Below are 72,089 nucleotides of genomic sequence, written 5' to 3'. Positions count from 1 at the left end.
TTCTTTACTGCATCTCTAGGTTTCTCACATTGACGAATTAACACAGAAATTGCGTCGTTATGAAATACTATGTGTTATAGGAATTCTCCTTCTAAATCGAGGAACGTTTCGATGGAAACGACAGGATTTTCTTTTGGGATACGAGTATCTCCGTTCCGATGCACTATTCCTTCTTTACTGCATCTCTCGCTCCCTCACATTGACGAATTTACACAGAAGTTGCGTCGCTATGAAATACTATGGGTTCTATGACTTCTCCTTCAAAATGGAAGAACGGTTATATGGAAACGACCGGATTATCTTTTGCGATACGGATATCTCGATCCGATGCACTATTCCTTCTTTACTGGATCTCTCGCTCCCTCACATTGACGACTTAACACAGAAATTGCGTCGCTATGAAATACCATGGCTTATGGGAATTATCCTTGTAAATCGGGGAACGTTTCTATGGAAACGACAGGATTTTCTTTTGGGATACGAGTATCTCCTTTCCGATGCACTATTCCTTCTTTACTGCATCTCTCGCTTTCTCACATTGACGAATTAACACATAAATTGCGTCCTTATGAAGCACTATGGTTTATAGTAATTCTCCTTCTAAATCGAGGAACGTTTCTATGGAAACGACAGGATTTTCTTTTGGGATACGAGTATCTCATTTCCGTTGCACTATTCCTTCTTTACAGCATCTCTCGCTCTCTCACATTGACGAATTTATACAGAAATTGCGTCGCTATGAAATACTATGGGTTCTATGACTTCTCCTTCAAAATGGAGGACCGTTTGTATGGAAACGACCGGATTATCTTTTGCGTTACGGGTATCTCCATCCGATGCACTATTCCTTCTTTACTGCATCTCTCGCCCCCTCGCATTGACGAATTAACACAGAAATTGCGTCGCTATGAAATACTATGGGTTATAGAAATTCTCCTTCTATATCGAGGAACGTTTCTATGGAAACGACAGGATTAACTTTTGGGATACGAGTATCTCCTTTCCGATGAACTATTCCTTCTTTACTGCATCTCTCACTCCCTCATATTGACGAATTAACACAGAAATTGCGTCGCTATGAAATACTATGGGTTATAGGAATTCTCCTTCTAAATCGAGGTACGTTTCTATGGAAACGACAGGATTTTCGTTTCGGATACGAGTATCTCCTTTTCGATGCACTATTCCTTCTTTACTGCATCTGTCGCTCCCTCACATTGACGAATTTACACAGAAATTGCGTCGCTATGAAATACTATGGGTCATAGGAATTCTCCTTCTGAATCGAGGAACGTTTCTATGGAAACGACAGGATTTTCTTTCGGGATACGATTACCTCCTTTCCGAAGCACTATTCCTTCTTTACTGCATATCACGGTCCCTCACATTGACAAATTGACACAGAAATTGCGTCGCTATGAAATACTATGGGTTCTATGACTTCTCCTTTAAAATGGAGGAATGTTTATATGGAAACGACCGGATTATCTTTTGGCATACGGGTATCTCCATCCGATGCACTATTCCTTCTTTACTGCATCTCTCGCTCCCTCTTATTGACGAATTAACACAGAAAATGCGTCGCACTGAAATACTATGGTTTATAGGAATTCTCCTTCTAAATCGAGGAACGTTTCTATGGAAGTGACAGGATTTCCTTTTGGGGTACGAGTATCTCCTTTCCGATGCACTATTCCTTCTTTACTGCATATCACGGTCCCTCACATTGACAAATTGACACAGAAATTGCGTCGCTATGAAATACTATGGGTTCTATGACTTCTCCTTTAAAATGGAGGAATGTTTATATGGAAACGACCGGATTATCTTTTGGCATACGGGTATCTCCATCCGATGCACTATTCCTTCTTTACTGCATCTCTCGCTCCCTCACATTGACGAATTAACACAGAAATTTCGTCGCTATGAAATACTACGGGTCATAGGAATTCTCCTCTAAATCAAGGAACGTTTCTATGAAAACGACAGGATTTTCTTTTGGGATACGTTTATCTCCCTTCCGATGCACTATTCCTTCTTTACTGCATCTCACGCTCCCTCACATTGACGAATTAACACAGAAATTGCGTCGCTATGAAATACTATGTGTTATAGGAGTTCTCCTTCTAAATCGAGGAACGTTTCTATGGAAACGACAGTATTTTCCTTTCGGATACGAGTATCTCCTTTCCGATGCACTCTTCCTTCTTTACTGCAACTCTCGCTGCCTCTTATTGACGAATTAACACAGAAAATGCGTCGGTATGAAATACTATGGTTTATAGGAATTCTCCTTCTAAATCGAGAAACGTTTCTATGGAAACGACAGGATTTTCTGTTGGGATACGAGTATCTCCTTTTCGATGCACTATTCCTTCTTTACTGCATCTCTCGCTCCCTCACATTGACGAATTTACACAGAAATGGCGTCGCTATGAAGTATTATGTGTCATAGGAATTCTCCTTCTGAATCGAGGAACATTTCTATGGTATCGACAGGATTTTCTTTTGGGATACGATTATCTCCATTCCGATGCACTATTCCTTCTTTACTGCATCTCACGCTCCCTCACATTGACGAATTGACACAGAAATTGCGTCGCTATGAAAGACTATGGGTTCTATGACTTCTCTTTTAAAATGGAGGAACGTTAATACGGAAACGACCGGATTATCTTTTGGGATACGGGTATCTCCATCCGATGCACTATTCCTTCTTTAATGCATCTCTCGTTCCCTCTTATTGACGAATTAACACAGAAAATGCGTCGCTCTGAAATACTATGGATTATAGGAATTCTCCTTCTAAATCGAGGAACGTTTCTATGGAAACGACAGGATTTCCTTTTGGGATACGAGTTTCTCCTTTTCGATGCACTATTCCTTCTTTACTGCATCTCTCGCTCCCTCACATTGACGAATTAACACAGAAACTTCGTCGCTATGAAATACTATGTGTTATAGGAATTCTCCTTCTGAATCGAGGAACGTTTCTTTGGAAAGGACAGGATTTTCTTTTGGGATACGAGTATCTCCTTTTCGATGCACTATTCCTTGTTTACTGCATCTCCGCTTTCTCACATTGACGATTTTTCACAGAAATTGCGACGCTATGAAATAGCATGGGTCATAGGAATTCTCGTTTAAATCAAGGTACGTTTCTATGGTAACGACAGGATTTTCTTTTGGGATACGATTATCTCCTTTCCGATGCACTATTCCTTCTTTACTGCATCTCTCGCTCCCTCACATTGACGAATTAACACAGAAATTTCGTCGCTATGAAATACTATGGTTTATAAGAAATCTCCTTCTAAATCGAGGAACGTTTCTATTGAAACGACAGAATTTCCTTTTGGGATACGAGTATCTCCTTTTCGATGCACTATTCCTTCTTTACTGCATCTCTCGCTCCCTCACATTGACGAATTAACACAGAAATTTCGTCGCTATGAAATACTATGGGTTATAGGAATTCACCTTCTAAATCGAGGAATGTTTCTATGCAAACTTCAGGATTTTCTTTTGGGATACGAGTATCTCGTCTCCGATGAACTATTCCTTCTTTTCTGCATCTCCCACTCCCTCTTATTGACGAATTAACACAGAAATTGCGTCGCTATGAAATACTATGTGTTATAGGAATACTCCTTCTAAATCGAGGAACGTTTCTATGGAAACGACAAGATTTTCTTTTGGGATACGAGTATCTCTTTTTCGATGCACTATTCCTTGTTTACTGCATCTCTCGCTCCCTCACATTGACGAATTTACACAGAAATTGCGTCGCTATGAAATACTATGGGTCATAGGAATTCTCCTTCTAAACCGAGGAACGTTTCTATGGAAACGACAGGATTTTCTTTTGGGATACGAGTATCTCCTTTTCGTGCACTATTCCTTCTTTACTGCATCTCTCGCTTTCTCACATTGACGAATTAACACAGAAATTGCGTCCTTATGAAATACTATGGTTTACAGGAATTCTCCTTCTAAATCGAGGAACGTTTCTATGGAAACGATAGGATTTCCTTTTGGGATACGAGTATCTCCTTTCCGATGCACTATTCCTTCTTTACTGCATATCATGCTCCCTCACATTGACGAATTAACACAGAAATTTGCTATGAAATACTATGAGTTATAGGAATTCTCCTTCTAAATCGAGGAACGTTTCTATGGAAACGGCAGGATTTTCTTTTGGGATACGAGTATCTCCTTTCCGATTCACTATTCCTTCTTTACTGGATATCTCGCTCCCTCACATTGACGACTTAACACTGAAATTGCGTCGCTATGAAATACCATGGCTTATGGGAATTATCCTTGTAAATCGGGGAACGTTTCTATGGAAACGACAGGATTTTCTTTTGGGATACGAGTATCTCCTTTCCGATGCACTATTCCTTCTTTACTGCATCTCTCGCTTTCTCACATTGACGTATTAACACATAAATTGCGTCCTTATGAAGCACTATGGTTTATAGGAATTCTCCTTCTAAATCGAGGAACGTTTCTAAGGAAACGACAGGATTTTCTTTTGGGATACGAGTATCTCCTGTCCGATGCACTATTCCTTCTTTACTGGATCTCTCGCTCCCTCACATTGACGACTTAACACAGAAATTTCGTCGCTATGAAATACTATGGGTTATAGGAATTCTCCCGCTAAATCGAGGAACGTTTCTATGGAAACGATAGGATTTCCTTTTGGGATACGTGTATCTCCTTTCCGATGCACTATTCCTTCTTTACTGCATATCTTGCTCCCTTCACATTGACGAATTAACACAGAAATTCCGTCGCTATGAAATACTATGAGTTATAATAATTCTCCTTCTAAATCGAGGAACGTTTCTATGGAAACGGCAGGATTTTCTTTTGGGATACGAGTATCTCCTTTCCGATGCACTATTCCTTTTTTACTGGATCTCTCGCTCCCTCACATTGACGACTTAACACAGAAATTGCGTCGCTATGAAATACCATGGCTTATGGGAATTTTCTTTCTAGATCGGGGAACGTTTCTATGGAAACGACAGGATTTTCTTTTGGGATACGAGTATCTCCTTTCCGACGCACCATTCATTCTTTACTGCAACTCTCGCTCCCTCGCATTGACGAATTAATACAGAAATTGCGTCGCTATGGAATACTATGGGTTATAGGAATTCTCCTTCTAAATCGAGGAACGTTTCTATGGAAACGACAGGATTTTCTTTTGGGATACGAGTATCTCCTTTTCGAGGCACTATTCCTTCTTTACTGCATCTCTCGCTCCCACCCATTGACGAATTAACACAGAAAATGCGTCGCTATGTAATACTATGGGTTATAGGAATTCTCCTTCTAAATCGAGGAACGTTTCTATGGAAACGACAGGATTTTCTTTTGGGATACGAGTATCTCCTTTTCGATGCACTATTCCTTCTTTACTGCTTCTCTCGCTCCCTCGCATTGACGAATTAACACAGAAATTGCGTCGCTATGAAGTACTATGGGTTATAGAAATTCTCCTCCTATATCGAGGAACGTTTCTATGGAAACGACAGGATTAGCTTTTGGGATACGAGTATCTCCTTTCCGATGAACTATTCCTTCTTTACTGCATCTCTCACTCCCTCATATTGACGAATTAACACAGAAATTGCGTCGCTATGAAATTCTATGGGTTATAGGAATTCTCCTTCTAAATCGAGGTACGTTTCTATGGAAACGACAGGATTTTCTTTTCGGATACGAGTATCTCCTTTTCGATGCACTATTCCTTCTTTACTGCATCTCTCGCTCCCTCACATTGACGAATTTACACAGAAATTGCGTCGCTATGAAATACTATGGGTCATAGGAATTCTCCTTCTGAATGGAGGAACGTTTCAATGGAAACGACAGGATTTTCTTTCGGGATACGATTATCTCCTTTCCGAAGCACTATTCCTTCTTTACTGCATATCACGGTCCCTCACATTGACGAATTGACACAGAAATTGCGTCGCTATGAAATACTGTGGGTTATAGGAATTCTCCTTCTAAATCGAGGAACGTTTCTATGGAAACGACAGGTTTTTCTTTTGGGATACGAGTATCTCCTTTCCAATGCACTATTCCTTCTTTACTGCATCTCTCGCTCCCTCTTATTGACGAATTAACACAGAAAATGCGTCGCACTGATATACTATGGTTTATAGGAATTCTCCTTCTAAATCGAGGAACGTTTCTATGGAAGTGACAGGATTTCCTTTTGGGGTACGAGTATCTCCTTTCCGATGCACTATTCCTTCTTTACTGCATCTCTCGCTCCCTCACATTGACGAATTGACACAGAAATTGCGTCGCTATGAAATACTGTTGGTTATAGGAATTCTCCTTCTAAATCGAGGAACGTTTCTATGGAAACGACAGGATTTTCTTTTGGGATACGAGTATCTCCTTTCCAATGCACTATTCCTTCTTTACTGCATCTCTCGCTCCCTCACATTGACGACTTAACACAGAAATTGTGTCGCTATGAAATACCATGGCTTCTGGGAATTTTCCTTCTAAATCAGGGAACGTTGCTATGGAAACGGTAGGATTTCCTTTTGGGATACGAGTATCTCCTTTCCGATGCACTATTCCTTCTTTACTGCATATCTTGCTCCCTTCACATTGACGAATTAACACAGAAATTTCGTCGCTATGAAATACTATGAGTTATAGGAATTCTCCTTCTAAATTGAGGAACGTTTCTATGGAAATGGCAGGATTTTCTTTTGGGATACGAGTATCTCCTTTTCGATGCACTATTCCTTCTTTACTGCATCTCTCGCTCCCTCGCATTGACGAATTAACACAGAAATTGCGTCGCTATGAAATACTATGGGTTATAGAAATTGTCCTTCTATATCGAGGAACGTTTCTATGGAAACGACAGGATTAACTTTTGGGATACGAGTATCTCCTTTCCGATGAACTATTCCTTCTTTACTGCATCTCTCACTCCCTCATATTGACGAATTAACACAGAAATTGCGTCGCTATGAAATACTATGGGTTATAGGAATTCTCCTTCTATATCGAGGTACGTTTCTATGGAAACGACAGGATTTTCTTTTCGGATACGAGTATCTCCTTTTCGATGCACTATTCCTCCTTTACTGCATCTCTCGCTCCCTCACATTGACGAATTTACACAGAAATTGCGTCGCTATGAAATACTATGGGTCATAGGGATTCTCCTTCTGAATCGAGGAACGTTTCTATGGAAACGACAGGATTTTCTTTCGGGATACGATTAGGTCCTTTCCGAAGCACTAGTCCTTCTTTACTGCATATCACGGTCCCTCACATTGACGAATTGACACAGAAATTGCGTCGCTATGAAATACTATGGGTTCTATGACTTCTCCTTTAAAATGGAGGAACATTTATATGGAAACGACCGGATTATCTTTTGGCATACGGGTATCTCCATCCGATGCACTATTCCTTCTTTACTGCATCTCTCGCTCCCTCTTATTGACGAATTAACACAGAAAATGCGTCGCACTGAAATACTATGGTTTATAGGAATTCTCCTTCTAAATCGAGGAACGTTTCTATGGAAGTGACAGGATTTCCTTTTGGGGTACGAGTATCTCCTTTCCGATGCACTATTCCTTCCTTACTGCATCTCTCGCTCCCTCACATTGACGAATTGACACAGAAATTGCGTCGCTATGAAATGCTATGGGTTATAGGAATTCTCCTTCTAAATCGAGGAACGTTTCTATGGAAACGACAGGATTTTCTTTTGGGATACGAGTATCTCCTTTCCAATGCACTATTCCTTCTTTACTGCATCTCTCGCCCCCTCACATTGACGACTTAACACAGAAATTGCGTCGCTATGAAATACCATGGCTTCTGGGAATTTTCCTTCTAAATTGGGGAACGTTTCTATGGAAACGATAGGAATTCCTTTTGGGATACGAGTATCTCCTTTCCGATGCACTATTCCTTCTTTACTGCATATCTTGCTCCCTTCACATTGACGAATTAACACAGAAATTTCGTCGCTATGAAATACTATGAGTTATAGGAATTCTCCTTCTAAATTGAGGAACGTTTCTATGGAAATGGCAGGATTTTCTTTTGGGATACGAGTATCTCCTTTCCGATGCACTATTCCTTCTTTACTGGATCTCTCGCTCCCTCACATTGACGACTTAACACAGAAATTGCGTCGCTATGAAATACGATGGCTTATGGGAATTTTCTTTCTAAATCGGGGAACGTTTCTATGGAAACGACAGGATTTTCTTTTGGGATACGAGTATCTGCTTTCCGACGCGCTATTCATTCTATACTGCATCTCTTGCTCCGTCGCATTGACGAATTAATACAGAAATTGCGTCGCTATGGAATACTATGGGTTATAGGAATTCTCCTTCTAAATCGAGGAACGTTTCTATGGAAACGACAGGATTTTCTTTTGGGATACGAGTATCTCCTTTTCGAGGCACTATTCCTTCTTTACTGCATCTCTCGCTCCCACCCATTGACGAATTAACACAGAAAATGCGTCGCTATGTAATACTATGGGTTATAGGAATTCTCCTTCTAAATCTAGAAACGTTTCTATGGAAACGACAGGATTTTCTTTTGGGATACGAGTATCTCCTTTCCGATGCACTATTCCTTCTTTACTGCATCTCTCGCTCCCTCACATTGACGAATTGACACAGAAATTGCGTCGCTATGAAATACTATGGGTTATAGGAATTCTCCTTCTAAATCGAGGAACGTTTCTATGGAAACGACAGGATTTTCTTTTGGGATACGAGTATCTCCTTTTCGATGCACTATTCCTTCATTACTGCATCTCTCGCTCCCTCGCATTGACGAATTAACACAGAAATTGCGTCGCTATGAAATACTATGTGTTATAGAAATTCTCCTTCTATATCGAGGAACGTTTCTATGGAAACGACAGGATTAACTTTTGGGATACGAGTATCTCCTTTCCGATGAACTATTCCTTCTTTACTGCATCTCTCACTCCCTCATATTGACGAATTAACACAGAAATTGCGTCGCTATGGAATACTACAGGTTATAGGAATTCTCCTTCTAAATCGAGGTACGTTTCTATGGAAACGACAGGATTTTCTTTTCGGATACGAGTATCTGCTTTTCGATGCACTATTCCTTCTTTACTGCATCTCTCGCTCCATCACATTGACGAATTTACACAGAAATTGCGTCGCTATGAAATACTATGGGTCATAGGCATTCTCCTTCTGAATCGAGGAACGTTTCTATGGAAACGACAGGATTTTCTTTCGGGATACGATTATCTCCTTTCCGAAGCACTATTCCTTCTTTACTGCATATCACGGTCCCTCACATTGACGAATTGACACAGAAATTGCGTCGCTATGAAATACTATGCGTTCTATGACTTCTCCTTTAAAATGGAGGAACGTTTATATGGAAACGACCGGATTATCTTTTGGCATACGGGTATCTCCATCCGATGCACTATTCCTTCTTTACTGCATCTCTCGCTCCCTCTTATTGACGAATTAACACAGAAAATGCGTCGCACTGAAATACTATGGTTTATAGGAATTCTCCTTCTAAATCGAGGAACGTTTCTATGGAAACGGCAGGATTTTTTTTTGGGATACGAGTATCTCCTTTCCGATGCACTATTCCTTCTTTACAGGATCTCTCGCTCCCTCACATTGACGACTTAACACAGAAATTGCGTCGCTATGAAATACCATGGCTTATGGGAATTTTCTTTCTAAATCGGGGAACGTTTCTATGGAAACGACAGGATTTTCTTTTGGGATACGAGTATCTCCTTTCCCAAGCACTATTCATTCTTTACTGCATCCCTCGCTCCCTCGCATTGACGAATTAATACAGAAATTCCGTCGCTATGGAATACTATGGGTTATAGGAATTATCCTTCTAAATCGAGGAACGTTTCTATGGAAACGACAGGATTTTCTTTTGGGATACGAGTATCTTCTTTTCGAGGCACTATTCCTTCTTTACTGCATCTCTCGCTCCCACCCATTGACGAATTAACACAGAAAAAGCGTCGCTATGTAATACTATGGGTTACAGGAATTCTCCTTCTAAATCGAGAAACGTTTCTATGGAAACGACAGGATTTTCTTTTGGGATACGAGTATCTCCTTTCCGATGCACTATTCCTTCTTTACTGCATCTCTCGCTCCCTCACATTGACGAATTGACACAGAAATTGCGTCGCTATGAAATACTATGGGTTATAGGAATTCTCCTTCTAAATCGAGGAACGTTTCTATGGAAACGACAGGATTTTCTTTTGGGATACGAGTATCTCCATTTCGATGCATTATTCCTTCTTTACTGCATCTCTCGCTCCCTCACATTGACGAATTTACACAGAAATTGCGTCGCTATGAAATACTATGGGTCATAGGAATTCTCCTTCTGAATCGAGGAACGTTTCTATGGAAACGACAGGTATTTCTTTCGGGATACGATTATCTCCTTTCCGAAGCACTATTCCTTCTTTACTGCATATCAAGGTCCCTCACATTGACACAGAAATTGCGTCGCTATGAAATACTATGGGTTCTATGACTTCTCCTTTAAAATGGAGGAACGTTTCTATGTAAACGAAAGGATTTTCTTTTGGCATACGGGTATCTGCATCCGATGCACTATTCCTTCTTTACTGCATCTCTCGTTCCCTCGCATTGACGAATTAATACAGAAATTGCGTCGCTATGGAATACTATGGGTTACAGGAATTCTCCTTCTAAATCGAGGAACGTTTCTATGGAAACGACAGGATTTTCTTTTGGGATACGAGTATCTACTTTTCGAGGCACTATTCCTTTTTTACTGCATCTCTCGCTCCCACCCATTGACGAATTAACACAGGAAATGCGTCGCTATGAAATACTATGGGTTATAGGAATTCTCCTTCTAAATCGAGAAACGTTTCTATGGAAACTACAGGATTTTCTTTTGGGATACGAGTATTTCCTTTCCGATGCACTATTCCTTCTTTACTGCATCTCTCGCTCCCTCACATTGACGAATTAACACAGAAATTGCGTCGCTATGAAATACTATGGGTTATAGGAATTCTCCTTGTAAATCGAGGAACGTCTCTATGGAAACGACAGGATTTTCTTTTGGGATACGAGTATCTCCTTTTCGATGCACTATTCCTTCTTTACTGCATCTCTCGCTCCCTCGCATTGACGAATTAACAGAGAAATTGCGTCGCTATGAAATACTATGCGTTATAGAAATTCTCCTTCTATATCGAGGAACGTTTCTATGGAAACGACAGGATTAACTTTTGGGATACGAGTATCTCCTTTCCGATGAACTATTCCTTCTTTACTGCATCTCTCACTCCCTCATATTGACGAATTAACACAGAAATTGCGTCGCTATGAAATACTATGGGTTATAGGAATTCTCCTTCTAAATCGAGGAACGTTTCTATGGAAACGACAGGATTTCTTTTCGGATACGAGTATCTTCTTTTCGATGCACTATTCCTTCTTTACTGCATCTCTCGCTCCCTCACATTGACGACTTAACACAGAAATTGCGTCGCTATAAAATACCATGGCTTATGGGAATTTTCCTTCTAAATCGGGGAGCGTTTCTATGGAAACGATAGGATTTCCTTTTGGGATACGAGTATCTCCTTTCCGATGCACTATTCCTTCTTTACTGCATATCTTGCTCCCTTCACATTGACGAATTAACACAGAAATTTCGTCGCTATGAAATACTATGAGTTATAGGAATTCTCCTTCTAAATCGAGGAACGTTTCTATGGAAACGGCAGGATTTTCTTTTGGGATACGAGTATCTCCTTTCCGATGCACTATTCCTTCTTTACAGGATCTCTCGCTCCCTCACATTAACGACTTAACACAGAAATTGCGTCGCTATGAAATACCATGGCTTATGGGAATTTTCTTTCTAAATCGGGGAACGTTTCTATGGAAACGACAGGATTTTCTTTTGGGATACGAGTATCTCCTTTCCGAAGCACTATTCATTCTTTACTGCATCTCTCGCTCCCTCGCATTGTCGAATTAATACAGAAATTCCGTCGCTATAGAATACTATGGGTTATAGGAATTCTCCTTCTAAATCGAGGAACGTTTCTATGGAAACGACAGGATTTTCTTTTGGGATACGAGTATCTCCTTTCCGATGCACTATTCCTTCTTTACTGCATCTCTCGCTCCCTCACATTGACGAATTGACACAGAAATTGCGTCGCTATGAAATACAATGGGTTATAGGAATTCTCCTTCTAAATCGAGGAACGTTTCTATGGAAACGACAGGATTTTCTTTTGGGATACGAGTATATCCTTTTCGATGCACTATTCCTTCTTTACTGCATCTCTCGCTCCCTCGCATTGACGAATTAACACAGAAATTGCGTCGCTATGAAATACTATGGGTTATAGAAATTTTCCTTCTATATCGAGGAACGTTTCTATGGAAACGACAGGATTAACTTTTGGGATACGAGTATCTCCTTTCCGATGAACTATTCCTTCTTTACTGCATCTCTCACTCCCTCATATTGACGAATTGACACAGAAATTGCGTCGCTATGAAATACTATGGGTTATAGGAATTCTCCTTCTAAATCGAGGTACGTTTCTATGGAAACGACAGGATTTTCTTTTCGGATACGAGTATCTCCTTTTCGATGCACTATTCCTTCTTTACTGCATCTCTCGCTCCCTCACATTGACGAATTTACACAGAAATTGCGTCGCTATGAAATACTATGGGTCATAGGAATTCTCCTTCTGAATCGAGGAACGTTTCTATGGAAACGACAGGATTTTCTTTTGGCATACGGGTATCTCCATCCGATGCACTATTCCTTCTTTACTGCATCTCTCGCTCCCTCTTATTGACGAATTAACACAGAAAATGCGTCGCACTGAAATACTATGGTTTATAGGAATTCTCCTTCTAAATCGAGGAACGTTTCTATGGAAGTGACAGGATTTCCTTTTGGGGTACGAGTATCTCCCTTCCGATGCACTATTCCTTCTTTACTGCATCTCTCGCTCCCTCGCATTGACGAATTAAAAAAAAAAATGGTTCAAATGGCTCTGAGCACTATGGGACTTAACATCAGTGGTCATCAGTCCCCTAGAACTTAGAACTACTTAAACCTAACTAACCTAAGGACATCACACACATCCATGCCCGAGGCAGGATTCGAACCTGCGACCGTAGCGGTCATGCGGTTCCAGACTGAAGCGCCTTTAACCGCACGGCCACACCGGCCGGCATTGACGAATTAACAGAGAAATTACGTCGCTATGAAATACTATTCGTTATAGGAATTCTCCTTCTAAATCGAGGTACGTTTCTATGGAAACGACAGGAATTTCTTTTCGGATACGAGTATCCACTTTTCGATGCACTATTCCATCTTTACTGCATCTCTCTCTCCCTCACATTGACGAATTTACACAGAAATTGCGTCGCCGTGAAATACTATGGGTCATAGGAATTCTCCTTCTGAATCGTGGAACGTTTCTATGGAAACGACAGGATTTTCTTTCGGGATACGATTATCTCCTTTCCGAAGCACCATTCCTTCTTTACTGCATCTCACGGTCCCTCACTCTGACGAATTGACACAGAAATTGCGTCGCTATGAAATACTATGGGTTCTATGACTTCTCCTTTAAAATGGAGGAACGTTTATATGGAAACGACCGGATTATCTTTTGGCATACGGGTATCTCCATCCGATGCACTATTCCTTCTTTACTGCATCTCTCGCTCCCTCTTATTGACGAATTAACACAGAAAATGCGTCGCTCTGAAATACTATGGTTTATAGGAATTCTCCTTCTAAATCGAAGAATGTTTCTATGTAAGTGACAGGATTTCCTTTTGGGATACGAGTATCTCCTTTCCGATGCACTATTCCTTCTTTACTGCATCACTCGCTCCCTCACATTGACGAATTGACACAGAAATTGCGTCGCTATGAAATACTATGGGTTATAGGAATTCTCCTTCTGAATCGAGGAACGTTTCTATGGAAACGACGGGATTTTCTTTTGGGATACGAGTATCTCCTTTTCGATGCACTATTCCTTCTTTACTGCATCTCTCGCTCCCTCGCATTGACGAATTAACACAGAAATTGCGTCGCTATGAAATACTATGGGTCATAGGAATTCTCCTTCTAAATCGAGGAACGTTTCTATGGAAACGACAGGATTTTCTTTTGGGATACGATTATCTCGTTTCCGATGCACTATTCCTTCTTTACTGCATCTCACGGACCCTCACATTGACGAATTGACACAGAAATTGCGTCGCTATGAAATACTATGGGTTCTATGACTTCTCCTTTAAAATGGTGGAACGTTTATATGGAAACGACCGGATTATCTTTTGGCATACGGGTATCTACATCCGATGCACTATTCCTTCTTTACTGCATCTCTCGCTCCATCACATTGGCGAATTAACACAGAAATTTCGTCGCTATGAAATACTATGAGTTATAGGAATTCTCCTTCTAAATCGAGGAACGTTTCAATGGAAACGACAGGACTTTCTTTTGGAATACGAGAATCTCCTTTCCGATGCACTATTCCTTTTTTACTGCATCTCTCGCTCCCTCGCATTGACGAATTAACACAGAAATTGCGTCGCTATGAAATACTATGGGTTATAGGAATACTCCTTGTAAATCGAGGAACGTTTCTATGGAAACGACAGGATTTTCTTTTGGGATACGATTATCTCCTTTCCGAAGCACTATTCTTTCTTTACTGCATCTCACGGTCCCTCACATTGACGAATTTATACAGAAATTGCGTCGCTATGAAATACTATGGGTTCTATGACCTCTCCTTCAAAATGGAGGAACGTTTATATGGAAACGACCGGATTATCTTTTGCGATACGGGTATCTCCATCCGATGCACTATTCCTTCATTACTGCACATCTCGCTCCCTCTTATTGACGAATTAACACAGAAAATGCGTCGCTATGAAATACTTTGGTTTATAGGAATTCTCCTTCTAAATCGAGGAACGTTTCTATGGAAACGATAGGATTTCCTTTTGGGATACGAGTATCTCCTTTCCGATGCACTATTCCTTCTTTACTGCATATCTTGCTCCCTCACATTGACGAATTAACACAGAAATTTCGTCGCTATGAAATACTATGAGTTATAGGAATTCTCCTTCTAAATTGAGGAACGTTTCTATGGAAACGGCAGGATTTTCTTTTGGGATACGAGTATCTCGTTTCCGATGCACTATTCCTTCTTTACTGGATCTCTCGCTCACTCACATTGACGACTTAACACAGAAATTGCGTCGCAATGAAATACCATGGCTTATGGGAATTTTCCTTCTAAATCGGGGAACGTTTCCATGGAAACAACAGGATTTTCTTTTGGGATACGAGTATCTCCTTTCCGATGCACTATTCCTTCTTTACTGCATCTCTCGCTTTCTCACATTGACGAATTTACACAGAAATTGCGTCGCTATGAAATACTATGGGTCATAGGAATTCTCCTTCTGAATCGAGGAACGTTTCTATGGAAACGACAGGATTTTCTTTCGGGATACGATTATCTCCTTTCCGAAGCACTATTCCTTCTTTACTGCATATCACGGTCCCTCACATTGACGAATTGACACAGAAATTGCGTCGCTATGAAATTCTATGGGTTCTATGACTTCTCCTTGAAAATGGAGGAACTTTTATATGGAAACGACCGGATTATCTTTTGGCATACGGGTATCTCCATCCGATGCACTATTCCTTCTTTACTGCATCTCTCGCTCCCTCTTATTGACGAATTGACACAGAAATTGCGTCGCTATGAAATACTATGGGTTATAGGATTTCTCCTTCTAAATCGAGGAACGTTTCTATGGAAACGACAGGATTTTCATTTTGGGATACGAGTATCTCCTTTCCGATGCACTATTCCATCTTTACTGCATCTCTCGCTCCCTCACATTGACGACTTAGCACAGAAATTGCGTCGCTATGAAATACCATGGCTTATGGGAATTTTCCTTCTAAATCGGGGAACGTTTCTATTGAAACGACAGGATTTTCTTTTGGGATACGAGTATCTCCTTTCCCAAGCACTATTCATTCTTTACTGCATCCCTCGCTCCCTCGCATTGACGAATTAATACAGAAATTCCGTCGCTATGGAATACTATGGGTTATAGGAATTATCCTTCTAAATCGAGGAACGTTTCTATGGAAACGACAGGATTTTCTTTTGGGATACGAGTATCTTCTTTTCGAGGCACTATTCCTTCTTTACTGCATCTCTCGCTCCCACCCATTGACGAATTAACACAGAAAAAGCGTCGCTATGTAATACTATGGGTTACAGGAATTCTCCTTCTAAATCGAGAAACGTTTCTATGGAAACGACAGGATTTTCTTTTGGGATACGAGTATCTCCTTTCCGATGCACTATTCCTTCTTTACTGCATCTCTCGCTCCCTCACATTGACGAATTGACACAGAAATTGCGTCGCTATGAAATACTATGGGTTATAGGAATTCTCCTTCTAAATCGAGGAACGTTTCTATGGAAACGACAGGATTTTCTTTTGGGATACGAGTATCTCCATTTCGATGCATTATTCCTTCTTTACTGCATCTCTCGCTCCCTCACATTGACGAATTTACACAGAAATTGCGTCGCTATGAAATACTATGGGTCATAGGAATTCTCCTTCTGAATCGAGGAACGTTTCTATGGAAACGACAGGTATTTCTTTCGGGATACGATTATCTCCTTTCCGAAGCACTATTCCTTCTTTACTGCATATCAAGGTCCCTCACATTGACACAGAAATTGCGTCGCTATGAAATACTATGGGTTCTATGACTTCTCCTTTAAAATGGAGGAACGTTTCTATGTAAACGAAAGGATTTTCTTTTGGCATACGGGTATCTGCATCCGATGCACTATTCCTTCTTTACTGCATCTCTCGTTCCCTCGCATTGACGAATTAATACAGAAATTGCGTCGCTATGGAATACTATGGGTTACAGGAATTCTCCTTCTAAATCGAGGAACGTTTCTATGGAAACGACAGGATTTTCTTTTGGGATACGAGTATCTACTTTTCGAGGCACTATTCCTTTTTTACTGCATCTCTCGCTCCCACCCATTGACGAATTAACACAGGAAATGCGTCGCTATGAAATACTATGGGTTATAGGAATTCTCCTTCTAAATCGAGAAACGTTTCTATGGAAACTACAGGATTTTCTTTTGGGATACGAGTATTTCCTTTCCGATGCACTATTCCTTCTTTACTGCATCTCTCGCTCCCTCACATTGACGAATTAACACAGAAATTGCGTCGCTATGAAATACTATGGGTTATAGGAATTCTCCTTGTAAATCGAGGAACGTCTCTATGGAAACGACAGGATTTTCTTTTGGGATACGAGTATCTCCTTTTCGATGCACTATTCCTTCTTTACTGCATCTCTCGCTCCCTCGCATTGACGAATTAACAGAGAAATTGCGTCGCTATGAAATACTATGCGTTATAGAAATTCTCCTTCTATATCGAGGAACGTTTCTATGGAAACGACAGGATTAACTTTTGGGATACGAGTATCTCCTTTCCGATGAACTATTCCTTCTTTACTGCATCTCTCACTCCCTCATATTGACGAATTAACACAGAAATTGCGTCGCTATGAAATACTATGGGTTATAGGAATTCTCCTTCTAAATCGAGGAACGTTTCTATGGAAACGACAGGATTTTCTTTTCGGATACGAGTATCTCCTTTTCGATGCACTATTCCTTCTTTACTGCATCTCTCGCTCCCTCACATTGACGACTTAACACAGAAATTGCGTCGCTATGAAATACCATGGCTTATGGGAATTTTCCTTCTAAATCGGGGAGCGTTTCTATGGAAACGATAGGATTTCCTTTTGGGATACGAGTATCTCCTTTCCGATGCACTATTCCTTCTTTACTGCATATCTTGCTCCCTTCACATTGACGAATTAACACAGAAATTTCGTCGCTATGAAATACTATGAGTTATAGGAATTCTCCTTCTAAATCGAGGAACGTTTCTATGGAAACGGCAGGATTTTCTTTTGGGATACGAGTATCTCCTTTCCGATGCACTATTCCTTCTTTACAGGATCTCTCGCTCCCTCACATTAACGACTTAACACAGAAATTGCGTCGCTATGAAATACCATGGCTTATGGGAATTTTCTTTCTAAATCGGGGAACGTTTCTATGGAAACGACAGGATTTTCTTTTGGGATACGAGTATCTCCTTTCCGAAGCACTATTCATTCTTTACTGCATCTCTCGCTCCCTCGCATTGTCGAATTAATACAGAAATTCCGTCGCTATAGAATACTATGGGTTATAGGAATTCTCCTTCTAAATCGAGGAACGTTTCAATGGAAACGACAGGATTTTCTTTTGGGATACGAGTATCTCCTTTCCGATGCACTATTCCTTCTTTACTGCATCTCTCGCTCCCTCACATTGACGAATTGACACAGAAATTGCGTCGCTATGAAATACAATGGGTTATAGGAATTCTCCTTCTAAATCGAGGAACGTTTCTATGGAAACGACAGGATTTTCTTTTGGGATACGAGTATCTCCTTTTCGATGCACTATTCCTTCTTTACTGCATCTCTCGCTCCCTCGCATTGACGAATTAACACAGAAATTGCGTCGCTATGAAATACTATGGGTTATAGAAATTTTCCTTCTATATCGAGGAACGTTTCTATGGAAACGACAGGATTAACTTTTGGGATACGAGTATCTCCTTTCCGATGTACTATTCCTTCTTTACTGCATCTCTCACTCCCTCATATTGACGAATTGACACAGAAATTGCGTCGCTATGAAATACTACGGGTTATAGGAATTCTCCTTCTAAATCGAGGTACGTTTCTATGGAAACGACAGGATTTTCTTTTCGGATACGAGTATCTCCTTTTCGATGCACTATTCCTTCTTGACTGCATCTCTCGCTCCCTCACATTGACGAATTTACACAGAAATTGCGTCGCTATGAAATACTATGGGTCATAGGAATTCTCCTTCTGAATCGAGGAACGTTTCTATGGAAACGACAGGATTTTCTTTTGGCATACGGGTATCTCCATCCGATGCACTATTCCTTCTTTACTGCATCTCTCGCTCCCTCTTATTGACGAATTAACACAGAAAATGCGTCGCACTGAAATACTATGGTTTATAGGAATTCTCCTTCTAAATCGAGGAACGTTTCTATGGAAGTGACAGGATTTCCTTTTGGGGTACGAGTATCTCCCTTCCGATGCACTATTCCTTCTTTACTGCATCTCTCGCTCCCTCGCATTGACGTATTAACAGAGAAATTGCGTCGCTATGAAATACTATTCGTTATAGGAATTCTCCTTCTAAATCGAGGTACGTCTCTATGGAAACGACAGGAATTTCTTTTCGGATACGAGTATCCACTTTTCGATGCACTATTCCTTCTTTACTGCATCTCTCTCTCCCTCACATTGACGAATTTACACAGAAATTGCGTCGCCGTGAAATACTATGGGTCATAGGAATTCTCCTTCTGAATCGTGGAACGTTTCTATGGAAACGACAGAATTTTCTTTCGGGATACGATTATCTCCTTTCCGAAGCACCATTCCTTCTTTACTGCATCTCACGGTCCCTCACTCTGACGAATTGACACAGAAATTGCGTCGCTATGAAATACTATGGGTTCTATGACTTCTCCTTTAAAATGGAGGAACGTTTATATGGAAACGACCGGATTATCTTTTGGCATACGGGTATCTCCATCCGATGCACCATTCCTTCTTTACTGCATCTCTCGCTCCCTCTTATTGACGAATTAACACAGAAAATGCGTCGCTCTGAAATACTATGGTTTATAGGAATTCTCCTTCTAAATCGAAGAACGTTTCTATGTAAGTGACAGGATTTCCTTTTGGGATACGAGTATCTCCTTTCCGATGCACTATTCCTTCTTTACTGCATCACTCGCTCCCTCACATTGACGAATTGACACAGAAATTGCGTCGCTATGAAATACTATGGGTTATAGGAATTCTCCTTCTGAATCGAGGAACGTTTCTATGGAAACGACGGGATTTTCTTTTGGGATACGAGTATCTCCTTTTCGATGCACTATTCCTTCTTTACTGCATCTCTCGCTCCCTCGCATTGACGAATTAACACAGAAATTGCGTCGCTATGAATTACTATGGGTCATAGGAATTCTCCTTCTGAATCGAGGAACGTTTCTATGGAAACGACAGGATTTTCTTTTGGGATACGATTATCTCGTTTCCGATGCACTATTCCTTCTTTACTGCATCTCACGGACCCTCACATTGACGAATTGACACGGAAATTGCGTCGCTATGAAATACTATGGGTTCTATGACTTCTCCTTTAAAATGGTGGAACGTTTATATGGAAACGACCGGATTATCTTTTGGCATACGGGTATCTACATCCGATGCACTATTCCTTCTTTACTGCATCTCTCGCTCCCTCTTATTGACGAATTAACACAGAAAAAGCTTCGCTCTGAAATACTATGGTTTATAGGAATTCTCCTGCTAAATTGAGGAACGTTTCTATGGAAGTGACAGAATTTTCTTTTGGGATACGAGTATCTACTTTTCGATGCACTATTCCTTCTTTACTGCATCTCTCGCTCCATCACATTGGCGAATTAACACAGAAATTTCGTCGCTATGAAATACTATGAGTTATAGGAATTCTCCTTCTAAATCGAGGAACGTTTCAATGGAAACGACAGGACTTTCTTTTGGAATACGAGAATCTCCTTTCCGATGCACTATTCCTTCTTTACTGCATCTCTCGCTCCCTCGCATTGACGAATTAACACAGAAATTGCGTCGCTATGAAATACTATGGGTTATAGGAATACTCCTTGTAAATCGAGGAACGTTTCTATGGAAACGACAGGATTTTCTTTTGGGATACGATTATCTCCTTTCCGAAGCACTATTCTTTCTTTACTGCATCTCACGGTCCCTCACATTGACGAATTTATACAGAAATTGCGTCGCTATGAAATACTATGGGTTCTATGACCTCTCCTTCAAAATGGAGGAACGTTTATATGGAAACGACCGGATTATCTTTTGCGATACGGGTATCTCCATCCGATGCACTATTCCTTCATTACTGCACATCTCGCTCCCTCTTATTGACGAATTAACACAGAAAATGCGTCGCTATGAAATACTTTGGTTTATAGGAATTCTCCTTCTAAATCGAGGAACGTTTCTATGGAAACGATAGGATTTCCTTTTGGGATACGAGTATCTCGTTTCCGATGCACTATTCCTTCTTTACTGGATCTCTCGCTCACTCACATTGACGACTTAACACAGAAATTGCGTCGCAATGAAATACCATGGCTTATGGGAATTTTCCTTCTAAATCGGGGAACGTTTCCATGGAAACAACAGGATTTTCTTTTGGGATACGAGTATCTCCTTTCCGATGCACTATTCCTTCTTTACTGCATCTCTCGCTTTCTCACATTGAGGAATTTACACAGAAATTGCGTCGCTATGAAATACTATGGGTCATAGGAATTCTCCTTCTGAATCGAGGAACGTTTCTATGGAAACGACAGGATTTTCTTTCGGGATACGATTATCTCCTTTCCGAAGCACTATTCCTTCTTTACTGCATATCACGGTCCCTCACATTGACGAATTGACACAGAAATTGCGTCGCTATGAAATTCTATGGGTTCTATGACTTCTCCTTGAAAATGGAGGAACTTTTATATGGAAACGACCGGATTATCTTTTGGCATACGGGTATCTCCATCCGATGCACTATTCCTTCTTTACTGCATCTCTCGCTCCCTCTTATTGACGAATTGACACAGAAATTGCGTCGCTATGAAATACTATGGGTTATAGGATTTCTCCTTCTAAATCGAGGAACGTTTCTATGGAAACGACAGGATTTTCATTTTGGGATACGAGTATCTCCTTTCCGATGCACTATTCCATCTTTACTGCATCTCTCGCTCCCTCACATTGACGACTTAGCACAGAAATTGCGTCGCTATGAAATACCATGGCTTATGGGAATTTTCCTTCTAAATCGGGGAACGTTTCTATGGAAACGACAGGATTTTCTTTTGGGATACGAGTATCTCCTTTCCGATGCACTATTCCTTCTTTACTGCATCTCTCGCTCCCTCGCATTGACGAATTAATACAGAAATTGCGTCGCTATGGAATACTATGGGTTATAGGAATTCTCCTTCTAAATCGAGGAACGTTTCTATGGAAACGACAGGATTTTCTTCTGGGATACGAGTATCTCCTTTTCGAGGCACTATTCCTTCTTTACTGCATCTCTCGCTCCCACCCATTGACGAATTAACACAGAAAATGCGTCGCTATGAAATACTATGGGTTATAGGAATTCTCCTTCTAAATCGAGAAACGTTTCTATGGAAACTACAGGATTTTCTTTTGGGATACGAGCATCTCCTTTCCGATGCACTATTCCTTCTTTACTGCATGTCTCGCTCCCTCACATTGACGAATTAACACAGAAATTGCGTCGCTATGAAATACTATGGGTTATAGGAATTCTCCTTCTAAATCGAGGAACGTTTCTATGGAAACGACAGGATTTTCTTTTGGGATACGAGTAGCTCCTTTTCGATGCACTATTCCTTCTTTAATGCATCTCTCGCTCCCTCGCATTGACGAATTAACAGAGAAATTGCGTCGCTATGAAATACTATGGGTTATAGAAATTCTCCTTCTAAATCGAGGAACGTTTCTATGGAAACGACAGGATTAACTTTTGGGATACGAGTATCTCCTTTCCGATGAGCTATTCCTTCTTTACTGCATCTCTCACTCCCTCATATTGACGAATTAACACAGAAATTGCGTCGCTATGAAATACTATAGGTTATAGGAATTCTCCTTCTAAATCGAGGTACGTTTCTATGGAAACGACAGGAATTTCTTTTCGGATACGAGTATCCCCTTTTCGATGCACTATTCCTTCTTTACTGCATCTCTCGCTCCCTCACATTGACGAATTTACACAGAAATTGCGTCGCTGTGAAATACTATGGGTCATAGGAATTCTCCTCCTGAATCGTGGAACGTTTCTATGGAAACGACAGGATTTTATTTCGGGATACGATTATCTTCTTTCCGAAGCACTATTCCTTGTTTACTGCATCTCACGGTCCCTCACACTGACGAATTGACACAGAAATTGCGTCGCTATGAAATACTATGGGTTCTATGACTTCTCCTTTAAAATGGAGGAACGTTTATATGGAAACGACCGGATTATCTTTTGGCATACGGGTATCTCCATCCGATGCACTATTCCTTCTTTACTGCATCTCTCGCTCCCTCTTATTGACGAATTAACACAGAAAATGCGTCGCTCTGAAATACTATGGTTTATAGGAATTCTCCTTCTAAATCGAAGAACGATTCTATGGAAGTGACAGGATTTCCTTTTGGGATACGAGTATCTCCTTTCCGATGCACTATTCCTTCTTTACTGCATCACTCGCTCCCTCACATTGACGAATTGACACAGAAATTGCGTCGCTATGAAATACTATGGGTTATAGGAATTCTCCATCTGAATCGAGGAACGTTTCTATGGAAACGACGGGATTTTCTTTTGGGATACGAGTATCTCCTTTTCGATGCACTATTCCTTCTTTACTGCATATCTCGCTCCCTCGCATTGACGAATTAACACAGAAATTGCGTCGCTATGAAATACTATGGGTTATAGAAATTCTCCTTCTAAATCGAGGAACGTTTCTATGGAAACGACAGGATTTTCTTTTGGGATACGAGTATCTCCTTTCCGATGAACTATTCCTTCTTTACTGCATCTTTCACTCCCTCTTATTGACGAATTAACACAGAAATTGCGTCGCTATGAAATGCTATGGGTTATAGGAATTCTCCTTCTAAATCGAGGTACGTTTCTATGAAAACGACAGGATTTTCTTTTGGGATACGAGTATCTCCTTTTCGATGTACTATTCCTTCTTTACTGCATCTCTCGCTCCCTCACATTGTCGAATTTACACAGAAATTGCGTCGCTATGAAATACTATGGGTCATAGGAATTCTCCTTCTGAATCGAGGAACGTTTCTATGGAAACGACAGGATTTTCTTTTGGGATACGATTATCTCGTTTCCGAAGCACTATTCCTTCTTTACTGCATCTCACGGACCCTCACATTGACGAATTGACACAGAAATTGCGTCGCTATGAAAGACTATGGGTTCTATGACTTCTCCTTTAAAATGGAGGAACGTTTATATGGAAACGACCGGATTATCTTTTGGCATACGGGTATCTCCATCCGATGCACTATTCCTTCTTTACGGCATCTCTCGCTCCCTCTTATTGACGAATTAACACAGAAAAAGCTTCGCTCTGAAATACTATGGTTTATAGGAATTCTCCTGCTAAATCGAGGAACGTTTCTGTGGAAGTGACAGGATTTCCTTTTGGGATACGAGTATCTCCTTTTCGATGCACTATTCCTTCTTTACTGCATCTCTCGCTCCATCACATTGGCGAATTAACACAGAAATTTCGTCGCTATGAAATACTATGAGTTATAGGAATTCTCCTTCTAAATTGAGGAACGTTTCTAAGGAAACGACAGGACTTTCTTTTGGAATACGAGTATCTCCTTTCCGATGCACTATTCCTTCTTTACTGCATCTCTCGTTCCCTCGCATTGACGAATTAACACAGAAATTGCGTCGCTATGAAATACTATGTGTTATAGGAATACTCCTTGTAAATCGAGGAAAGTTTCTATGGAAATGACAGGATTTTCTTTTGGTATACGATTATCTCCTTTCCGAAGCACTATTCCTTCTTTACTGCATCTCACGGTCCCTCACATTGACGAATTTATACAGAAATTGCGTCGCTATGAAATACTATGGGTTCTATTACCTCTCCTTCAAAATGGAGGAACGTTTATATGGAAACGACCGGATTATCTTTTGCGATATGGGTATCTCCATCCGATGCACTATTCCTTCATTACTGCACATCTCGCTCCCTCTTATTGACGAATTAACACAGAAAATGCGTCGCTATGAAATACTATGGTTTATAGGAATTCTCCCTCTAAATCGAGGAACGTTTCTATGGAAACGATAGGATTTCCTTTTGGGATACGAGTATCTCCTTTCCGATGCACTATTCCTTCTTTACTCGATCTCTCGCTCCCTCACTTTGACGACTTAACACAGAAATTGCGTCGCAATGAAATACCATGGCTTATGGGAATTTTCCTTCTAAATCGGGGAACGTTTCCATGGAAACAACAGGATTTTCTTTTGGGATACGAGTATCTCCTTTATTATGCACTATTCCTTCTTTACTGCATCTCTCGCTTTCTCACATTGACGAATTAACACAGAAATTGCGTCCTTATGAAACACATTGGTTTATAGGAATTCTCCTTCTAAATCGAGGAACGTTTGTATGGAAACGACATGATTTTCTTTTGGGATACGAGTATCTCCTTTTCGAGGCACTATTCCTTCTTTACTGCATCTCTCGCTCCCACCCATTGACGAATTAACACCGAAAATGCGTCGCTATGAAATACTATGGGTTATAGGAATTCTCCTTCTAAATCGAGAAACGTTTCTATGGAAACGATAGGATTTACTTTTGGGATACGAGTATCTCCTTTCCGATGCACTATTCCTTCTTTACTGCATCTCTCGCTCCCTCACATTGACGAATTGACACAGAAATTGCGTCGCTATGAAATACTATGGGTTATAGGAATTCTCCTTCTAAATCGAGGAACGTTTCTATGGAAACGACAGGATTTTCTTTTGGGATACGATTATCTCCTTTCCGAATCACTATTCCTTCTTTACTGCATCTCACGGTCCCTCACATTGACGAATTGACACAGAAATTGTGTCACTATGAAATACTATGGGTTCTATGACTTCTCCTTTAAAATGAGGAACGATTATATGGAAACGACCGGATTATATTTTGGCATACGGGTATCTCCATCCGATGCACTATTCCTTCTTTACTGCATCTCTCGCTCCATCACATTGGCGAATTAACACAGAAATTAAGTCGCTATGAAATACTATGAGTTATAGGAATTTTCCTTCTAAATTGAGGAACGTTTCTATGGAAACGACAGGACTTTCTTTTGGAATACGAGTATCTCCTTTCCGATGCACTATTCCTTCTTTACTGCATCTCTCGTTCCCTCGCATTGACGAATTAACACAGAAATTGCGTCGCTATGAAATACTATGGGTTATAGGAATACTCCTTGTAAATCGAGGAACGTTTCTATGGAAACGACAGGATTTTCTTTTGGGATACGATTATCTCCTTTCCGAAGCACTATTCCTTCTTTACTGCATCTCACGGACCCTCACATTGACGAATTGATACAGAAATTGCGTCGCTATGAAATACTATGGGTTCTATGACCTCTCCTTCAAAATGGAGGAACGTTTATATGGAAACGACCGGATTATCTTTTGCGATACGGGTATCTCCATCCGATGCACTATTCCTTCATTACTGCACATCTCGCTCCCTCTTATTGACGAATCAACACAGAAAATGCGTCGCTATGAAATACTATGGTTTATAAGAATTCTCCTTCTAAATCGAGGAACGTTTCTATGGAAACGATAGGATTTCCTTTTGGGATACGAGTATCTCCTTTCCGATGCACTATTCCTTCTTTACTGCATATCTTGCTCCCTCACATTGACGAATTAACTCAGAAATTTCGTGGCTATGAAATACTATGAGTTATAGGAATTCTCCTTCTAAATTGAGGAACGTTTCTATGGAAACGGCAGGATTTTCTTTTCTGATACGAGTATCTCCTTTCCGATGCACTATTCCTTCTTTACTGGATATCTCGCTCCCTCACATTGACGACTTAACACAGAAATTGCGTCGCAATGAAATACCATGGCTTATGGGAATTTTCCTTCTAAATCGGGGAACGTTTCCATGGAAACAACAGGATTTTCTTTTGGGATACAAGTATCTCCTTTCCGATGCACTATTCCTTCCTTACTGCATCTCTCGCTTTCTCACATTGACGAATTAACACAGAAATTGCGTCCTTATGAAACACATTGGTTTTTAGGAATTCTCCTTCTAAATCGAGGAACGTTTGTATGGAAACGACAGGATTTTCTTTTGGGATACGAGTATCTCCTTTTCGAGGCACTATTCCTTCTTTACTGCATCTCTCGCTCCCACCAATTGACGAATTAAACCGAAAATGCGTCGCTATGAAATACTATGGGTTATAGGAATTCTACTTCTAAATCGAGAAACGTTTCTATGGAAACGACAGGATTTACTTTTGGGATACGAGTATCTCCTTTCCGATGCACTATTCCTTCTTTACTGCATCTCTCGCTCCCTCACATTGACGAATTGACACAGAAATTGCGTCGCTATGAAATACTATGGGTTATAGGAATTCTCGTTCTAAATCTAGGAACGTTTCTATGGAAACGACCGGATTATATTTTGGCATACGGGTATCTCCATCCGATGCACTATTCCTTCTTTACTGCATCTCTCGCTCCCTCTTATTGACGAATTAACACAGAAAAAGCTTCGCTCTGATATACTATGGTTTATAGGAATTCTCCTTCTAAATCGAGGTACGTTTCTATGGAAGTGACAGGATTTTCTTTTGGGATACGAGTATCTCCTTTTCGATGCACCATTCCTTCTTTACTGCATCTCTCGCTCCATCACACTGACGAATTAACACAGAAATTTCGTCGCTATGAAATACTATGAGTTATAGGAATTCTCTTTATAAATCGAGGAACGTTTCTATGGAAACGTCAGGACTCTCTTATGGAATACGAGTATCTCCTTTCCGATGCACTATTCCTTCTTTACTGCATCTCTCGCTCCCTCTTATTGACGAATTAACACAGAAAATGCGTCGCTATGAAATACTATGGGTTCAATGATGACTCCTTCTAAATCGAGGAACGTTTCTATGGAAACGACAGGATTTCCTTTTGGGATACGAGTATCTCCTTTTCGATGCACTATTCCTTCTTTACTGCATCTCTCGCTCCCTCACATTGACGAATTAACACAGAAATCTCGTCCCTATGAAATACTATGAGTTATAGGAATTGCCCTTCTAAATCAAGGAACGTTTCTATGGAAACGACAGGATTCTCTTTTGGGATACAAGTATCTCCTTTTCGATGCACTATTCCTTGTTTACTGCATCTCACGCTCCCTCACATTGACGAATTAACACAGAAATTGCGTCGCTATGAAATACTATGGTTTATAGGAATTCTCCTTCTAAATCGAAGAACGATTCTATGGAATCGACAGGATTTCCTTTTGGGATACGAGTATCTCCTTTCCGATGCACTATTCCTTCTTTACTGCATCACTCGCTCCCTCACATTGACGAATTGACACAGAAATTGCGTCGCTATGAAATACTATGGGTTATAGGAATTCTCCATCTGAATCGAGGAACGTTTCTATGGAAACGACGGGATTTTCTTTTGGGATACGAGTATCTCCTTTCCGATGAACTATTCCTTCTTTACTGCATCTTTCACTCCCTCTTATTGACGAATTAACACAGAAATTGCGTCGCTATGAAATGCTATGGGTTATAGGAATTCTCCTTCTAAATCGAGGTACGTTTCTATGAAAACGACAGGATTTTCTTTTGGGATACGAGTATCTCCTTTTCGATGTACTATTCCTTCTTTACTGCATCTCTCGCTCCCTCACATTGACGAATTTACACAGAAATTGCGTCGCTATGAAATACTATGGGTCATAGGAATTCTCCTTCTGAATCGAGGAACGTTTCTATGGAAACGACAGGATTTTCTTTTGGGATACGATTATCTCGTTTCCGAAGCACTACTCCTTCTTTACTGCATCTCACGGACCCTCACATTGACGAATTGACACAGAAATTGCGTCGCTATGAAAGACTATGGGTTCTATGACTTCTCCTTTAAAATGGAGGAACGTTTATATGGAAATGACCGGATTATCTTTTGGCATACGGGTATCTCCATCCGATGCATTATTCCTTCTTTACGGCATCTCTCGCTCCCTCTTATTGGCGAATTAACACAGAAAAAGCTTCGCTCTGAAATACTATGGTTTATAGGAATTCTCCTGCTAAATCGAGGAACGTTGCTGTGGAAGTGACAGGATTTCCTTTTGGGATACGAGTATCTCCTTTTCGATGCACTATTCCTTCTTTACTGCATCTCTCGCTCCATCACATTGGCGAATTAACACAGAAATTTCGTCGCTATGAAATACTATGTGTTATAGGAATACTCCTTGTAAATCGAGGAAAGTTTCTATGGAAATGACAGGATTTTCTTTTGGGACACGATTATCTCCTTTCCGAAGCACTATTCCTTCTTTACTGCATCTCACGGTCCCTCACATTGACGAATTTATACAGAAATTGCGTCGCTATGAAATACTATGGGTTCTATGACCTCTCCTTCAAAATGGAGGAACGTTTATATGGAAACGACCGGATTATCTTTTGCGATATGGGTATCTCCATCCGATGCACTATTCCTTCATTACTGCACATCTCGCTCCCTCTTATTGACGAATTAACACAGAAAATGCGTCGCTATGAAATACTATGGTTTATGGGAATCCTCCTTCTAAATCGAGGAACGTTTCTATGGAAACGATAGGATTTCCTTTTGGGATACGAGTATCTCCTTTCCGATGCACTATTCCTTCTTTACTGCCTATCTTGCTCCCTCACATTGACGAATTAACACAGAAATTTCGTCGCTATGAAATACTATGAGTTATAGGAATTCTCCTTCTAAATTGAGGAACGTTTCTATGGAAACGGCAGGATTTTCTTTTGGGATACGAGTATCTCCTTTCCGATGCACTATTCCTTCTTTACTGGATCACTCGCTCCCTCACTTTGACGACTTAACACAGAAATTGCGTCGCAATGAAATACCATGGCTTATGGGAATTTTCCTTCTAAATCGGGGAACGTTTCCATGGAAACAACAGGATTTTCTTTTGGGATACGAGTATCTCCTTTCCTATGCACTATTCCTTCTTTACTGCATCTCTCGCTTTCTCACATTGACGAATTAACACAGAAATTGCGTCCTTATGAAACACATTGGTTTATAGGAATTCTCCTTCTAAATCGAGGAACGTTTGTATGGAAACGACAGGATTTTCTTTTGGGATACGAGTATCTCCTTTTCGAGGCACTATTCCTTCTTTACTGCATCTCTCGCTCCCACCCATTGACGAATTAACACCGAAAATGCGTCGCTATGAAATACTATGGGTTATAGGAATTCTCCTTCTAAATCGAGAAATGTTTCTATGGAAACGATAGGATTTACTTTTGGGATACGAGTATCTCCTTTCCGATGCACTATTCCTTCTTTACTGCATCTCTCGCTCCCTCACATTGACGAATTGACACAGAAATTGCGTCGCTATGAAATACTATGGGTTATAGGAATTCTCCTTCTAAATCGAGGAACGTTTCTATGGAAACGACAGGATTTTCTTTTGGGATACGATTATCTCCTTTCCGAATCACTATTCCTTCTTTACTGCATCTCACGGTCCCTCACATTGACGAATTGACACAGAAATTGTGTCACTATGAAATACTATGGGTTCTATGACTTCTCCTTTAAAATGGAGGAACGACTATATGGAAACGACCGGATTATATTTTGGCATACGGGTATCTCCATCCGATGCACTATTCCTTCTTTACTGCATCTCTCGCTCCATCACATTGGCGAATTAACACAGAAATTAAGTCGCTATGAAATACTATGAGTTATAGGAATTTTCCTTCTAAATCGAGGAACGTTTCAATGGAAACGACAGGACTTTCATTTGGAATACGAGTATCTCCTTTCCGATGCACTATTCCTTCTTTACTGCATCTCTCGTTCCCTCGCATTGACGAATTAACACAGAAATTGCGTCGCTATGAAATACTATGGGTTATAGGAATACTCCTTGTAAATCGAGGAACGTTTCTATGGAAACGACAGGATTTTCTTTTGGGATACGATTATCTCCTTTCCGAAGCACTATTCCTTCTTTACTGCATCTCACGGACCCTCACATTGACGAATTGATACAGAAATTGCGTCGCTATGAAATACTATGGGTTCTATGACCTCTCCTTCAAAATGGAGGAACGTTTATATGGAAACGACCGGATTAGCTTTTGCGATACGGGTATCTCCATCCGATGCACTATTCCTTCATTACTGCACATCTCGCTCCCTCTTATTGACGAATCAACACAGAAAATGCGTTGCTATGAAATACTATGGTTTATAGGAATTCTCCTTCTAAATCGAGGAACGTTTCTATGGAAACGACAGGATTTACTTTTGGGATACGAGTATCTCCTTTCCGATGCACTATTCCTTCTTTACTGCATCTCTCGCTCCCTCACATTGACGAATTGACACAGAAATTGCGTCGCTATGAAATACTATGGGTTATAGGAATTCTCGTTCTAAATCGAGGAACGTTTCTATGGAAACGACCGGATTATATTTTGGCATACGGGTATCTCCATCCGATGCACTATTCCTTCTTTACTGCATCTCTCGCTCCCTCTTATTGACGAATTAACACAGAAAAAGCTTCGCTCTGAAATACTATGGTTTATAGGAATTCTCCTTCTAAATCGAGGTACGTTTCTATGGAAGTGACAGGATTTTCTTTTGGGATACGAGTATCTCCTTTTCGATGCACCATTCCTTCTTTACTGCATCTCTCGCTCCATCACACTGACGAATTAACACAGAAATTTCGTCGCTATGAAATACTATGAGTTATAGGAATTCTCTTTCTAAATCGAGGAACGTTTCTATGGAAACGTCAGGACTTTCTTATGGAATACGAGTATCTCCTTTCCGATGCACTATTCCTTCTTTACTGCATCTCTCGCTCCCTCTTATTGACGAATTAACACAGAAAATGCGTCGCTATGACATACTATGGGTTCAATGATGACTCCTTCTAAATCGAGTAACGTTTCTATGGAAACGACAGGATTTCCTTTTGGGATACGAGTATCTCCTTTTCGATGCACTATTCCTTCTTTACTGCATCCCTCGCTCCCTCACATTGACGAATTAACACAGAAATTTCGTCCCTATGAAATACTATGAGTTATAGGAATTGCCCTTCTAAATCAAAGAACGTTTCTATGGAAACGACAGGATTCTCTTTTGGGATACAAGTATCTCCTTTTCGATGCACTATTCCTTGTTTACTGCATCTCACGCTCCCTCACATTGACGAATTAACACAGAAATTGCGTCGCTATGAAATACTATGTGTTATAGGAGTTCTCCTTCTAAATCGAGGAACGTTTCTATGGAGATGACAGGATTATCCTTTCGGATACGAGTATCTCCTTTCCGATGCTCTCTTCCTTCTTTACTGCAACACTCGCATGCCTCATATTGACGTATAAACACAGAAAATGCGTCGCTATGAAATACTATGGTTTGTAGGAATTCTCCTTCTAAATCGAGGAACGTTTCTATGTAAACGAAAGGATTTTCTTTTGGGATACGAGTATCTCCTTTTCGATGCACTATTCCTTCTTTACTGCATCTCTCGCTCCCTCACATTGACGAATTAACACAGAAATTTCGTCCCTATGAAATACTATGGTTTATAGGAATTCTCCTTCTAAATGGAGGAACGTTTCTATGGAAACGATAGGATTTCCTTTTGGGATACGAGTATCTCCTTTCCGATGCACTATTCCTTCTTTACTGCATCTCTCGCTTTCTCACATTGACGAATTAACACAGAAATTGCGACCTTATGAAATACTATGGTTTATAGGAATTCTCCTTCTAAATCGAGGAACGTTTCTATGGAAACGACAGGATTTTCTTTTGGGATACGAGTATCTCCTTTCCGATGCACTATTCCTTCTTTACTGCATCTCTCGCTTTCTCACATTGACGAATTAACACAGAAATTGCGTCCTTATGAAATACTATGGTTTATAGGAATTCTCCTTCTAAATCGAGGAACGTTTCTATGGAAACGACAGGATTTTCTTTTGGGATACGAGTATCTCCTTTCCGATGCATTATTCCTTCTTTACTGCATCTCTCGCTCCCTCACATTGACAAATTTACACAGAAATTGCGTTGCTATGGAATACTATGGGTTCTATGACTTCTCCTTCAAAATGGAGGAACGTTTATACGTAAACGACCGGATTACCTTTTGCGATACGGGTATCTCCATCCGATGCACTATTCCTTCTTTACTGCATCTCACGCTCCCTCTTATTGACGAATTAACACAGAAAATGCGTCGCTATGAAATACTATGGTTTATAGGAATTCTCCTTCTAAATCGAGGAACGTTTCTATGGAAACGATAGGATTTCCTTTTGGGATACGAGTATCTCATTTCCGATGCACTATTCCTTCTTTACAGCATATCTTGATCCCTCACATTGACGAATTAACACAGAAATTTGCTATGAAATACTATGAGTTATAGGAATTCTCCTTCTAAATCGAGGAACGTTTCTATGGAAACGGCAGAATTTTCTTTTGGGATACGAGTATCACCTTTCCGATGCACTATTCCTTCTTTACTGGATCTCTCGCTCCCTCACATTGACGGCTTAACACAGAAATTGCGTCGCTATGAAATACCATGGCATATGGGAATTATCCTTCTAAATCGGGGAACGTTTCTATGGAAACGACAGGATTTTCTTTTGGGATACGAGTATCTCCTTTCCGATGCACTATTCCTTCTTTACTGCATCTCTCGCTTTCTCACATTGACGAATTAACACATAAATTGCGTCCTTATGAAACACTATGGTTTATAGGAATTCTCCTTCTATATCGAGGAACGTTTCTATGGAAACGACAGGATTTTCTTTTGGGATACGAGTATCTCTTTTCCGATGCACTATTCCTTCTTTACAGCATCTCTCTCTCCCTCACATTGACGAATTTACACAGAAAGTGCGTCGCTATGAAATACTATGGGTTCTATGACTTCTCCTTCAAAATGGAGGAACGTTTATATGGAAACGACGGGATTATCTTTTGCGATACGGGTATCTCCATCCGATGCACTATACCTTCTTTACTGCATCCCTCGCTCCCTGTTATTGACGAATTAACACAGAAAATGCGTTACAATGAAATACTATGGTTTATAGGAATTCTCCTTCTAAATCGAGGAAAGTTTCTATGGAAACGGCAGGATTTTCTTTTGGGATACGAGTATCTCCTTTCCGATGCACTATTCCTTCTTTACTGGATCTCTCGCTCCCTCACATTGACGACTTAACACGGAAATTGCGTCGCTATGAAATACCATAGCTTATGGGAATTTTCCTTCTAAATAGGGGAACGTTTCTATGGAAACGACAGGATTTTCTTTTGGGATACGAGTATCTCCTTTTTGATGCACTATTCCTTCTTTAATGCATCTCTCGCTCCCTCGCATTGACGAATTAACACAGAAATTGCGTCGCTATGAAATACTATGTGTTATAGAAATTCTCCTTCTAAATCGAGGAACGTTTCTATGGAAACGAGAGGATTTTCTTTTGGGATACGAGTATCTCCTTTCCGATGAACTATTCCTTCTTTACTGCATCTCTCACTCCCTCTTATTGACGAATTAACACAGAAATTGCGTCGCTATGAAATACTATGGGTTATAGGAATTATCCTTCTAAATCGAGGTACGTTTCTATGAATACGAAAGGATTTTCTTTTTGGATACGAGTATCTCCTTTTCGATGCACAATTCCTTCTTTACTGCATCTCTCGCTCACTCACATTGACGAATTTACACAGAAATTGCGTCGCTATGAAATACTATGGGTCATAGGAATTCTCCTTCTGAATCGAGGAACGTTTCTATGGAAACGACAGGATTTTCTTTTGGGATACGATTATCTCCTTTCCGAAGCACTATTCCTTCTTTACTGCATCTCACGGTCTCTCACATTGACGAATTTACACAGAAATTGCGTCGCTATGAAATACTATAGGTCCTATGACTTCTCCTTTAAAATGGAGGAACGTTTATATGGAAACGACCGGATTATCTTTTGGCATACGGGTATCTCCATCCGATGCACTATTCCTTCTTTACTGCATCTCTCGCTCCCTCTTATTGACGAATTAACACAGAAAAAGCTTCGCTCTGAAATACTATGGTTTATAGGAATTCTCCTTCTAAATCGAGGAACGTTTCTATGGAAGTGACAGGATTTTCTTTTGGGATACGGGTATCTCCTTTTCGATGCACTATTCCTACTTTACTGCATCTCTCGCTCCATCACATTGACGAATTAACACAGAAATTTCGTCGCTATGAAATACTATGTGTTATAGGAAATCTCCTTCTAAATCGAGGAACGTTTCTATGGAAACGACAGGACTTTCTTTTGGAATACGAGTATCTCCTTTCCGATGCACTATTCCTTCTTTACTGCATCTCTCGCTCCATCACATTGACGAATTAACACAGAAATTTCGTCGCTGTGAAATACTATGTGTTATAGGAAATCTCCTTCAAAATGGAGGAACGTTTATATGGAAACGACCGGATTATCTTTTGCGATCCGGTTATCTCCATCCGATGCACTATTTCTTCATTACTGCATCTCTCGCTCCCTCTTATTGACGAATTAACACAGAAAATGCGTCGCTATGAAATACTATGGTTTATAGGAATTCTCCTTCTAAATCGAGGAACGTTTCTATGGAAACGGCAGGATTTTCTTTTCGGATACGAGTATCTCCTTACCGATGCACTATTCCTTCTTTACTGGATATCTCGCTCCCTCACATTGACGACTTAACACAGAAATTGCGTCACTATGAAATACCATGGCTTATGGGAATTTTCCTTCTAAATCGGGGAACGTTTCCATGGAAACGACAGGATTTTCTTTTGGGTTACGAGTATCTCCTTTCCGATGCACTATTCCTTCTTTACAGCATCTCTCGCTCCCTCACATTGAACAATTTACACAGAAATTGCGTCGCTATGAAATACTATGGGTTCTATGACTTCTCCTTCAAAATGGAGGAACGTTTATATGGAATCGACCGGATTATCTTTTGCGATACTGGTATCTCCATCCGATGCACTATTCCTTCTTTACTGCATCTCTCGCTCCCTGTTAATGACGAATTAACACAGAAAATGCGTTGCTATGAAATACTATGGTTTATAGGAATTCTCCTTCTAAATCGAGAAACGTTTCTATGGAAGTGACAGGATTTCCTTTTGGGATACGAGTATCTCCTTTCCGATGCACTATTCCTTCTTTACTGCATCACTCGCTCCCTCACATTGACGAATTGACACAGAAATTGCGTCGCTATGAAATACTATGGGTTATAGGAATTCTCCATCTAAATCGAGGAACGTTTCTATGGAAACGACAGGATTTTCTTTTGGGACACGAGTATCTCCATTTCGATGCACTATTCCTTCTTTACTGCATCTCTCGCTCCCTCGCATTGACGAATTAACACAGAAATTGCGTCGCTATGAAATACTATGGGTTATAGAAATTCTCCTTCTAAATCGAGGAACGTTTCTATGGAAACGACAGGATTTTCTTTTGGGATACGAGTATCTCCTTTCCGATGAACTATTCCTTCTTTACTGCATCTCTCACTCCCTCTAATTGACGAATTAACACAGAAATTGCGTCGCTATGAAATACTATGGGTTATAGGAATTCTCCATCTAAATCGAGGTACGTTTCTATGAAAACGACAGGATTCTCTTTTGGGATACGAGTATCTCTTTTTCGATGCACTATTCCTTCTTTACTGCATCTCTCGCTCCCTCACATTGACGAATTTGCACAGAAATTGCGTCGCTATGAAATACTATTGGTCATAGGAATTCTCCTTCTGAATCGAGGAACGTTTCTATGGAAACGACAGGATTTTCTTTTGGGATACGATTATCTCCTTTCCGAAGCACTATTCCTTCTTTACTGCATCTCACGGTCCCTCACATTGACGAATTGACACAGAAATTGCGTCGCTATGAAATACTATAGGTTCTATAACTTCTCCTTTAAAATGGAGGAACGTTTATATGGAAACGACCGGATTATCTTTTGGCAATAGGGGAATCTCCATCCGATGCACTATTCCTTCTTTACTGCATCTCTCGCTCCCTCTTATTGACGAATTAACACAGAAAAAGCCTCGCTCTGAAATACTGTGGTTTATAGGAATTCTCCTTCTAAATCGAGGAACGTTTCTATGGAAGTGACAGGATTTCCTTTTGGGATACGAGTATCTCCTTTCCGATGAACTATTCCTTCTTTACTGCATCTCTAGCTCCATCACATTGACGAATTAACACAGAAATTTCGTCGCTATGAAATACTATGTGTTATAGGAATTCTCCTTCTAAATCGAGGAACGTTTCTATGGAAACGACAGGACTTTCTTTTGGAATACGAGTATCTCCTTTCCGATGCACTATTCCTTCTTTACTGCATCTCTCGCTCCCTCGCATTGACGAATTAACACAGAAATTGCGACGCTATGAAATACTATGGGTTATAGGAATACTCCTTGTAAATCGAGGAACGTTTCTATGGAAACGAAAGGATTTTCTTTTGGGATACAATTATCTCCTTTCCGAAGCACTATTCCTTCTTTACTGCATCTCACGGTCCCTCACATTGACGAATTTACACAGAAATTGCGTCGCTATGAAATACTATGGGTTCTATGACCTCTCCTTCAAAATGGAGGAACGTTTATATGGAAACGACCGGATTATTTTTTGCGATACGGGTATCTCCATCCGATGCACTATTTCTTCATTACTGCATCTCTCGCTCCCTCTTATTGACGAATTAACACAGAAAATGGGTCGCTATGAAATACTATGGTTTATAGGAATTCTCCTTCTAAATCGATGAACGTTTCTATGGAAACGGCAGGATTTTCTTTTGGGATACGAGTATCTCCTTACCGATGCACTATTCCTTCTTTACTGGATCTCTCGCTCCCTCACATTAACGACTTAACACAGAAATTGCGTCGCTATGAAATACCATGGGTTATGGGAATTTTCCCTCTAAATCGGGGAACGTTTCCAAGGAAACGCCAGGATTTTCTTTTGGGATACGGGTATCTCCTTTCCGATTCACTATTCCTTCTTTACTGCATCTCTCGCTTTCTCACATTGACGAATTAACATAGAAATAGCGTCCTTATGAAACACTATGGTTTATAGGAATTCTCCTTCTAAATCGAGGAACGTTTCTATGGAAACGACAGGATTTTCTTTTGGGATACGAGTATCTCCTTTCCGATGCACTATTCCTTCTTTACAGCATCTCTCGCTCCCTCACATTGAACAATTTACACAGAAATTGCGTCGCTATGAAATACTATGGGTTCCATGACTTCTCCTTCAAAATGGAGGAACGTTTATATGGAAACGACCGGATTATCTTTTGCGATACTGGTATCTCCATCCGATGCACTATTCCTTCTTTACTGCATCTCTCGCTCCCTGTTAATGACGAATTAACACAGAAAATGCGTTGCTATGAAATACTATGGTTTATAGGAATTCTCTTTCTAAATCGAGAAACGTTTCTATGGAAGTGACAGGATTTCCTTTTGGGATACGAGTATCTCCTTTCCGATGCACTATTCTCTCTTTACTGCATCACTCGCTCCCTCACATTGACGAATTGACACAGAAATTGCGTCGCTATGAAATACTGTGGGTTATAGGAATTCTCCATCTAAATGGAGCAACGTTTCTATGGAAACGACAGGATTTTCTTTTGGGACACGAGAATCTCCTTTTCGATGCACTATTCCTTCTTTACTGCATCTTTCGCTCCCTCGCATTGACGAATTAACATAGAAATTGCGTCGCTATGAAATACTATGGGTTATAGAAATTCTCCTTCTAAATCGAGGAACGTTTCTATGGAAACGACAGGATTTTCTTTTGGGATACGAGTATCTCCTTTCCGATGAACTATTCCCTCTTTACTGCATCTCTCACTCCCTCTTATTGACGAATTAACACAGAAATTGCGTCGCTATGAAATACTATGGGTTATAGGAATTCTCCTTCTAAATCGAGGTACGTTTCTATGAAAACGACAGGATTTTCTTTTGGGATACGAGTATCTCTTTTTCGATGCACTATTCCTCCTTTACTGCATCTCACGGTCCCTCACATTGACGAATTAACACAGAAATTGCGTCGCTATGAAATACTATAGGATCAATGACTTCTCCTTTAAAATGGAGGAACGTTTATATGGAAACGACCGGATTATCTTTTGGCATACGGGTATCTCCATCCGATGCACTATTCCTTCTTTACTGCATCTCTCGCTCCCTCTTATTGACGAATTAACACAGAAAAAGCTTCGCTCTGAAATACTGTGGTTTATAGCAATTCTCCTTCTAAATCGAGGAACGTTTCTATGGAAGTGACAGGATTTCCTTTTGGGATACGAGTATCTCCTTTCCGATGAACTATTCCTTCTTTACAGCATCTCTCGCTCCATCACATTGACGAATTAACACAGAAATTGCGTCGCTATGAAATACTATGGGTTATAGGAATACTCCTTGTAAATCGAGGAACGTTTCTATGGAAACGACAGGATTTTCTTTTGGGATACGATTATCTCCTTTCCGAAGCACTATTCCTTCTTTACTGCATCTCACGGTCCCTCACATTGACGAATTTACACAGAAATTGCGTCGCTATGAAATACTATGGGTTCTATGACCTCTCCTTCAAAATGGAGGAACGTTTATATGGAAACGACAGGATTATCTTTTGCGATACGGGTATCTCCATACGATGCACTATTTCTTCATTACTGCATCTCTCGCTCCCTCCTATTGACGAATTAACACAGAAAATGCGTCGCTATGAAATACTATGGTTTATAGGAATTCTCCTTCTAAATCGAGGAACGTTTCTATGGAAACGGCAGGATTTTCTTTTGGGATACGAGTATCTCCTTACCGATGCACTATTCCTTCTTTACTGGATCTCTCGCTCCCTCACATTAACGACTTAACACAGAAATTGCGTCGCTATGAAATACCATGGCTTATGGGAATTTTCCTTCTAAATCGGGGAACGTTTCCATGGAAACGACAGGATTTTCTTTTGGGATACGGGTATGTCCTTTCCGATTCACTATTGCTTCTTTACTGCATCTCTCGCTTTCTCACATTGACGAATTAACACAGAAATAGCGTGCTTATGAAACACTATGGTTTATAGGAATTCTCCTTCTAAATCGAGGAACGTTTCTATGGAAACGACAGGATTTTCTTTTGGGATACGAGTATCTCCTTTCCGATGCACTATTTCTTCTTTACAGCATCTCTCGCTCCCTCACATTGAAGAATTTACACAGAAATTGCGTCGCTATGATATACTATGGGTTCTATGACTTCTCCTTCAAAATGGAGGAACGTTTATATGAAAACGACCGGATTATCTTTTGCGATACGGGTATCTCCATCCGATGCACTATTCCTTCTTTACTGCATCTCTCGCTCCCTGTTATTGACGAATCAACACAGAAAATGCGTTGATATGAAATACTATGGTTTATAGGAATTCTCCTTCTAAATCGACGAACGTTTCTATGGAAGCGATAGAACTTCCTTTTGGGATACGAGTATCTCCTTTCCGATGCACTATTCCTTCTTTACTGCATACCTTGCTCGCTCACATTGACCAATTAACACAGAAATTTCGTCACTATGAAATATTATGAGTTATAGGAATTCTCCTTCGAAATTGAGGAACGTTTCTATGGAAACGGCAGGATTTTCTTTTGGGATACGAGTATCTCATTTCCGATGCACTATTCTTTCTTTACTGGATCTCTCGCTCCCTCACATTGACGACTTAACACAGAAATTGCGTCGCTATGAAATACCATGGCTTATGGGAGTTTTCCTTCTAAATCGGGGAACATTTCTATGGAAACGACAGGATTTTCTTTAGGGATACGAGTATCTCCATTCCGATGCACTATTCCTTCTTTACTGCATCTCTCGCTTTCTCACATTGACGAATTAACACAGAAATTGCGTCCTTATGAAACACTATGGTTTATAGGAATTCTCCTACTAAATCGAGGAACGTTTCTATGGAAACGACATGATTTTCTTTTGAGATACGATGATCTCCTTTCCGATGCACTATTCCTTCTTTACAGCATCTCTCGCTCCCTCACATTGACGAATTTACACAGAAATTGCGTCGCTATGAAATACTATGGGTTCTATGACTACTCCTTGAAAATGGAGGGACGTTTATATGGAAACGACCGGATTATCTTTTGCGATACGGGTATCACGATCCGATGCACTATTCCTTCTTTACTGCATCTCTCGCTCCCTGTTATTGACGAATTAACACAGAAAATGCGTTGCTATGAAATACTATAGTTTATAGGAATTCTCCTTCTAAATCGAGGAACGTTTCTATGGAAACGATAGGATTTCCTTTTGGGATACGAGTATCTCCTTTCCGATGCACTATTCCTTCTTTACTGCATATCTTGCTCCATCACATTGACGAATTAACACAGAAATTTCGTCCCTATGAAATACTATGATTTATAGGAATTCTCCTTCAAAATCGAGGAACGTTCCTATGGAAACGGCAGTATTTTCTTTTGGGATACGAGTATCTCCATTGCGATGCACTATTCCTTCTTTACTGGATCTCTCGCTCCCTCACATTGACGACTTAACACAGAAATTGCGTCGCTATGAAATACCATGGCCTATGGGAATTTTCCTTCTAAATCGGGGAACGTTTCTATGGAAACGACAGGATTTTCTTTTGGGATACGAGTATCTCCTTTCCGATGCACTATTCCTTCTTTACTGCATCCCTCGCTCCCTCGCATTGACGAATTAATACAGAAATTGCGTCGCTATGGAATACTATGGGTTATAGGAATTCTCCTTCTAAATCGAGGAACGTTTCTATGGAAACGACAGGATTTTCTTTTGGGATACGAGTATCTCCTTTTCGATGCACTATTCCTTGTTTACTGCATCTCTCGCACCCTCACATTGACGAATTGACACAGAAATTGCGTCGCTATGAAATACTACGGGTTCTATGACTTCTCCTTCAAAATGGAAGAACGTTTATATGGAAACGACCGGATTATTTTTTGGGATACGAGTATCTCCATCCGATGCACTATTCCTTCTTTACTGCATCTCTCGCTGCCTCTTATTGACGAATTAACACAGAAAATGCGTCGCTATGAAATACTATGGTTTATAGGAATTCTCCTTCTAAATCGAGGAACGTTTTTATGGAAACGACAGGATTTCCTTTAGGGATACGAGTATCTCCTTTTCGATGCATTATTCCTTCTTTACTGCATCACTCGCTCCCTCACATTGACGAATTCACACAGAAATTTCGTCGCTATGAAATACTATGAGTTATAGGAATTGCCCTTCTAAATCGAGGAACGTTTATATGGAATCGACAGGTTTTTCTTTTGGGATAGGAGTATCTCCTTTCCGATGCACTATTCCTTCTTTACTGCATCTCTCGCTCCCTCACATTGACGACTTAACACAGAAATTGCGTCGCTATGAAATATCATTGGTTATAGGAATATTCCTTCTAAATCGCGGAACGTTTCTATGGAAACGGCAGGATTTTCTTTTGGGATACGAGTATCTCCATTCCTATGCACTATTCCTTCTTTACTGCATCTCTCGCTCCCTCTTATAGACGAATTAACACAGAAATTGCGTCGCTATGGAATACTATGGGTTATACGAATACTCCTTGCAAATCGAGGATCGTTTCTATGGAAACGACAGGATTTTCTTTTGGGATACGAGAATCTGCTTTTCGATGCACTATTCCTTCTTTACTGCACCTCTCGCTCCCTGACATTGACGAATTTACACAGAAATTGCGTCGCTATGAAATACTATGGGTTATAGGAATTCTCCTTCTAAATCGAGGTACGTTTCTATGGAAACGACAGGATTTTCTTTTGGGATACGAGAATTTCCTTTCCGATGCACTACTCCTTCTTTACTGCATCTCTCGCTACCTCTTATTGACGAATTACACAGAAATTACGTCGTTACGAAATACTATGGGTTATAGGAATTCTCCTTCTAAATCGAGGAACGTTTCTATGGAAACGACAGGATTTTCTTTTGGGATACGAGTATCTCCTTTCCCATGCACTATTCCTTCTTTATTGCATCTCTCGCTCCGTCACATTGACGAATTGACGCAGAAATTGCGTTGCTATGAAATACTATGGGTTATAGGAATTCTCCTTCTAAATCGAGGAACGTTTCTATGGAAACGACAGGATTTACTTTTGGGATACGAGTATCTCCTTTCCGATGCACTATTACTTCTTTACTGCATCTCTCGCTCCCTCACATTGACGAATTAACACAGAAATTTCGTCGCTATGAAATACTATGGGTTATAGGAATTCTTCTAAATCGAGGAACGTTTCTATGGAATCGAAAGGATTTTCTTTTGGGATACGAATATCTCCTTTCCGATGCACTATTCCTTCTTTACTGCATCTCTCGCTCCCTCACATTGACGAATTAACACAGAAAATGCGTCGCTATGATATACTATGGTTTATAGGAAATCTCCTTTTAAATCGAGGAACGTTTCATTGGAAACGTTAGGATTTCCTTTTGGGGTAAGAGTATCTCCTTTTCGATGCGCTATTCCTACTTTACTGCATCTCTCGCTCCCTCACATTGACGAATTAACACAGAAATTTCGTCGCAATGAAATACTATGAGTTATAGGAATTCTCCTTCTAAATCGAGGAACGTTTCTGTGGAAACGACAGGATTTTCTTTTGGGATACGAGTATCTCCTTTCCGATGAACTATTCCTTCTTTACTGCATCTCTCACTCCCTCTTATTGACGAATTAACACAGAAATGGAGTAGCTATGAAATACTATGGGTTATAGGAATTCTCCATCTAAATCGAGGAACGTTTCTATGGAAATGACAGGATTTTCTTTTGGGATACAAGTATCTCCTTTCCGATGAACTATTACTTCTTTTCTGCACCTCTCACTCCCTCTTATTGACGAATTAACACAGAAATTGCGTCGCTATGAAATACTATGGGTTATAGGAATTCTCCTTCTAAATCGAGGAACGTTTCTATGGAAACGACAGGATTTACTTTTGGGATACGAGTATCTCCTTTCCGATGCACTATTACTTCTTTACTGCATCTCTCGCTCCCTCACATTGACGAATTAACACAGAAATTTCGTCGCTATGAAATACTATGGGTTATAGGAATTCTTCTAAATCGAGGAACGTTTCTATGGAATCGAAAGGATTTTCTTTTGGGATACGAATATCTCCTTTCCGATGCACTATTCCTTCTTTACTGCATCTCTCGCTCCCTCACATTGACGAATTTACACAGAAGTAGCGTCGCTATGAAATACTATGGGTCATAGGAATTCTCCTTCTAAATCGAGGAACGTTTCTGTGGAAACGACAGGATTTTTTTTGTGACACGATTATCTCCTTTCCGATGCACTATTCCTTCTTAGCTGCATCTCACGTTCCCTCACATTGACGAATTAGCACAGAAATTGCGTCGCTATGAAATACTACGGTTTACAGGAATTCTCCTTCTAAATCGAGGACCGTTTCTATGGAAACGACAGGATTTACTTTTGGGATACGAGTATCTCCTTTTCGATGCACTATTCCTTCTTTACTGCATCTCTCGCTCCGTCACATTGACGAATTAACACAGTAATTTCGTCGCTATGAAATACTATGGGTTATAGGAATTCTTCTAAATCGAGGAACGTTTCTATGGAAACGACAGGATTTTCTTTTGGGATACGAATATCTCCTTTCCGATGCACTATTCCTTCTTTACTGCATCTCTCGCACCCTCACATTGACGAATTAACAAATATATTGCGTCCCTATGAAATACTATGGGTTATAGTAATTCTCCTTCTAAATCGAGGAACGTTTCTATGGAAACGACAGGATTTTCTTTTGGGATACGAGTATCTCCTTTCCGATGCACTATTCCTTCTTTACTGCAACTCTCGCTCCCTCCTATTGACGAATTACACAGAAATTGCGTCGCTATGAAATACTGTGGGTTTTAGGAATTCTCCTTCTAAACCGAGGAACGTTTCTATGGGAACGACGGGATTTACTTTTGGGATACGAGTATCTCCTTTCCGATGCACTATTCCTTCTTTACTGCATCTCTCGCTCCCTCCCATAGACGAATTAGCACAGAAAATGCGTCGCTATGAAATACTATGGGTTATAGAAATTCTCCTTCTAAATCGAGAAACGTTTCTATGGTAACGACAGGATTTTCTTTTGGGATACGAGTATCACCTTTCCGATGCACTATTCCTTCTTTACTGCATCTCTCGCTCCCTCACATTGACGAATTGACACAGAAATTGCGTCGCTATGAAATACTATTGGTTGTAGGAATTCTCCTTCTAAATCGAGCAACGTTTCTATGGAGACGACAGGATTATCTTTTCGGATACGAGTATCTCCTTTCCGATGCACTATTCTTTCTTTACTCCATATCTCGCTCCCTCACATTGACGAATTGACACAGAAATTGCGTCGCTATGAAATACTATGGGTTATAGGAATTCTGCTTCTAAATCGAGGAACGTTTCTATGGAAGCGACAGAATTTTCTTTTGGGATACGAGTGTCTCCTTTCCGATGAACTATTCCTTCTTTACTGCATCTCTCACTCCCTCTTATTGACGAATTAACACAGAAATTGCGTCGCTATGAAATACTATGGGTTATAGGAATTCTCTTTCTAAATCGAGGAACGTTTCTATGGAGACGACAGGATTATCTTTTCGGATACGAGTATCTCCTTTCCGATGCACTATTCTTTCTTTACTCCATATCTCGCTCCCTCACATTGACGAATTGACACAGAAATTGCGTCGCTATGAAATACTATGGGTTATAGGAAGTCTCCTTCTACATCGAGGAACGTTTCTATGGAAACGACAGGATATTCTTTTGGGATACGAGTGTCTCCTTTCCGATGAACTATTCCTTCTTTACTGCATCTCTCACTCCCTCTTATTGACGAATTAACACAGAAAATGCGTCGCTATGAAATACTATGGGTTATAGAAATTCTTCTTCTAAATCGTGGAACGTTTCTATGGAAACGACAGGATTATCTTTTCGGATACGAGAGTCTCCTTTCCGATGCACTACTCCTTCTTTACTGCAATTCTCGCTGCCTCTTATTGACGAATTAACACAGAAAATGCGTCGCTATGAAATACTATGGTTTATAGGAATTCTCCTTCTATATCGAGGAACATTTCTATGGAAACAACAGGATTTTCTTTTGGGATACGAGTATCTCCTTTTCGATGCACTATTCCTTCTTTACTGCATCTCTCGCTCCCTCACATTGACGACTTAACACAGAAATTGCGTCGCTATGAAATACCATTGGTTTTAGGAATTTTCCTTCAAAATCGGGGAACGTTTCTATGGAAACGACAGGATTTTCTTTTGGGATACGAGTATCTCCATTCCGATGCACTATTCCTTCTTTACTGCATCTCTCGCTCACTGACATTGACGAATTGACACAGAAATTGCGTCGCTATGGAATACTATGGGTTATAGGAATTCTCCTTCTAAGTCGAGGAACGTTTCTATGGAAACGACAGGATTTTCTTTTGGGATACGAGTATCTCCTTTTCGAGGCACTATTCCTTCCTTACTGCATCTCTCGATCCCTCCCATTGACGAATTAACACAGAAAATGCGTCGCTATGAAATACTATGGGTTATAAGAATTCTCCTTCTAAATCGATAAACGTTTCTATGGAAACGACAGGATGTTCTTTTGGGATACGAGTATCTCCTTTCCGATGCACTATTCCTTCTTTACTGCATCTCTCGCTCCCTCACATTGACGAACTGACACAGAAATTGCGTCGCTATGAAATACTATGGGTTATAGGAATTCTCCTTCTAAATCGAAGAACGTTTCTATGGAAACGACAGGATTTTCTTTTGGGATACGAGTATCTCCTTTTCGTTGCACTATTCCTTTTTTACTGCATCTCTCGCCCCCTCGCATTGACGAATTAACACAGAAATTTCGTCGCTATGAAATACTATGGGTTATAGGAATTCTCCTTCTAAATCGGCGAACGTTTCTATGGAAACGACAAGATTTTCTTTTGGGATACGTGTATCTCCTTTCCGATGCACTATTCCTTCTTTACTGCATCTCTCGCTCCCTCACATTGAAGAATTAACACAGAAATTGCATCGCTATGAAATACTATGGGTTATAGGAATTCTCCTTCTAAATCGAGAAATGTTTCTATGGAAACGACAGGATTTTCTTTTGGGATCGAGTATCTCCTTTCCGATGCACTATTCCTTCTTTACTGCATCTCTCGCTCCTCACATTGATGAATTGACACAGAAATTGCGTCGCTATGCAATTTTATGGGTTATAGGAATTCTCCTTCTAAATCGAGGAACGTTTCTATGGAAACGACAGGATTTTCTTCTGGGATACGAGTATCCCCTTTCCGATGCACTATTCCTTCTTTACTGCATCTCTCGCTCCTCACATTGACGAATTGACACAGAAATTGCGTCGCTATGAAATACTATGGGTTCTATGATTTCTCCTTCAAAATGGAGCAACGTTTATATGGAAGCGACCGGATTATCTTTTGGGATACGGGTATCTCCATCCGATGCACTATTCCTTCTTTACTGCATCTCTCACTCCCTCTTATTGACGAATTAACACAGAAAATGCGTCGCTATGAAATACTATGGTTTATAGGAATTCTCCTTCTAAATCGAGGAACGTTTCTATGGAAACGACCAGATTTCCTTTTGGGATACGAGTATCTCCTTTTCGATGCACTATTACTCTTTACTGCATCTCTCGCTCCCTCACATTGACGAATTAACATAAAAATTTCGTCGCTATGAAATACTATGAGTTATAGGAATTCTCCTTCTAAATCGAGGAACGTTTCTATGGAAACGACAGGATTTTCTTTTGGGCTACGAGTATCTCCTTTCCGATGCACTATTCCTTCTTTACTGCATCTCTCGCTCCCTCACATTGACGACTTAACACAGAAATTCCGTCGCTATGAAATGCCATTGGTTATAGGAATTTTCCAACTAAATCCGGGAACCTTTCTATGGAAACGACAGGATTTTCTTTTGGGATACGAGTATCTCCATTCTGATGCACTATTCCTTCTTTACTGCATCTCTCGCTACCTCACATTGACGAATTGACACAGAAATTGCGTCGCTATGAAATACTATTTGTTATAGGAATTCTCCTTCTTAATCGAGGAACGTTTCTATGGAAACGACAGGATTTTATTTTGGGATACGAGTATCTCCTTTTCGATGCACCATTCCTTCTTTACTGCATCTCTTGCTCCCTCACATTGACGAATTAACACAGAAATTTCGTCGCTATGAAATACTATGGGTAATAGGAATTCTTCTAAATCGAGGAACGTTTCTATGGAAACTACAGGATTTTCTTTTGGGATACGAATATCTCCTTTCCGAAGCACTATTCCTTCTTTACTGCATCTCTCGCTCCCTCACATTGACGAGTTAACACAGAAATTGCGTCGCTATGAAATACTATGGGTTATAGGAATTCTCCTTCTAAATCGAGGAACGTTTCTATGGAAACGACAGGATTTTCTTTTGGGATACGTGTATCTCCTTTCCGATGCACTATTCCTTTTTCACTGCATCTCTCGCTCCCTCTTATTGACGAATTAACACAGAAATTGCGTCGCTATGGAATACTATGGGTTATAGGAATTCTTCATGTAAATCGAGGAACGTTTCTATGGAAACGAAAGGATTTTCTTTTGGGATTCGAGTATCTCCTTTTAGATGCACTATTCCTTCTTTAGTGCATCTCTCGCTCCCTCACATTGACGAATTAACACAGAAATTGCGTCGCTATGGAATACTATGGGTTATAGGAATTCTCCTTCTAAATCGAGGAACGTTTCTATGGAAACGACAGGATTTTCTTTTGGGATACGAGTATCTCCTTTCCGATGCACTATTCCTTCGTTACTGTTTCTCTCGCTCCTCACATTGACGAATTGACACAAAAATGCGTCGCTATGAAATACTATGGGTTCTATGACTTCTCCTTCAAAATGGAGCAACGTTTATATGGAAGCGACCAGATTATCTTTTGGGATACGGGTATCTTCATCCGATGCACTATTCCTTCTTTACTGCATCTCTCGCTCCCTCACATTGACGAATTAACACAGAAAATGCGTCGCTATGAAATACTATGGTTTATAGGAATTCTCCTTCTAAATCGAGGAACGTTTCTATGGTAACGACAGGATTTCCTTTTGGGATACGAGTATCTCCTTTTCGATGCACTATTACTTCTTTACTGCATCTCTCGCTCCCTCATATTGACGAATTAACACAGAAATTGCGTCGCTATGGAATAATATGGGTTATAGGAATTCTCCTTGTAAATCGAGGAACGTTTCTATGGAAACGACAGGATTTTCTTTTGGGATACGAGTATCTCCTTTTCGATGCACTATTCCTTCTTTACTGCATCTCTCGCTCCCTCGCATTGACGAATTAACACAGAAATTGCGTCGCTATGAAATACTATGGGTTATAGTAATTCTCCTTCTAAATCGAGGAACGTTTCTATGGAAACGACAGGATTTTCTTTTGGGATACGAGTATCTCCTTTCCAATGAACTATTCCTTCTTTACTGCATCTCTCACTCCCTCTTATTGACGAATTAACACAGAAATTGCGTCGCTATGAAATACTATGGGTTATAGGAATTCTCCTTCTAAATCGAGGAACGTTTCTATGGAAACGACAGGATTTTCTTTTGGGATACGAGTATCTCCTTTTCGATGCACTATTCCTTCTTTACTGCATCTCACGCTCCCTCACATTGACGAATTAACACAGAAATTGCGTCGCTATGAAATACTATGTGTTATAGGAGTTCTCCTTCTAAATCGAGGAACGTTTCTATGGAAACGACAGGATTATCTTTTCGGATACGAGTATCTTCTTTTCGATGCACTATACCTTCTTTACTGCATCTCTCGCTCCCTCACATTGACGAATTAACACAGAAATTTCGTCGCTATGAAATACAATGGGTTATAGGAATATTCCTTCTAAATCGAGGAAAGTTTCTATGGAAACGACAGGATTTTCTTTTGGGATACGAGTATCTACTTTCCGATGCACAATTCCTTCCATACTGCATCTCTCGCTCCCTCACATTGACGACTTAACACAGAAATTGCGTCGCTATGAAATACCATTGGTTATAGGAATTTTCCTTCTAAATCAGGGAACGTTTCTATGGAAACGACAGGATTTTCTTTTGGGATACGAGTATCAACATTCCGATGCACTATTCCTTCTTTACTGCATCTCTCGCTCACTCTTATTGACGAATGAACACAGAAATTGCGTCGCTATGGAATACTATGGGTTTTGGAATTCTCCTTCTAAATCGAGGAACGTTTCTATGGAAACGACAGGATGTTCTTTTGGGATACGAGTATCTCCTTTCCGATGAACTATTCCTTCTTTACTGCATCTCTCACTCCCTCTTATGACGAATTAACACAGAAATTGCATCGCTATGAAATACTATGGGTTATAGGAATTCTCCTTCTAAATCGAGGAACGTTTCTATGGAACCGACAGGATTTCCTTTTGGGATACGATTATCTCCTTTTCGATGCACTATTCCTTCTTTACTGCATTTCTCGCTCCCTCACATTGACGAATTTACACAGAAAAGGCGTCGCTATGAAATATTATGGGTCTTAGGAATTCTCCTTCTAAATCGAGGAACGTTTCTATGGAAACGACAGGATTTTCTTTTAGGATACGGGTATCTCCTTTCCGATGCACTATTCCTTCTTTACTGCATCTCACGCTCCCTCACATTGACGAATTAACACAGAAATTGCGTCGCTATGAAATACTATGTGTTATGGGAGTTCTCCTTCTAAATCGAGGAACGTTTCTATGGATACGACAGGATAATCTGTTCGGATACGAGTATCTCCTGTCCGATGCACTATTCCTTCTTTGCTGCAACTCTCGCTGCCTCTTATTGACGAATTAACACAGAAATTTCGTCGCTATGAAATACTATGGGTTATTGGAATTCTCCTTCTAAATCGAGGAACGTTTCTATGGAATTGACTGGATTTTCTTTTGGGATACGAGTATCTCCTTTTCGATGCACTATTCCTTGTTTACTGCATCTCTCGCTCCCTCACATTGACGAATTTACACAGAAATTGCGTCGCTATGAAATACTATGGGTCATAGGAATTCTCCTTCTAAATCGAGGAACGTTTCTATGGATACGATATGATTATCTTTTTGGATACGAGTATCTCCTTTCCGATGCACTATTCCTTCTTTACTGCAACTCTCGCAGCCTCTTATTGACGAATTAACACAGAAAATGCGTCGCTATGAAATACTATGGTTTATAGGAACTCTCCTTCTAAATCGAGGGACGTCTCTATGGAAACGACAGGATTTTCTTTTGGGATACGAGTATCTCCTTTTCGATGCACTATTCCTTCTTTACTGCATCTCACGCTCCCTCACATTGACGAATTAAGACAGAAATTGCGTCGCTATGAAATACTATGTGTTATAGGAGTTCTCCTTCTAAATCGAGGAACGTTTCTATGGAAACGACAGGATTACCTTTTCGGATACGAGTATCTCCTTTCCGATGCACTATTCCTTCTTTGCTGCAACTCTCGCTGCCTCTTATTGACGAATTAACACAGAAATTTCGTCGCTATGAAATACTATGGGTTATTGGAATTCTCCTTCTAAATCGAGGAACGTTTCTATGGAATCGACTGGATTTTCTTTTGGGATACGAGTATCTCCTTTCCGATGCACTATTCCTTCTTTACTGCAACTCTCGCAGCCTCATATTGACGAATTAACACAGAAAATGCGTCGCTATGAAATACTATGGTTTATAGGAACTCTCCTTCTAAATCGAGGAACGTCTCTATGGAAACGACAGGATTTTCTTTTGGGATACGAGTATCTCCTTTTCGATGCACTATTCCTTGTTTACTGCATCTCTCGCTCCCTCACATTGACGAATTTACACAGAAATTGCGTCGCTATGAAATACTATGGGTCATAGGAATTCTCCTTCTAAATCGAGGAACGTTTCTATGGAAACGACAGGATTTTCTTTTGGGATACGATTATCTCCTTTCCGATGCACTATTCCTTCGTTACTGCATCTCACGCTCCCTCACATTGACGAATTAACACAGAAATTGCGTCGCTATGAAATACCATTGGTTATAGGAATTTTCCTTCTAAATCGAGGAACGTTTCTATGGAAACGACAGGATTATCTTTTGGGATACGAGTATCTCCTTTTCGATGCACTATACCTTCTTTACTGCATCTCTCGCTCCCTCACATTGACGAACTAACACAGAAATTTCGTCGCTATGAAATACAATGGGTTATAGGAACATTCCTTCTAAATCGAGGAAAGTTTCTATGGAAACGACAGGATTTTCTTTTGGTATACGAGTATCTACTTTCCGATGCACTATTCCTTCTTTACTGCATCTCTCGCTCCCTCACATTGACGACTTAACACAGAAATTGCGTCGCTATGAAATACCATTGGTTATAGGAATTTTCCTTCTAAATCAGGGAACGTTTCTATGGAAACGACAGGATTTTCTTTTGGGATACGAGTATCTCCATTCCGATGCACTATTCCTTCTTTACTGCAACTCTCGCTTCCTCTTATTGACGAATGAACACAGAAATAGCGTCGCTATGGAATACTATGGGTTTTGGATTTCTCCTTCTAAATCGAGGAACGTTTCTATGGAAACGACAGGATTTTCTATTGGGATACGGGTATCTCCTTTTCGAGGCACTATTCCTTCTTTACTGCAACTCTTGCTCCCTCCCATTGACGAATTAACACAGAAAATGCGTCCCTATGAAATACTATGGGTTATAGGAATTCTTCTTCTAAATCGAGAAACGTTTCTATGGAAACGACAGGATTTTCTTTCGGGATACGATTACCTCCTTTCCGAAGCACTATTCCTTCTTTACTGCATATCACGGTCCCTCACATTGACAAATTGACACAGAAATTGCGTCGCTATGAAATACTATGGGTTCTATGACTTCTCCTTCAAAATGGAGGAACGTTTATATGGAAACGACCGGATTATCTTTTGGGAAACAGGTATCCCCATCCGATGCACTATTCCTACTTTACTGCATCTCTCGCTCCCTCTTATTGACGAATTAACACAGAAAATGCGTCGCTATGAAACACTATGGTTTATAGGAATTCTCCTTATAAATCGAGGAACGTTTCTATGGAAACGACAGGATTTTCTTTTGGGATACGAGTATCTCCTTTCCGATGCATTATTCCTTCTTTACTGCATCTCTCGCTCCCTCACATTGACGACTTAACACAGAAAGTGCGTGGCTATGAAATACCATTGGTTATAGGAATTTTCCATCTAATTCGGGGAACGTTTCTATGGAAACGACAGGATTTTCTTTTGGGATACGAGTAGCTCAATTCCGATGCACTATTCCTTCTTTACTGCATCTCTCGCTCCCTCACATTGACGAATTAGCACAGAAATTGCGTCGCTATGAAATACTATGGGTTATAGGAATTCTCCTTCTAAATCGAGGAACGTTTCTATGGAAACGACAGGATTTTCTTTTGGGATACGAGTATCTCCTTTCCGATGCACTATTCCTTCTTTACTGCATCTCTCGCTCCTCACATTGACGAATTGACACAGAAATTGCGTCGCTATGAAATACTATGGGTTCTATGACTTCTCCTTCAAAATGGAGCAACGTTTATATGGAAACGACCGGATTAACTTTTGGGATACGGGTATCTCCATCCGATGCACTATTCCTTCTTTACTGCATCTCTCGCTCCCTCACATTGACGAATTGACACAGAAATTTCGTCGCTATGAAATACTATGGGTTATAGGAATTCTTCTAAATCGAGGAACGTTTCTATGAAAACGACAGGATTTTCTTTTGGGATGCGAGTATCTCCTTTTAGATGCACTATTCCTTCTTTACTGCATCTCTCGCTCCCTCACATTGACGAATTAACACAGAAATTGCGTCGCTATGAAATACTATGGGTTATAGGAATTCTCCTTCTAAATCGAGGAACGTTTCTATGGAAACTACAGGATTTTCTTTTGGGTTACGAGTATCTCCTTTTCGAGGCACTATACCTTCTTTACCACATCTCTCGCTCCCTCACTTTGACGAATTGACACAGAAATTGCGTCGCTATGATGTACTATGGGTTATAGGAATTCTTCTTGTAAATCGAGGAACGTTTCTATGGAAACGACAGGATTTTCTTTTGGGATACGAGTATCTACTTTCTGATGTACTATTCCTTCTTTACTGCATCTCTCACTGCCTCTTATTGACGAATTAACACAGAAATTGCGTCGCTATGAAATACTATGGGTTATTGGAATTCTCCTTCTAAATCGAGGAACGTTTCTATGGAACCGACAGGATTTTCTTTTGGGATACGATTATCTATTTTTCGATGCACTATTCCTTCTTTACTGCATCTCACGCTCCCTCACATTGACGAATTTACACAGAAATGGCGTCGCTATGAAATATTATGGGTCTTAGGAATTCTCCTTCTAAATCGAGGAACGTTTCTATGGAAACGACAGGATTTTCTTTTAGGATACGAGTATCTCCTTTCCGATGCACTATTCCTTCTTTACTGCATCTCACGCTCCCTCACATTGACGAATTAACACAGAAATTGCGTCGCTATGAAATACTATGTGTTATGGGAGTTATCCTTCTAAATCGAGGAACGTTTCTATGGATACGACAGGATAATCTGTTCGGATAAGAGTATCTCCTGTCCGATGCACTATTCCTTCTTTGCTGCAACTCTCGCTGCCTCTTATTGACGAATTAACACAGAAATTTCGTCGCTATGAAATACTATGGGTTATTGGAATTCTCCTTCTAAATCGAGGAACGTTTCTATGGAATGGACTGGATTTTCTTTTGGGATACGAGTATCTCCTTTCCGATGCACTATTCCTTCTTTACTGCAACTCTCGCAGCCTCATATTGACGAATTAAAACAGAAAATGCGTCGCTATGAAATACTATGGTTTATAGGAACTCTCCTTCTAAATCGAGGAACGTCTCTATGGAAACGACAGGATTTTCTTTTGGGATACGAGTATCTCCTTTTCGATGCACTATTCCTTGTTTACTGCATCTCTCGCTCCCTCACATTGACGAATTTACACAGAAATTGCGTCGCTATGAAATACTATGGGTCATAGGAATTCTCCTTCTAAATCGAGGAACGTTTCTATGGAAACGACAGGATTTTCTTTCGGGATACGATTACCTCCTTTCCGAAGCACTATTCCTTCTTTACTGCATATCACGGTCCCTCACATTGACAAATTGACACAGAAATTGCGTCGCTATGAAATACTATGGGTTCTATGACTTCTCCTTCAAAATGGATGAACGTTTATATGGAAACGACCGGATTATCTTTTGGGAAACAGGTATCCCCATCCGATGCACTATTCCTACTTTACTGCATCTCTCGCTCCCTCTTATTGACGAATTAACACAGAAAATGCGTCGCTATGAAACACTATGGTTTATAGGAATTCTCCTTATAAATCGAGGAACGTTTCTATGGAAACGACAGGATTTCCTTTTGGGATACGAGTATCTCCTTTTCGATGCACTATTACTTCTTTACTGCATCTCTTTTCCCTCACATTGACGAATTAACACAGAAATTTCGTCGTTATGAAATACTATGAGTTATAGGAATTCTCCTTCTAAATCGAGGAACGTTTCTATGGAAACGACAGGATTTTCTTTTGGGATACGAGTATCTCCTTTCCGATGCATTATTCCTTCTTTACTGCATCTCTCGCTCCCTCACATTGACGACTTAACACAGAAAGTGCGTGGCTATGAAATACCATTGGTTATAGGAATTTTCCATCTAATTCGGGGAACGTTTCTATGGAAACGACAGGATTTTCTTTTGGGATACGAGTAGCTCAATTCCGATGCACTATTCCTTCTTTACTGCATCTCTCGCTCCCTCACATTGACGAATTAGCACAGAAATTGCGTCGCTATGAAATACTATGGGTTATAGGAATTCTCCTTCTAAATCGAGGAACGTTTCTATGGAAACGACAGGATTTTCTTTTGGGATACGAGTATCTCCTTTCCGATGCACTATTCCTTCTTTACTGCATCTCTCGCTCCTCACATTGACGAATTGACACAGAAATTGCGTCGCTATGAAATACTATGGGTTCTATGACTTCTCCTTCAAAATGGAGCAACGTTTATATGGAAACGACCGGATTAACTTTTGGGATACGGGTATCTCCATCCGATGCACTATTCCTTCTTTACTGCATCTCTCGCTCCCTCACATTGACGAATTAACACAGAAATTTCGTCGCTATGAAATACTATGGGTTATAGGAATTCTTCTAAATCGAGGAACGTTTCTATGAAAACGACAGGATTTTCTTTTGGGATGCGAGTATCTCCTTTTAGATGCACTATTCCTTCTTTACTGCATCTCTCGCTCCCTCACATTGACGAATTAACACAGAAATTGCGTCGCTATGAAATACTATGGGTTAGAGGAATTCTCCTTCTAAATCGAGGAACGTTTCTATGGAAACTACAGGATTTTCTTTTGGGATACGAGTGTCTCCTTTTCGATGCACTATTCCTTCTTTACTGCATCTCTCACTCCCTCTTATTGACGAATTACCACAGAAATTGCGTCGCTATGAAATACTATGGGTTATAGGAATTCTCCTTCTAAGTCGAGGAACGTTTCTATGGAACCGACAGGATTTTCTTTTGGGATACGATTATCTATTTTTCGATGCACTATTCCTTCTTTACTGCATCTCACGCTCCCTCACATTGACGAATTTACACAGAAATGGCGTCGCTATGAAATATTATGGGTCTTAGGAATTCTCCTTCTAAATCGAGGAACGTTTCTATGGAAACGACAGGATTTTCTTTTAGGATACGAGTATCTCCTTTCCGATGCACTATTCCTTCTTTACTGCATCTCACGCTCCCTCACATTGACGAATTAACACAGAAATTGCGTCGCTATGAAATACTATGTGTTATGGGAGTTATCCTTCTAAATCGAGGAACGTTTCTATGGATACGACAGGATAATCTGTTCGGATAAGAGTATCTCCTGTCCGATGCACTATTCCTTCTTTGCTGCAACTCTCGCTGCCTCTTATTGACGAATTAACACAGAAATTTCGTCGCTATGAAATACTATGGGTTATTGGAATTCTCCTTCTAAATCGAGGAACGTTTCTATGGAATCGACTGGATTTTCTTTTGGGTACGAGTATCTCCTTTCCGATGCACTATTCCTTCTTTACTGCAACTCTCGCAGCCTCATATTGACGAATTAAAACAGAAAATGCGTCGCTATGAAATACTATGGTTTATAGGAACTCTCCTTCTAAATCGAGGAACGTCTCTATGGAAACGACAGGATTTTCTTTTGGGATACGAGTATCTCCTTTTCGATGCACTATTCCTTGTTTACTGCATCTCTCGCTCCCTTACATTGACGAATTTACACAGAAATTGCGTCGCTATGAAATACTATGGGTCATAGGAATTCTCCTTCTAAATCGAGGAACGTTTCTATGGAAACGACAGGATTTTCTTTTGGGATACGATTATCTCCTTTCCGATGCACTATTCCTTCGTTACTGCATCTCACGCTCCCTCACATTGACGAATTAACACAGAAATTGCGTCGCTATGAAATACCATTGGTTATAGGAATTTTCCTTCTAAATCGAGGAACGTTTCTATGGAAACGACAGGATTATCTTTTGGGATACGAGTATCTCCTTTTCGATGCACTATACCTTCTTTACTGCATCTCTCGCTCCCTCACATTGACGAACTAACACAGAAATTTCGTCGCTATGAAATACAATGGGTTATAGGAACATTCCTTCTAAATCGAGGAAAGTTTCTATGGAAACGACAGGATTTTCTTTTGGTATACGAGTATCTACTTTCCGATGCACTATTCCTTCTTTACTGCATCTCTCGCTCCCTCACATTGACGACTTAACACAGAAATTGCGTCGCTATGAAATACCATTGGTTATAGGAATTTTCCTTCTAAATCAGGGAACGTTTCTATGGAAACGACAGGATTTTCTTTTGGGATACGAGTATCTCCATTCCGATGCACTATTCCTTCTTTACTGCAACTCTCGCTTCCTCTTATTGACGAATGAACACAGAAATAGCGTCGCTATGGAATACTATGGGTTTTGGATTTCTCCTTCTAAATCGAGGAACGTTTCTATGGAAACGACAGGATTTTCTATTGGGATACGGGTATCTCCTTTTCGAGGCACTATTCCTTCTTTACTGCAACTCTTGCTCCCTCCCATTGACGAATTAACACAGAAAATGCGTCCCTATGAAATACTATGGGTTATAGGAATTCTTCTTCTAAATCGAGAAACGTTTCTATGGAAACGACAGGATTTTCTTTCGGGATACGATTACCTCCTTTCCGAAGCACTATTCCTTCTTTACTGCATATCACGGTCCCTCACATTGACAAATTGACACAGAAATTGCGTCGCTATGAAATACTATGGGTTCTATGACTTCTCCTTCAAAATGGAGGAACGTTAATATGGAAACGACCGGATTATCTTTTGGGAAACAGGTATCCCCATCCGATGCACTATTCCTACTTTACTGCATCTCTCGCTCCCTCTTATTGACGAATTAACACAGAAAATGCGTCGCTATGAAACACTATGGTTTATAGGAATTCTCCTTATAAATCGAGGAACGTTTCTATGGAAACGACAGGATTTCCTTTTGGGATACGAGTATCTCCTTTTCGATGCACTATTACTTCTTTACTGCATCTCTTTTCCCTCACATTGACGAATTAACACAGAAATTTCGTCGTTATGAAATACTATGAGTTATAGGAATTCTCCTTCTAAATCGAGGAACGTTTCTATGGAAACGACAGGATTTTCTTTTGGGATACGAGTATCTCCTTTCCGATGCATTATTCCTTCTTTACTGCATCTCTCGCTCCCTCACATTGACGACTTAACACAGAAAGTGCGTGGCTATGAAATACCATTGGTTATAGGAATTTTCCATCTAATTCGGGGAACGTTTCTATGGAAACGACAGGATTTTCTTTTGGGATACGAGTAGCTCAATTCCGATGCACTATTCCTTCTTTACTGCATCTCTCGCTCCCTCACATTGACGAATTGACACAGAAATTGCGTCGCTATGAAATACTATGGGTTATAGGAATTTTCCTTCTTAATCGAGGAACGTTTCTATGGAAACGACAGGATTTTCTTTTGGGATACGAGTATCTCCTTTTCGATGCACTATTCCTTCTTTACTGCATCTCTCGCTCCCTCGCATTGACGAACTAACACAGAAATTGCGTCGCTATGAAATACTATGGGTTAGAGGAATTCTCCTTCTAAATCGAGGAACGTTTCTATGGAAACGATACGATTTTTTTTGGGATACGATTATCTCCTTTCCGATGCACTATTCCTTATTTACTGCATATCACGCTCCCTCACATTGACGAATTAGCACAAAAATTGCGTCGCTATGAAATACTATGGGTTATAGGAATTCTCCTTCTAAATCGAGGAACGTTTCTATGGAAACGACAGGATTTTCTTTTGGGATACGAGTATCTCCTTTCCGATGCACTATTCCTTCTTTACTGCATCTCTCGCTCCTCACATTGACGAATTGACACAGAAATTGCGTCGCTATGAAATACTATGGGTTCTATGACTTCTCCTTCAAAATGGAGCAACGTTTATATGGAAACGACCGGATTAACTTTTGGGATACGGGTATCTCCATCCGATGCACTATTCCTTCTTTACTGCATCTCTCGCTCCCTCACATTGACGAATTAACACAGAAATTTCGTCGCTATGAAATACTATGGGTTATAGGAATTCTTCTAAATCGAGGAACGTTTCTATGAAAACGACAGGATTTTCTTTTGGGATGCGAGTATCTCCTTTTAGATGCACTATTCCTTCTTTACTGCATCTCTCGCTCCCTCACATTGACGAATTAACACAGAAATTGCGTCGCTATGAAATACTATGGGTTATAGGAATTCTCCTTCTAAATCGAGGAACGTTTCTATGGAAACTACAGGATTTTCTTTTGGGATACGAGTGTCTCCTTTCCGATGCACTATTCCTTCTTTACTGCATCTCCCGCTCCTCACATTGACGAATTGACACAGAAATTGCGGCGCTATGAAATACTATGGGGTCTATGACTTCTCCTTCAAAATGGAGCAACGTTTATATGGAAACGACCGGATTATCTTTTGGGATACGGGTATCTCCATCCGATGCACTATTCCTTCTTTACTGCATCTCTCGCTCCCTCTTATTGACGAATTAACACAGAAAATGCGTCGCTATGTAATACTATGAGTTATAGGAATTCTCCTTCTAAATCGAGGAACGTTTCTATGGAAACGACAGGATTTTGTTTTGGGATACGAGTATCTCCTTTTCGATGCACTATTCCTTCTTTACTGCATCTCTCGCTCCCTCACATTGACGACTTAACACAGAAATTGCGTCGCTATGAAATACCATAGGTTATAGGAATTTTCCATCTAAATCGGGGAACGTTTCTATGGAAACGACAGGACTTTCTTTTGGGATACGAGTATCTCCATTCCGATGCACTATTCCTTCTTTACTGCATCTCTCGCTCCCCCACATTGACGAATTGACACAGAAATTGCGTCGCTATGAAATACTATGGGTTATAGGAATTCTCCTTCTTAATCGAGGAACGTTTCGATGGAAAAGACAGGATTTTGTTTTGGGATACGAGTATCTCCTTTTCGATGCACTATTCCTTCTTTACTGCATCTCTCGCTCCCTCGCATTGACGAATTAACACAGAAATTGCGTCGCTATGAAATACTATGGGTTACAGGAATTCTCCTTCTAAATCGAGGAACGTTTCTATGGAAACGATACGATTTTTTTTGGGATACGATTATCTCCTTTCCGATGCACTGTTCCTTCTTTACTGCATCTCACGCTCCCTCACATTGACGAATTAGCACAGAAATTGCGTCGCTATGAAATACTATGTGTTATAGGATTTCTCCTTCTAAGTCGAGGAACGTTCCTATGGAAACGACAGGATTATCTTTTCGGATACGAGTATCTCCTTTCCGATGCACTATTCCTTCTTTGCTGCAACTCACGCTGCCTCTTATTGACGAATTAACACAGAAATTTCGTCGCTATGAAATACTATGAGTTATAGGAATGCTCCTTCTAAATCGAGGAACGTTTCTATAAAAACGACAAGATTTTCTTTTGGGATACGAGTATCTCCTTTCCAATGCATTATTCCTTCTTTACTGCATCTCTCGCTCCCTCACATTGACGACTTAACACAGAAATTGCGTGGCTATGAAATACCATTGGTTATAGGAATTTTCCATCTAAATCGGGGAACGTTTCTATGGAAACGACAGGATTTTCTTTTGGGATACGAGTATCTCCATTCCGATGCACTATTCCTTCTTTACTGCATCTCTCGCTCCCTCACATTGACGAATTGACACAGAAATTGCGTCGCTATGAAATACTATGGGTTATAGGAATTTTCCTTCTTAATCGAGGAACGTTTCTATGGAAACGACAGGATTTTCTTTTGGGATACGAGTATCTCCTTTTCGATGCACTATTCCTTCTTTACTGCATCTCTCGCTCCCTCGCATTGACAAATTAACACAGAAATTGCGTCGCTATGAAATACTATGGGTTATAGGAATTCTCCTTCTAAATCGAGGAAAGTTTCTATGGAAACGACACGATTTTTTTTTGGGATACGATTATCTCCTTTCCGATGCACTATTCCTTCTTTACTGCATATCACGCTCCCTCACATTGACGAATTAGCACAGAAATTGCGTCGCTATGAAATACTATGGGTTTTAGGAATTCTCATTCTAAATCGAGGAACGTTTCTATGGAAACGACAGGATTTTCTTTTGGGATACGAGTATCTCCTTTCCGATGCACAATTCCTTCTTTACTGCATCTCTCGCTCCTCACTTTGACGAATTGACACAGAAATTGCGTCGCTATGATATACTATGGGTTCTATGACTTCTCCTTCAAAATGGAGCAACGTTTATATGGAAACGACCGGAATATCTTTTGGGATACGGGTATCTCCATCCGATGCACTATTCCTTCTTTACTGCATCTCTCGCTCGCTCTTATTGACGAATTAACACAGAAAATGCGTCGCTATGTAATACTATCGTTTATAGGAATTCTCCTTGTAAATCGAGGAACGTTTCTATCGAAACGACAGGATTTCCTTTTGGGATACGAGTATCTCCTTTTCGATGCACTATTACTTCTTTACTGCATCTCTCGCTCCCTCACATTGACGAATTAACACAGAAATTTCGTCGCTATGAAATACTATGAGTTATAGGAATTCTCCCTCTAAATCGAGGAACGTTTCTTTGGAAACGACAGGATTTTCTTTTGGGATACGAGTATCTCCTTTTCGATGCACTATTCCTTCTTTACTGCATCTCTCGCTCCCTCACATTGACGACTTAACACAGAAATTGCGTCGCTATGAAATACCATTGGTTATAGGAATTTTCCATCTAAATCGGGGAACGTTTCTATGGAAACGACAGGATTTTCTTTTGGGATACGAGTATCTCCATTCCGATGCACTATTCCTTCTTTACTACATCTCTCGCTCCCCCACATTGACGAATTGACACAGAAATTGCGTCGCTATGAAATACTATGGGTTATAGGAACTCTCCTTCTTAATCGAGGAACGTTTCTATGGAAACGACAGGATTTTGTTTTGGGATACGAGTATCTCCTTTTCGATGCACTATTCCTTCTTTACTGCATCGCTCGCTCCCTCGCATTGACGAATTAACACAGAAATTGCGTCACTGTGAAATACTATGGGTTATAGGAATTCTCCTTCTAAATCGAGGAACGTTTCTATGGAAACGATACGATTTTTTTTAGGATATGATTATCTCCTTTCCGATGCACTGTTCCTTCTTTACTGCATCTCACGCTCCCTCACATTGACGAATTAGCACAGAAATTGCGTCGCTATGAAATACTATGTGTTATAGGATTTCTCCTTCTAAGTCGAGGAACGTTTCTATGGAAACGACAGGATTATCTTTTCGGATACGAGTATCTCCTTTACGATGCACTATTACTTCTTTGCTGCAACTCACACTGCCTCTTATTGACTAATTAACACAGAAATTTCGTCGCTATGAAATACTATGGGTTATAGGAATTCTCCTTCTAAATCGAGGAACGTTTCTATGGAATCGACAGGATTTTCTTTTGGGATACGAGTATCTCCTTTTCGATGCTCTATTCCTTCTTTACTGCATCTCTCGCTCCCTCACATTGACGAATTTACGTAGAAATGGCGTCGCTATGAATTACTATGGGTCATAGGAATTCTCCTTCTAAATCGAGGAACGTTTCTATGAGAACGACAGGATTTTCTCTTGGGATACGAGTATCTCCTTTCCGATGCACTATTCCTTCTTTACTGCTTCTCACGCTCCCTCACATTAACGAATTAACACAGAAATTGCGTCGCTATGAAATACCATGTGTTATAGGACTTCTCCTTCTAAATCGAGGAACGTTTCTATGGAAAGGACAGGACTATCTTTTCGGGTACGAGTATCTCCTTTCCGATGCACTATTCCTTCTTTGCTGCAACTCTCGCTGCCTCTTATTGACGAATTAACACAGAAATTTCGGCGCTATGAAATGCTATGGGTTATAGGAATTCTCCTTCTGAATCGAGGAACGTTTCTACGGAATCGACAGGATTTTCTTTGGGATACGAGTAACTCCTTTTCGATGCACAATTCCTTGTTTACTGCATCTCTCGCTCCCTCACATTGACGAATTTACACAGAAATTGCGTCGCTATGAAATACTATGAGTCATAGGAATTCTCCTTCTAAATCGAGGAACGTTTCCATGGAAACGACAGGATTTTCTTTTGGGATACGATTATCTCCTTTCCGATGCACTATTCCTTCTTTACTGCATCTCACGCTCCCTCACATTGACGAATTAGCACAGAAATTGCGTCGCTATGAAATACTATGTGTTATAGGATTTCTCCTTCTAAGTCGAGGAACGTTTCTATGGAAACGACAGGATTATCTTTTCGGATACGAGTATCACCTTTCCGATGCACTATTCCTTCTTTGCTGCAACTCACGCTGCCTCTTATTGACGAATTAACACAGAAATTTCGTCGCTATGAAATACTATGAGTTATAGGAATGCTCCTTCTAAATCGAGGAACGTTTCTATGGAAACGACAAGATTTTCTTTTGGGATACGAGTATCTCCTTTCCGATGCATTATTCCTTCTTTACTGCATCTCTCGCTCCCTCACATTGACGACTTAACACAGAAATTGCGTGGCTATGAAATACAATTGGTTATAGGAATTTTCCATCTAAATTGGGGAACGTTTCTATGGAAACGACAGGATTTTCTTTTGGGATACGAGTATCTCCATTCCGATGCACTATTCCTTCTCTACTGCATCTCTCGCTCCCTCACATTGACGAATTGACACAGAAATTGCGTCGCTATGAAATACTATGGGTTATAGGAATTTTCCTTCTTAATCGAGGAACGTTTCTATGGAAACGACAGGATTTTCTTTTGGGATACGAGTATCTCCTTTTCAATGCACTATTCCTTCTTTACTGCATCTCTCGCTCCCTCGCATTGACGAATTAACACAGAAATTGCGTCGCTATGAAATACTATGGGTTATAGGAATTCTCCTTCTAAATCGAGGAACGTTTCTATGGAAACGACACGATTTTTTTTTGGGATACGATTATCTCCTTTCCGATGCACTATTCCTTCTTTACTGCATATCACGCTCCCTCACATTGACGAATTAGCACAGAAATTGCGTCGCTATGAAATACTATGGGTTATAGGAATTCTCCTTCTAAATCGAGGAACGTTTCTATGGAAACGACAGGATTTTCTTTTGGGATACGAGTATCTCCTTTCCGATGCACTATTCCTTCTTTACTGCATCTCTCGCTCCTCACATTGACGAATTGACACAGAAATTGCGTCGCTATGAAATACTATGGGTTCTATGACTTCTCCTTCAAAATGGAGCAACGTTTATATGGAAACGACCGGATTAACTTTTGGGATACGGGTATCTCCATCCGATGCACTATTCCTTCTTTACTGCATCTCTCGCTCCCTCACATTGACGAATTAACACAGAAATTTCGTCGCCATGAAATACTATGGGTTATAGGAATTCTTCTAAATCGAGGAACGTTTCTATGAAAACGACAGGATTTTCTTTTGGGATACGAGTATCTCCTTTTAGATGCACTATTCCTTCTTTACTGCATCTCTCGCTCCCTCACATTGACGAATTAACACAGAAATTGCGTCGCTATGAAATACTATGGGTTATAGGAATTCTCCTTCAAAATGGAGCAACGTTTATATGGAAACGACCGGAATATCTTTTGGGATACGCGTATCTCCATCCGATGCACTATTCCTTCTTTACTGCATCTTTCGCTCGCTCTTAATGACGAATTAACACAGAAAATGCGTCGCTATGTAATACTATCGTTTATAGGAATTCTCCTTGTAAATCGAGGAACGTTTCTATGGAAACGACAGGATTTCCTTTTGGGATACGAGTATCTCCTTTTCGATGCACTATTACTACTTTACTGCATCTCTCGCTCCCTCACATTGACGAATTAACACAGAAATTTCGTCTCTATGAAATACTATGAGTTATAGGAATTCTCCCTCTAAATCGAGGAACGTTTCTATGGAAACGACAGGATTTTCTTTTGGGATACGAGTATCTCCTTTTCGATGCACTATTCCTTCTTTACTGCATCTCTCGCTCCCTCACATTGACGACTTAACACAGAAATTGCGTCGCTATGAAATACCATTGGTTATAGGAATTTTCCATCTAAATCGGGGAACGTTTCTATGGAAACGACAGGATTTTCTTTTGGGATACGAGTATCTCCATTCCGATGCACTATTCCTTCTTTACTGCATCTCTCGCTCCCCCACATTGACGAATTGACACAGAAATTGCGTCGCTATGAAATACTATGGGTTATAGGAAGTCTCCTTCTTAATCGAGGAACGTTTCTATGGAAACGACAGGATTTTGTTTTGGGATACGAGTATCTCCTTTTCGATGCACTATTCCTTCTTTACTGCATCGCTCGCTCCCTCGCATTGACGAATTAACACAGAAATTGCGTCGCTATGAAATACTATGGGTTGTAGGAATTCTCCTTCTAAACCGAGGAACGTTTCTATGGAAACGATACGATTTTTTTTGGGATACGATTATCTCCTTTCCGATGCACTGTTCCTTCTTTACTGCATCTCACGCTCCCTCACATTGACGAATTAGCACAGAAATTGCGTCGCTATGAAATACTATGTGTTATAGGATTTCTCCTTCTAAGTCGAGGAACGTTTCTATGGAAACGACAGGATTATCTTTTCGGATACGAGTATCTCCTTTACGATGCACTATTACTTCTTTGCTGCAACTCACGCTGCCTCTTATTGACTAATTAACACAGAAATTTCGTCGCTATTAAATACTATGGGTTATAGGAATTCTCCTTCTAAATCGAGGAACGTTTCTATGGAATCGACAGGATTTTCTTTTGGGATACGAGTATCTCCTTTTCGATGCTCTATTCCTTCTTTACTGCACCTCTCGCTCCCTCACATTGACGAATTTACGTAGAAATGGCGTCGCAATGAAATACTATAGGTCATAGGAATTCTCCTTCTAAATCGAGGAACGTTTCTATGAGAACGACAGGATTTTCTCTTGGGATACGAGTATCTCCTTTCCGATGCACTATTCCTTCTTTACTGCTTCTCACGCTCCCTCACATTAACGAATTAACACAGAAATTGCGTCGCTATGAAATACCATGTGTTATAGGAGTTCTCCTTCTAAATCGAGGAACGTTTCTATGGAAAGGACAGGACTATCTTTTCGGGTACGAGTATCTCCTTTCCGATGCACTATTCCTTCTTTGCTGCAACTCTCGCTGCCTCGTATTGACGAATTAACACAGAAATTTCGCCGCTATGAAATGCTATGGGTTATAGGAATTCTCCTTCTGAATCGACGAACGTTTCTACGGAATCGACAGGATTTTCTTTGGGATACGAGTAACTCCTTTTCGATGCACAATTCCTTGTTTACTGCATCTCTCGCTCCCTCACATTGACGAATTTACACAGAAATTGCGTCGCTATGAAATACTATGAGTCATAGGAATTCTCCTTCTAAATCGAGGAACGATTCCATGGAAACGACAGGATTTTCTTTTGGGGTACGATTATCTCCTTTCCGATGCACTATTCCTTCTTTACTGCATCTCACGCTCCCTCACATTGACGAATTAACACAAAATTGCGTCGCTATTAGATACTATGTGTTATAGGAGTTCTCCTTCTAAATCGAGGAACGTTTCTATGGAAACGACAGGATTATCTTTTCGGATACGAGTATCTTCTTTCCGATGCACTATTCCTTCTTTACTGCAACTCTCGCTGCCTCTTATTGACGAATTAACACAGAAAATGAGTCGCTATGAAATACTATGGTTTATAGGAACTCTTCTTCTAAATCGAGGAACGTCTCTATGGAAACGACAGAATTTCCTTTGGGATACGAGTATCTCCTTTCCGATGCACTATTCCTTCTTTACTGCATCTCACGCTCTCTCACATTGACGAATTAACACAGAAATTGCGTCGCTATGAAATACTATATGTTAAAGGAGTTCTCCTTCTAAATCGAGGAACGTTACTATGGAAACGCCAGGATTTTCTTTTGGGATACGAGTATCTCCATTCCGATGCACTATTCCTTCTTTACTGCATCTCTCGCTCCCTCACATTGACGAATTGACACAGAAATTGCGTCGCTATGGAATACTATGGGTTATAGGAATTCTCCTTCTAAATCGAGGAACGTTTCTATGGAAACGACAGGATTTTCTTTTGGGATACGAGTATCTCCTTTTCGAGGCACTATTCCTGCTTTACTGCATCTCTCGCTCCCTCCCATTGACGAATTAACACAGAAAATGCGTCCCTATGAAATGCTATGGGTTATAAGAATTCTCCTTCTAAATCGATAAACGTTTCTATGGAAACGACAGGATGTTCTTTTGGGATACGAGTATCTCCTTTCCGATGCACTATTCCCTTTTTACTGCATCTCTCGCTCCCTCACATTGACGAATTGACACAGAAATTGCGTCGCTATGAAATACTATGGGTTATAGGAATTCTCCTTCTAAATCGAGGAACGTTTCTATGGAAACGACAGGATTTTCTTTTGGAATACGAGTATCTCCTTTTCGTTGCACTATTCCTTTTTTACTGCATCTCTCGCTCCCTCGCATTGACGAATTAACACAGAAATTGCGTCGCTATGAAATACTATGGGTTATAGGAATTCTCCTTCTAAATCGAGGTACGTTTGTATGGAAACGACAGGATATTCTTCTGGGATACGAGTATCTCCTTTCCGATGCACTATTCCTTCTTTACTGCATCTCTCGCTCCTCACATTGACGAATTGACACAGAAATTGCGTCGCTATGAATTACTATGGGTTCTATGATTTCTCCTTCAAAATGGAGCAACGTTTATATGGAAACGACCGGATTATCTTTTGGGATACGGGTATCTCCATCCGATGCACTATTCCTTCTTTACTGCATCTCTCGCTCCCTCTTATTGACGAATTAACACAGAAAATGCGTCGCTATGAAATACTATGGTTTATAGGAATTCTCCTTCTAAATCGAGGAACGTTTCTATGGAAACGACAGGATTTTCTTTTGGGCTACGAGTATCTCCTTTCCGATGCACTATTCCTTCTTTACTTAATCTCTCGCTCCCTCACATTGCCGACTTAACACAGAAATTGCGTCGCTATGAAATGCCATTGGTTATAGGAATTTTCCATCTAAATCGGGGAACCTTTCTATGGAAACGACAGGATTTTCTTTTGGGATACAAGTATCTCCATTCTGATGCACTATTCCTTCTTTACTGCATGTCTCGCTACCTCACATTGACGAATTGACACAGAAATTGCGTCGCTATGAAATACTATTGGTTATAGGAATTCTCCTTCTTAATCGAGGAACGTTTTTATGGAAACGACAGGATTTTCTTTTGGGATACGAGTATCTCCTTTTCGATGCACTATTCCTTCTTTACTGCATCTCTCGCTCCCTCGCATTGCGTCGCTATGAAATACTATGGGTTATAGGAATTCTCCTTCTAAATCGAAGAACGTTTCAATGGAAACGATACGATTTTTTTTAGGACACGATTATCTCATTCCTGATGCACTATTCTTACTTTACTGCATCTCAAGCTCCCTCACATTGACGAATTAGCACAGATATTGCGTCGCTATGAAATACTATGTGTTATAGGATTTCTCCTTCTAAGTCGAGGAACGTTTCTATGGAAACAACAGGATTATCTTTTCGGATGCAGGTATCTCCTTTCCGATGCACTATTCCGTCTTTACTGCAATTCTCGCTGCCTCTTATTGACGAATTAACACAGAAAATGCGTCGCTATGAAATACTATGGTTTATAGGAATTCTCCTTCTTTATCGAGGAACGTTTCTATGGAAACGAAAGGATTTTCTATTGTGATACGAGTATCTCTTTTTCGATGCACTATTCCTTCTTTACTGCATCTCTCGCTCCCTCACATTGACGAGTTAACACAGAAATTGCGTCGCTATGAAATACTATGGGTTATAGGAATTCTCCTTCTAAATCGAGGAACGTTTCTATGGAAACGACAGGATTTTCTTTTGGGATACGTGTATCTCCATCCGATGCACCATTCCTTCTTCACTGCATCTCTCGCTCCCTCTTATTGACGAATTAACACAGAAATTGCGTCGCTATGGAATACTATGGGTTATAGGCATTCTTCATGTAAATCGAGGAACGTTTCTATGGAAACGACAGGATTTTCTTTTGGGATTCGAGTATCTCCTTTTAGATGCACTATTCCTTCTTTAGTGCATCTCTCGCTCCCTCACATTGACGAATTAACACAGAAATTGCGTCGCTATGAAATACTATGGGTTATAGGAATTCTCCTTCTAAATCGAGGAACGTTTCTATGGAAACGACAGGATTTTCTTTTGGGATACGAGTATCTCCTTTCCGATGCACTATTCCTTCTTTACTGTATCTCTCGCTCCTCACATTGACGAATTGACACAGAAATTGCGTCGCTATGAAATACTATGGGTTCTATGACTTCTCCTTCAAAATGGAGCAACGTTTATATGGAAACGACCAGATTATCTTTTGGGATACGGGTATCTCCATCCGATGCACTATTCCTTCTTTACTGCATCTCTCGCTCCCTCACATTGACGAATTAACACAGAAAATGCGTCGCTATGAAATACTATGGTTTATAGGAATTCTCCTTCTAAATCGAGGAACGTTTCTATGGTAACGACAGGATTTCCTTTTGGGATACGAGTATCTCCTTTTCGATGCACTATTACTTCTTTACTGCATCTCTCGCTCCCTCATATTGACGAATTAACACAGAAATTGAGTCGCTATGGAATAATATGGGTTATAGGAATTCTCCCTGTAAATCGAGGAACGTTTCTATGGAAACGACAGGATTTTCTTTTGGGATACGAGTATCTCCTTTTCGATGCACTATTCCTTCTTTACTGCATCTCTCGCTCCCTCGCATTGACGAATTAACACAGAAATTGCGTCGCTATGAAATACTATGGGTTATAGTAATTCTCCTTCTAAATCGAGGATCGTTTTTATGGAAGCGACAGGATTTTCTTTTGGGATACGAGTATCTCCTTTCCAATGTACTATTCCTTCTTTACTGCATCTCTCACTCCCTCTTATTGACGAATTAACACAGAAATTTCGTCGCTATGAAATACAATGGGTTATAGGAATATTCCTTCTAAATCGAGGAAAGTTTCTATGGAAACGACAGGATTTTCTTTTGGGATACGAGTATCTACTTTCCGATGCACAATTCCTTCTTTACTGCATCTCTCGCTCCCTCACATTGACGAATTAACACAGAAATTGCGTCGCTATGAAATACCATTGGTTATAGGAATTTTCCTTCTAAATCATGGAACGTTTCTATGGAAACGACAGGATTTTCTTTTGGGATACGAGTATCTCCATTCCGATGCACTATTCCTTCTTTACTGCATCTCTCGCTCCCTCTTATTGACGAATGAACACAGATACTGCGTCGCTATGGAATACTATGGGTTTTGGAATTCTCCTTCTAAATCGAGGAACGTTTCAATGGAAAC

The sequence above is a fragment of the Schistocerca cancellata genome, chromosome 11, assembly GCF_023864275.1.
Source record: "Schistocerca cancellata isolate TAMUIC-IGC-003103 chromosome 11, iqSchCanc2.1, whole genome shotgun sequence".
Taxonomy (NCBI): Eukaryota; Metazoa; Arthropoda; class Insecta; order Orthoptera; family Acrididae; genus Schistocerca; species Schistocerca cancellata.
This window is presented reverse-complemented; position numbering follows the sequence as displayed.